Source organism: Conger conger, chromosome 12 (genome assembly GCF_963514075.1).
Source record: "Conger conger chromosome 12, fConCon1.1, whole genome shotgun sequence".
In the NCBI taxonomy this organism is placed as follows: Eukaryota; Metazoa; Chordata; class Actinopteri; order Anguilliformes; family Congridae; genus Conger; species Conger conger.
Window position 1 is genome coordinate 6,380,477 of NC_083771.1, and position 72,089 is coordinate 6,452,565.

The following is a 72,089-nucleotide window of genomic DNA, read 5'->3' on the forward strand; positions in this document are numbered from 1 at the left end:
GACACTAATAACAATTAGATCTAGAGAGATACTGAATTGGCCTTTTTTTTTTTTTTTTTTTTTTTCGCACTGTTGCTTTACTTTACTCTCAGGTCCTCTAGTCATCGTCCTCATGGAAACAGAACCATGTGAGCCATGTTAGTGTGTGGAATTTGGTTCGATTTGAATGCAGAATATTGTTGTGTCTTCTTGAGTGTGGGTCATGTTGGTGGCTGCTCTTCATTGGTCAGCAGGTGTGGGGGGTGGGGGTGAGGGGGGGGGGGTGTAAGGGGAGAAAAACAAGCCCTGCTGAGAACTGTTAATGTTTGACATGGAGGCCAGTTCTCGTGTCCGCTGGTAGACATGCCCTTCTTTGTTTAGTTTGTGGTTAATCATTACCCACGGCTAGTTGTAGTATGCCAGAGTAAGGGGACGTGTTGTGTCTGTCGGAGCTACTGGGTGAACTGAGATGTGATGTAAGTGCTGTATATTCATCAACATTTTGTATCATATTAATATGTAGTGAATACAAAATGGTGCCATGTCATGTTATTGTCCTTATGTCATTTTTCTGTTTCGTTTAACTTCTCTTAAAAAGGTACTGGAACAAAATATTCACATCTTAAAAGTTAAATCTTTCATTTCATTTTTCATGAATTGGCATAATTTGAGTAAGCCTTTGCAAGCATTGCCAGTTATTGTCTTTTTTTATGATGGCTTGCCTTTGAAAATGTCGGTCCATCCTAGAAATGCTTGGCTTCGTTGTGTAGAGGTCAGGACATCAGACATCCTGTGGATGCTGCTACAACAGTTTCTTAAGCAGAATGGCAAAAATGGGAATATAAAGCAAAAAATGGGAATATAGCAAAGGGAAAGTCCTTTATTACTTGGACAGTCAATTCCTGTGTTGAGTAAGTGGAGGATACATGAGACATGACTATAGGCCACATTCATATTGTGTGTATTCCTGTATTCCTTTGCTTTGTATACCGAAATTTCATATGTCTTCAGAAAACATCCCTCAGTCACTTTGGCCTTTAATCATCTTTAATCAGAACAAATTGAATATGAGAGGGCTCAGACTTGCTAGATACAACTCTTAACCCAATGCAAGCCAAGTATTTGAGTATTTAACATTACTAGAATGGTCTGCTTTTGGGTGTTTTTTCAGAGTTTTTATTTATTAAAATTTTTATATAGCCATGCTTCATATGAGCATTGTAAAAAGTCAGCTGGTAAAAATCACGCTACCGTTGTTTGTCGTCATTAGTATGCCTTCTACATCTGACAGTGATTTAGGTTTGATGACATTCAAATTCTGTTTTATTTGGTTCCATGCAGGATGTTTACTCTGTGAATTCATCACTGCTTTAAGTGATCGGAGATATTTCTCAATGCCCACTACAAGAACGTCATTGTACAAAATTCCCCAATGTTTCAGGGGTAGCCTAATGCCCAAGATATGTTTAGATAATCAAAGTTAATTCATGTAGTCATCCGTTTAATTCCATTCTGATGACTCTTCACTGAATGCTCATACCAGTCTGCTTTGTCAGACTGTTTTTCTATCTATATATGCTGTAATACTAAGCATATGCACTATGTCTTTAATCAAATGCCATTACATAACCCCGAATTACCTACTGTAACCTCAATGGTTGTCCATTTAAACAACACATTGCCTCCTTGCAACCAGCCTTGTGAGCCAAGCATTCTCAGGAGAGATTTCAGGAACCAAACATCTGTTGCAACTGAATGTCATAATGATTGAATTCGTTTATTTTCACTGACCGAGTGCTTCCCATTGGAACATCAGTAATGGCATGAGAAAAATATTTGTTTTGACTGATTTTTGGGCTTCAGTTATTGTTTATTTATGTATTTATTTTTTGTGTAAAAATACTTTCTGCTGTTTCTTTTTTAAATAAGGAAAACGGTTTAGTACAATAATTCACCTCTTGATTGCAGGTGTGATTTAATGTCTACATAAAGTGAGGTGCAAAAATGTGGGCACCCCTGGTTTAAATGTCTTACAATTAATCTGTATGTGATCGAAACAAACCTGAACTCTAAATGGTACAGCGTTAAACATGAGAATTTTCTGCAAATTTATAGGCAAGCTTTTATTTATTATGGTTTATGAATTATAAAAAAAGGAAAAGGGCACTGTTTGGGAACCCTTTTGGATTATTCTTCAATTTTTTACTTTTTCAAAAGATGATTACTAAGGCCCAGACCCAGGTGATTTACTTGTTAGGGCTTCAGTGAGTCAGGTGAGTATAATTCCAGGGCTGACCTTTTTATTCTGAAGTAACCCCATGCCTTCTAAAGTATCCAACTGCAGTGGTTGTTCTGTCTGGCGTTAACAACCATGGGTTGTCTAAACCATTGTCCAAGGATTTCAGAATGAAGATGGTTCATTTCCACCAAGAAGGAGAAGGCTACAGTAACTCTCAATGTTTCAAACTACCTAATTCTACTGTTATAATTTTTTTTTTTAAATGATCCATTATTAGAAAATGGAAGATAAATGGAACAGTTGAAGTCCAGACAAAGTCTGGAAGACCAAGAAAGATTTCAGATAGAATGGCCTGAGACCTAGTGAGAAATGCTCAGAAGAACCCACACATCACTGCCAAAGAGCTGCAAAAAAGTTAAACGTCTGAAGTTTTTGAAATAAAACATTTAGAAGTCTTTTGGAGCAATGTGCTTTGGACTTTTGAACTTTTTGGCCACCACCAAAGAAGGTATGTTTGGAGAAGAAAGGGTGAAGTCTTTGTAGAGAATGACACCTTGCCAACTGTGAAGCATGGAGGTGGATCTATTATGCTTTGGGGTTGTGTGGCTGCTGGGAGCACAGGAAATATTGTGCCAGTGAAAGGAAGAATAGATTCCACCAAATATCAATAAATATTCTAGAGGCTAATGTTCAAAGGTCAGTCCAGTCATTGAAGTTGAAGAGAGGTTAGGTATTTCAGCAAGACGATGATCCAAAGCATACCTGAAAATCAACCATGAAGAACCGCTAGGAAAGACTGATGAAGGTTTTGGAATGGCCACCACAGTCCCCAGACTTGAATATTATTGAAAATCTGTGGAGAGATCTCAAACATGCTGTACATACAAGGAGGCCAAAGAATATTTCTGTACTTTGTGTGTTTTTTGCACAGGGCCTTTTTCCTTTTCTTTTTTTCTTCATTATTTTGAAACTGTAAAATAATCTTTTTTTTTTTTCTTTTTTTTTTTTTTTTTTAAGTAATCTTGCTTTAATATTTGAAGAAAAGTGTCATGGGAGGAGGAGGAGGAGGAGGAGGATGTCTTTGACTGTGTTTGAAAATATCTAAAAGTATATTGTGCTGAATCTTTGAAACTAGCTTTGTGCCTCTACAGCAAAGGAGCTGTTGGTTGTAAAGTGTCACACTGTCCAACTGAGAAACTGTCAATTTTCTCACTGTGACTTTATGGCCAAGGCTCGTTAAGACTAATATGCTTATATATAACCCCCAGAGCTGCTGAAATTTGATGCATGGGGATTCGGTTAAATCGGTTGATGTTCTTTATACCTCTGGATTTTAGGGAGTTTCCAGAGGCTTCTCGGCAGTTGAGATTTGAACAGGGCTTTGCACGTATGGCAGGGGTATACCAGAGTATCATACACTCCCACCTTTGTTAAAGTTGGCAGTTTTGTTCGACAGCTTTGATCCTGCTTGAAGGGGATGTGTGAGTGAATAGTATTAAGTATATAATTGGCATACCGTACCATGCTATGAAGATGTAAGTATCAGGCATTTTCTAATTTGACTTGGTTTATTGTTGTGGTATTTTGTTTTTGGTTGTCAGATTAATCAAAACAGCGAAATTGACATTAGATGGTCTGCAATTGTTTGTCATGGTTGAGGTACAGATTTCTTTAAGCTTAAAAATCCAGCTAAGGATAGTCTTGATTACATTTTATTGGACGAGCCCCAAATGGCAACCTCAGAGATCATTTTAATTTTTCCGGCAGTGATGGGACACCAATATAAAATATCTACTTTAGTACCTTTTTATTGAGACTAAAGATTTTTTTGATTTGCATGATTTGTCACTACTAAAGAAAATGATTAAGAAATGAGAGCCAACATACAAACTCTATATAAAGAATAAAATAAAATAAAAAATGTAATCCATAGCTTCAATAGTTTTGGCAATGCATTTTCCCAGCATATAGCATCTTGTTCCAGTTGGTATTTGGGTCAGTCAGTAAACATAGGAATCTCATCAGATCACATTGATGCTGTGAACAAGGTTTCCTCAGTTCCTGAGGGTAATTTCGTGATTGAATCATAATCATGCTGACCAGGAGTCCGGCATAAACTCAAAGTAACGGGCCTAAAACCCTGCACATGATGCAGCTTTTTTTTGTTTTTTTAATGTAAGAAGAGTCTCACAATTGCCCTCAGACTGTAAAAATTTTAATTTGTAATTTTAGACTTTGGACTGTAATGAGAACTGTGTTGCTGTTAAAGGCAATTTGTATCAAATTGTATCAAACGTCTGCAAATAAATTGTATCTTCTCCTTGTTTTGTATTTCACCAAATGCATTTTTAACCAGACTTTATTTTAAAACTGCCATGTTGTGTGTGCTTACTGTATGATTTTGTGGGATCTTTCAGTATTATAAAATTATGTTGTTAATGGATTAATTTTCACTGTCCCATTTAAATTTCTTTTTCAGATTTCAGGTTTATGGACAGAGGTGTGTCAAGTTTTTCTTTTGGGTGTAGTATCACGAGAGTTGCTTATGTGTCTCAAAATCAGCGTTAGTGGTTGCACTTGGTGCATTATTATTATGAAGGAAGTTGCTGTAAGTTTTCCAGACAGTGTATTATTTAATTTGGGCTGTGTCTCCTAATTCACATTTTCTTTACTTGCAATAACTGAATGAGTAAAAGTAATCCAGGCTGAAGAAATGCAGAGTTTTAAAATATCATCATTTTAAAAGTGTTTGTCCTGTTTTGGGTAGAGTTTGTGCACCACTGTTACATAGCTTGATTGTGGTTGCTGAAGTTTTCCGATTCATGTAATTTTTGTTTACTGGGTTCACCCAAGCTGATATTTTTATTTGGTTGGCGTATGTAAAGGTGAGCAAATACATTGTTTTTGTTAACTGTATGTGTAAAGGTAACACCTAAAACTTGTTGGCTTCTGGCAGAGCGAACGCATTGCTGATTTGTTGTGGCGTTGAGTGTCCCATCTCACTTTTCCCTTTTGTGTTGCGTCAGGGTGGCTGTGTGGATTCAGCCAATCAGAGTCTGTCGCTACTCTACATGACGCTGGGACAGCAGGATGTGTCCAAAACTCTGCTTGGTCCACTCTCTCCATACACGTAAGCTTGGTCCACTCTCTCCATACACGTAAGCTTGCCGTGCTCTACTTTTGGCACTAACATTGATCCAAATTCCATCCGAGGTCAGTAAACAGTCAGATACTCAGAAAAGTAAGTGTTTGCGTCCGTTTCCAAAGAACCTTCGCCCCCTTCATGGAATCTTTTGATTTGTGACCTTTTTTTCCTTTTTTTGTCCTCAGACAGTGTCTTGCCTTAGTCGTTCAAATGTATAATCTCAGTTGTTTATAAACTGGCACGAATGTACCCGTTTAAACAACGATATTTTAGTTTAAGCCAGTTTAATTTTTTAAAGCATGCCATTTATAAACCTGAGCACAGGAGCTCTGATCATGCTGTAAGGGGTCCACTTCAAATTGGCAGCCTGCTAAATAGTTGCTCTGCAAATTCCTTAAACTGGAAATGCGATGCCATAAATATGATTTCCAAATGACCAAAACCGCATCCAGCTGTGGTAGGCAGTATAGGAACTTTGCTGTTTTTTTGGGGGGATGAAGGAAAAGCATTTAATATCTCAGTGGAATAATTTAAGATCATTGAACCAGGTCTTTAAGGTCTAGAATCATATCCATAATGCTGTGTGTATACCTGGCAAACATATCTCAAATAGCCACTTTCTTATAATGTGATGCCGTTCATTTCTGCCATTGGAGATCCACTAGTGTTTCTTGTTAATCAGTGTTTAGTTGGTCAATTTAGCGGCTAAAAGCAGTTCAAGAAATAGAAAATCACATTCAGTACCTGAACAAGCATTTACTATAGCCGGATACACACATACATTAAAAATGCCCTTTAACGTTTTGGCTATTATTTTGAGTGAGCACAGAGCATCTCTGTATGGAAATATAACTGTCAAATGCGCAGTATGCTTGTGTCATGTGACATTTAGTAAGCTAAATAATGCGTGCCAGAGGTATATTGTGACTTCTCTCAGTCTTTTCACCTGCCTGGGAATGAAGTGCCCAAACTGGCGGGCCACCCCCTAGCAGCACCCTCCGGAATGTGAACTGTCCATTTTCAGTTATCATGGTACCGGTGCTGTATGCTTCTAAAGTACAGTACTATGATAACTGAAGATTGGCAGTGCCATCGCAATGGGCCGCGGCAGAAGACTATGGAAGATCACTCACAGTCTATCTTTGGGGAGAAATTCTCATTTCCACAATGAGTGTTTTATTTTTTTTATTTTTTTTATTATTATTATTTTTTTAATGTAAATTGGAAGTTATGGAGGAGAATATTAAAATATCTCAGTCACCGTATTCTGACTGGCTATATTCTGAAATATTTTCATGGACACTTGAATATCAATGATTTCTACCTTGTATTAAAGTGTTATGAACTAGTACTGGAATGTAATGGGGTGTGCAGACGATCGTGTATATGAGTAAGCTGACCAATCCCTTGGGATTGCCTAGTAACAAAAAAGTGCCCCTATTCCATAGTATGGGCTGCTTGGAATAGTATATGGTATATGGATTTATACATGAAATTTATAAATGGCTGTACTTGGGTGTGGCCAAAGAATAAAATGTACCATATTTTGTTTTAATATGGTAAATAATATGAATAGAAAGGTTTCTGTTGGTTTGTTTCGAAACAGAAATGTTACCCATTGGTTTTCCTGGTAGTATGCCATTGAAAGCCCCCACATTAATGATCTCAGGATTGGGCTTTATCAGTTACAGACTGTGTAAAAAGCGACAACCACCATGAACTGACCCTTGTGAATGTTAATAAAAGAAACTGCCAATAATAACTGTAAATACCATATATTCCCCTAGCTGAAATAACATCTATACTTTCTTGGGACATTGTACGACAATGACATCCTCCTTTTCTTGTGTTAGTGTTAGGTGATTGAGTAGAAACAGGTATATTAGCTAGCAAGTTTCTGATTTATTGAAGTTTCTGAACCGCCTCCCGAGAAGAAAACCGTAAATTGTTTCCCTAGTCTGCAACCAGATGACTGAGAAGATGCAGTGCCATCTCCGTAAGAAGTGCTTGGGCATTTCCAAAGAGTAATATAGAATTGTAGTCTGCTACTCTCTAGTTTTGTAAAGCTATGTCCTGGTACCAGGATGCCTCACTTGAGTATGTTCTTTAAGCCAACCAGTAAACCAAGTAGGCTGTCACTTGTTTAACCACCAAGACCAGGAATGTACTTGGATTGGTTATGTAAAAGCTTGTCATTAAGTCACTTTACCGATCAGAAAGTCCTTTCTGTCACTGTACAGGTTATCTGAGCGCACTCTGTCCTGGGTCAGCGCTTGTCAGTTAACTCTGATGCAACGGCAGGCTAACGGCCACTGTGCTTCTTAGCATTGGTATAATTCCTCACATCGCCACGTTTATTTGCTTTTCAGATCCCCCCCTATCCAGGCCAGCTTGCACAGATAACATTGTTGATCGACGACTGAGGCGATTTACTCGGTATCTTATTCTGTAGTGTAACATGGGTATTACTTGCCACTTCACCTTTTGGGCATAGGTTTGACGCTGACTTTCTTTTTATTTTATTGTGACAAATTGTGTCAATGGGCTGTTTCATATGGTTTCACTATCCGTAAGAGGCTGCCTGACCCGATGGCCTTTATCTCTTTCAGGATAGAGTTTTTACGGCACATCCGGGACTTTTTCCAGATCATGTTCAAGATGGAGACGCAGAAGCAGGCGGAGGAGACCCAGAAGGGTGGGGACAAAGTGCTGATGACCTGCGTAGGAGCTGGCTACACCAACCTCAGCAAAACTCTCAAATAAAACCTCGCACATTTTTATGCTCAAATGGAATTATGTGTCCATTGTCGAATCAAATCATTGTCTAAGCAACTCACACATTTCAGAAGCCTTGGTTATACCATAGGCTGTAGGCCATGCTGGTATAATGCTCTATACAGATGTGCATTTCCTAGGTTTCTTCTAGGGATGTCCGAATGCCTGGTATGGATCTGTATGGAGAACTGATTTGTATTTATTTAATTTTTTTGTCTTTGAATGTTTTAGTATTTGTAATGCTGAAAGATTATAAAGGGCACAAAATGTTTTGGAAAAGGTTTATTTTTTATTTTTATTTTTTATACTTCCTGTCAATACTGAAGAGCAGGAGGATTTGCACTGCTCTGATTAGGTTTTTCAGTTAACCGTCCATCATGTGCATTTCTGTTCCCTGCTGTGGGTGGTGCTCCCTGGTCTTACCCTCCAGGCCGGTCGCACTGGAGCTACGTCTCCCTGCAGCCTGGGGCTGAACCCACCCTCCTGGCTCCTTGTGAGCATGTCCTCTGAGAGAACGCAGGGCGGCCTGTAGCGTAGTGGTTAAGGTTAATGACTGGGACACACAAGGTTGGAGGCTCTAATCCTGGTGTAGCCACAATAAGATCCGCACAGTTGTTGGGCCCTTGAGCAAGGCCCTTAACCCTGCATTGCTCCAGGGGAGGATTGTCTCCTGCTTCGTCTAATCAACTCTTCGTCGCTCTGGATAAGAGCGTCTGCCAAATGCCAATAATGTAATGTAATGCAGTGTTAGCTGACAGCTAACCAGCTGACCGCCTGGCCCTTATCTGGATGTAATTAAGTCAGTGGTGGAATTCTGAGAGTGAACGATGTTAAGACGCCCAGGATCGTGGTATTGCTGTGAACCTGAGTTCATTTTTCACTGCTTGTTTGTGTCGAGTTTACTGCTGGAGAAATAAGGTTTGGTGGCAGAAAGTCCACTACTGCCAATGTCCTGTAAAGTATACATTTGTGTGGATTTATATGATTGTAGGTTGCAAAGCACAGTAGTCCTAAAGGTCATAAAATGTGGAAGGCATTTCTCAAGGCTCCCCTGTGTATTGTCTGTCATATTGAATTACCCTCAGAGCCAAATTTTGGTAGTTCTGGAGTCCCTCGATCAAGCAATCAATCGATCATTTAGATGCGTTTCAATAGTCGGGAAATAAATCCTAATTCTGACATTACGCGGAGGCTGCCAGACGACAAGCGGCTTCGTACTCCAATAGCCCTCTCAGCACACCAGGTGTGACCCATGCCGTCGATGAGGAGTTCGAACTGAGACGAGCGCGGCATATATCTGAGGTGAGAGACACAGGAGAACGACTGACATTATGCCCCAATGAAGGCTTTTTGCCGTAACGTGTATGCTGCCTTATTGCCTTATTTCACTCCTTGTTGGATATGCCATTATAATGAGGGCTTTTTAAAGTCATCCTGCCATATTACGCAGTGTGCCTTGGACCCGCGTCAACGTGGAAGCACAATTATTTATTTATTTATTTTTGCTAGACAGGCGTTCTAATTCACATTCTCATGGTTTGCGGGCATTTATAAATTGCACAGATCCAGTAATTTGTGTAATTTCATGTGACGTGCGATTCTTCTCAACGGCACCACAAGATTACTGCAGTCCTTTTACAAGCCTTTTGCACAAACATCCCACTGAATGCATTAATTGTTTGATCATGTAGCTTATAAGGGGCTAGATAATAAAGCAAATGTTATAGCAATACTTTATTTTTCTTGTCAACGGTGTGGACAGACCATTAAGTAAAATAAATTAAAATCAAGAGGAAAATATAGCATTTGCCTGGGTCAAAAATCCTTACTACTTTCAGAAATGAATGAGCTGCATGAAATAATCATGTTTGCTGATTAGGATGATAGTGCTAGTAATGTACACTCAGTGATCACTTTATTTGGTAAAACTACACCAGCTTTTTATTTACTCAACCAATTATGTGGCAGTAAGTAAATGCATAAAAGCATGCAGAGCTGGTCTAGGGTTTCGGCTGTTTTTCTGACCCGATGTCAGAATGGGGAAGAAATGTGATAGAATGGTTTTGCAAAGAATGGTGCAAAGAAACAACAATAACAACCAGTGAGCAGCAGTTCTGCAGACAGAAACGCCTTGTTAATGAGAGATGTCAGAGCAGGATTGCCAGACTGGTCAAAGCTGACAGGAAGGTGACAGTAACGCAAATGACCACACATTACAACAGTGGAATGCAGAAGAGCATCTCTGAACACACAAAGAGATTTGACACAAAGTGGATAGGCTACAGCAGCAGAAGACTTAAGTCTAAAGAATAAGTGCAATAAATACAGTGTATGTGCAATGTGTTTTTACGCAGGTTTACTGAAAATGTTCATCCTTGTATCCAGGAACCACATTATGGTTGGAGAAATGGACCTACTGAAATGGGTCAGTAGGTATTTGGACAGTGGTACAATTCCTGTTCTTTTGGCTAGTAACAGCACAGTTGAGAAGGAACTTATAAACTGTGTCACTTTGGCACAACTCATGTTGAGAAATAACAGACTCCAAAGGCAATCAAAAGACAAGAATCAAGACTCGATACTGAAAGCTTTCTTTTACCTGCACTATCCAAAACAGCTGAGAAGCCAACTGTCCGATTACTTTTGGTCCTCTATAATGTGGGGGGGTCTATGTGTAAATGAAGATTATACAAGTGGCCCTCAAAGGTGGTTGTTTAATTTCAAATCTGATGGACTGGAGTACACAGCTAAAAAAATAAAATAAAAATGAAATTGTACCGCTGTCCAAATACTTACGGACTGCACTGTATGTCTCAGGTGCCTGGTGGGGCACTGCCTATTGAATCTGAACTTGAATTGCATCAGTAAATATACAGCTTTAGTAAACTGTCTACTAAATATGAAATGGATGGTTTGTTACCCATTCAGTATACATTCATTTCTGGATTATTATTTAATCTTTGTTTACACTGCTAAGAAATTATGTATTGGAAGTCACTTTTCACTTTTCATCCTATCCCAAGAAAGGATCTAAATGGACAGCTTTTGCTATTTCTGCTTGGGAGTACATTTTTCATTAGCCAGGCAGTTTCTCTGTGCAATGCTTATTTTCAATACTCACAGATGTTTCTGGTGATGGCTGGTATTTGTGGGATAGTGATTTAAAACAAAAAAATGAATGAAATGAATGCAACTGAAATAAGACATTTTTTAAATGCTCCAGAAAATTAACTACTAACAATACTATCAATTTATGGTATTTCCAACTGAAGGGATTTAATTAATGGACTGAACTAAGGTACACTAAATATTTGTGCCATTTTTCTTGCTTGCATTTAGTAAGAGGTATACCTATTTTTTCAGTTTGGAAATGGTGGAGAAAATGTTTCATTTTAATTTAAAGAATGTCGTAATTTAAAAAAAGAGCTTGACGTCTTCCACAGTGCATCAATTCTGGCTGTGCAAGTTCTCTGCTGACTGGTAACCCACAACACTCCTATGTGAAAATGCAAGGTAAAAGCAACTTGCATAAGCAGCATTGTCTCCAATACCACACTCTCCTACATCGTACAGTATAAAAAGATTGAATAAAGGAATGATGGCTGAAGTGCAAAACAGAAATAAATGCAAAAATAAAAATCATGTGTAGTCAAATCACTTTTAGATTGTTGCATCCGCACTTCAGAACTGCTACGTTGCATGCTTGTGTTTTGCACTTTTTGTTTTCACTTCAGTGCTGTGGGGTTTTGTTTTTGTAAGTTCCATCTGCATATCAGATCCATGTTTTTTTTTTTTTTTTTTTTCTTTCCCGCATTTGTGCACTTCAGAGACACCATAAAAAGTACCCTTATATAATGTTCTATTTTTGACTGTGGCAAATGGTTCTAAATGCTGCAAGCCAAGCCAATGTGTTTTTTCATTTGCTATGATTGTTTTTGATAATATTCTAATTTTCTGGCTATTGTCTGATCTCAGCTCTTTTGATTAGTAGTTCAAGTTCAAGTTCAAGTAAAGTAATTCAAGTTTATAAACTCATTTTCAGCTGATGCATTTTTACTTTACTGCAATGAAAGGCAAGCAAGGAAAAACATTTGCATTTGCAGGAAACTTAGTTTTACACACTAGTTTAAACATTTGCAGTGTTATCAGAAATTATTCACACACTTGATAGAGATATGCAGCAGTTATCACCAGAAGCAGGAAGTTTGAGCATATCAGCATATGCCCTAGATGACACGCCACTGGTTTCCAGTCAGCTTCAGGATTGACTTCAAAATACTGTTGCTGGCTTTTAAATCATTGCCTCTTTGAACTCCCTTGGAATCACCCCGCTCACTGAGGTCCAGCAGCTGTAGCCGCTTGGCGGTGCCCAGGACTCAGGCCCATGCAGTGGTGATCCAGCTTTCTGCTCCAGTGCACCACTCCTGTGGAACAGTCTGCCCGATCACCCACGTCTGGCTCAATCACACGTGGCATTCAAGGCCTGGCTGAAAAACCTTTTTATTTTTTATCAGTGTGCCTTTTCAAGTTTATTGACGGCATGATATGGCTTATGGTATTTTAACTGATTTTATATTACTGCACTGTTTTGTAGTTTGCTCGTTTTATTGTTGCCTTCTGTAAAGCACTTTGAACAAGTGAGTAAGTAAAGTTCATATAGCACCTTTCTGGAACAAAATCACAACGATCTCACAAATATATATAAATAACGTAACATGAAAACTCATATGGAGACAACACAGGCAAAATAAATAAATACATGAAGGCCAGTTTGAACAAATGGGTCTTCAGCCTCTTTTTAAAGGAATCAGCAGTGTCTGCAGATCTGGATGGCTCAGGCTGTTCGAAACGGTAGGAACAATGTAATCTATTTCAACTCCATGAAACATTATTGCAAGTAAGCTGGCTACCAGAAACTTCAAATTGCTGCTTCATTACTTTATTTCAGGGGCGACATGGCTCAGGCAGTAAGAGCAGTCGTCTGGCAGTCGGAGGGTTGCCGGTTCGATCCCCTGTGGGCTGTGTCAAAGTGTCCCTGAGCAAGACACCTAACCCCCAAATGCTAAATGCTGACGAGCTGGTTGGTGCCTTGCATGGCAGCCAATTGCCATTGGTAGTGAGTGTATGTATGAATGGGTGAATGAGAAGCATCAATTGTACAGCGCTTTGGATAAAGGCGCTATATCAATGCCAACCATTTACCGTTTATATGTGCATATCTGGCTAGGAGTTTGTTCACAAGATTTGAATACCCTGATGAATGACATCTGATTTTGCATTTACAACAAAACTATGATTTGAGGCAAAGACAAAAATATTCACTAGCTCTATGTTGTACTATTTGTAAAAAAAACATTTGATAAATGAAACATCTCGAAAGGAAGATATTTTGAAGAAAATCATTTTGAATGTAGTGGTAATGATATTTTTAAAAAGGCCACATGGGGGCGCAAATGAGTTCATAAATTCATAACTACATAAACTAGAGCAGTAATGTCCACATGGATATCCACAGTCTTGAGGTTTCAGATTAACACTGGAAACTGGAGATCCAGGTTAGCACCCAATTATAACCACCCATGAACATTGATATATTGTCTTCATACCATCAGTGTGTAAATTATTCAGACTTTTTGCAGATTTTCTGTGAAATATGACACCAGTTGCTAAATGCAGATCATTTACAATTTACATTGATATGAAGCCATGCTAAATTAAACTGGAATTGCCCATTTTGAGAACAGAAAATATGTATAGATCCTTGTAAATTCATTCATTCATTCATTATCCTAACCTGCTTATCCTGAACAGAGTCGCAGGGGGGCTGGAGCCTATCCCAGCATACATTGGCCTGGACAGGTCACCAGTCCATCGCAGGGCACACACACCATTCACTCACACACTCATACCTACGGGCAATTTAGACTCTCCAATCAGCCTAACCTGCATGTCTTTGGACTGTGGGAGGAAACTGGAGTACCCGGAGGAAACCCACACAAACATGGGGAGAACATGCAAACTCCACACAGAGAGGCCCCGGCCGACTGGGATTCGAACCCAGGACCTCCTTGCTGTGAGGCGGCAGTGCTACCCACTGCACCATCTATGCCGCCCATCCTTGTAAATATTTTCAATTTAAAAAGTTACTGGCTACAATGATAATGCTGTCAAAGCTGCAGAATCAACCAGTCTTGCTCAATGCAGTTTTCATGTATATTTACTGCCCTATAGCTCCAAATGCTGGTTAATAGATTCTTGGGAAATAAAAGTGATGTGTTTTCAATTTTTATTATATTGCACGGTACATGCATGTGTCCTGCCTTAATGGTAAAACAATGGGTGAATCTTAGGCCAATGGCAATGTCCATTTCTAACTGTTCCTGAAGGAAAATCGTGCCCCAAAAATAAATCTCTGTTATCTTCAGTAAATGGCATAGGTTTTTGCCAACTTTTTCAGCTGCAATGCCCCAGAGTAATGGCCACTGGGTGCGAACAGAATTACAATAAGATTCTACTTTAATCAATTAACGGTCACTACCGAATTTAACAAATGTGGTTTGAACACTTTATTTATTTATGCATTTATTTATTCACTAAAAGCTAGGCCTTCACGTAATGATTTGCACCCTTGATAAAGGTGAACAGAAAAGGGAGTAGGCTGTAAACACAGGTAATGAGCCATATTGCAGGCTTAAAAAATATGAATACATTAATATGAAATAATATACCGTTATATTAAAAAAGAGTATATTATGTCACGATGCAGTCACCGGGGTATGAAACTTCAATTCCAGGAATGTAGTGGGAAAGAAAATAAAAGTAATCAAAACAAATTCGCAACTGCAAATTTATGAAGGCTGTGGCTTAGCTGCGTTAGATCGGCACTGTTGCGTCCTACGACAAGTGATAGTCTTCGAGACATGTTGTGTTGACCTGTCTTGTTGGAGGAAGAAGTTCGCCACAGTCTCAGCGTCACGCACAGATCGCTCGCCTGGCGAGCGGCTCTGGCCACGCCCCTTCGGCTCGGCACGCCCTCAGTTCAGTTCCAGTCCAGATACACACTCGGTACCTGCGCAGTAAGACTGAACTAGTTTTCAGTTGCTTTATGTGGGCTGCGATTCGTGAATGCCTACACTTTTTTCTAAATGTGAAAAAATACTTTGCTGTCATATCGATCTGAGACTTCAAACAAGCTAGCACTAATCTAACGAAGGATTTTACATACTGTCTAGTATATCACCGTGGCCAAGGACTACAAAAACTTATTGACGCTGGAGACCACTGTCAATGGATTCAGCTAGCCAAGTTAGCTAGCTAACTTGCTTAGCTAGTTGGCTATTTAATGTTTAGCTAGCTATGTTCGTCTAGGAATTGACGATACGTGCTCGTTTATAAGAAGCGTGGGCCATATTTTATGGTCTGTCAATGGCTGTGCACAACATGGTTAGTTAACTAGTTAGTTGGTTAGCTAGCTAACTATGCTGTTCGCAAGACAGCCTGCTTGCTAACAAGATTAGCTAGTTAACGAAGCCAGACTAACTGGATGGCCAGTTCACTACAACGTTAGCTACACGATCAAGACGTGGCAAATGGACCAAGGACCCCACTGATGACGAACAAGTAATTTAAAATAGCATTAAATACCGTGCTAAATAATTGTGGACATTTACCTAAAATATCATAACTAGCTACCTTAAATCAGAAGACGGATTTCACCACAGCAAAACACCAACGAAGTAGTAAGTATTACAGAATGTTGCGACGTTGGCTAACTAGCTAAACTTAGTTAGAGCTAGCGAACCATGTCGATGTTGTCAGCTAACGTTGTTTACACATTCATCTTGTAATCTGGCCAGGCAGTGTTGGAAATTAATTTATGTCAAAGTAACTTATCTTGACTTCAGGTGTATCTGATTATATTTGACAACGTTACATAATTTAGCTAGAGCTAGTAAGAGCTCGCCTGCTAGCAAAGTAAGCCAGGTACCTTAGCGTCATAGGAGACAGGCGAGTTTCAATGAGGAACTTGACAAGGCCTCTTACGGGGGTTGCAACTAGTGGTGTTGCTCCCTTTTCTCGCTAACCGTTAAGTTAGCTACTGAGGTGGTGCGATATTAGTTGTCGGCAGTTACATCTATTGATATTTATAACCAGCCAATTTTCGAAACGTTATTCGCTCATGTGAACTAACGCAAATTGCTTGCTAACGTTGGCTAGCAGTTCTGAGTGTTAGCTTGTTAATTAAAGTTAAGATTTTATGCTAAACGTGCATCACGATTGTTTATTTGATGTTTTATTATCATTCATCAGTCTGATAACTTGCACCCGGACTATAAATGTCTTGTGTAATATTTTTAAGGGTCAACTGATTTTTAGGTCCCAAACTCTCATAATAGGCCTGGGTATGATGGTTTTCTCTACTGTTGTCTGTAATGAAAATAGTTGTCGTCAAGAACCCCGACATTGCAGTCTACCTTTCTATACATCAGTGAATTGGTCGGTTATTCTTTATGGTTGAAAATACCAAAAGAAAATAATAAGAATTACTTTTCACATGCCACCACAGACACAGACAGGAAGTAGCTATACCATCAACCACCCGTTATTTCCTTTTGTACTGAAACTGATACTAATATTTTTTTGAAGATGTGAAATTGTTATGCATTACTGAGATTACTTTTATGACTGGAACAGTTGTCTATACCAATGTGTGTGTTTATTTAATTCAGCAACTAAATTCAAAATTTTTAAAACCATGTTTTGCCTTTTTCAAAAATAAAAGAATGATAATACAATCACCTTAACAAATTCAGTGCAGGGAATATGTAGTGACATGCACCTTAGTTATTTTGCAGATAAATGACAAGTCCAAAGCAAAGTCCAAAATTAGTTGCATTGGCACCTAAAAGTATTTGTGTGAAATATGTGTGTCTTTATTCACACATTCTCGGTTAATAAAATGTGTTTTTTATTTTCCTTCAGTTTTCACAAATGTTTTATTTGTTCTTCATCAGTAACTTGCCATGTTTTGTTTCCAGCTGCCTCGTTAATGAAGACTGGCACTGTAGTTCCCTATAATTACAATGACAAATAATTCTAATTGGTGATGTGGGTAAAATCTCAATCAATGATAAAAAGGCATTTATCAAATAATAATGTACCAGGTAGATCAGTGTTGTGCTGAAAGGCTGCTGTGGCGGACTGGATGTGAGCTTTATTTTACTTTTTTAAACTATGTGTAAAATAAAGGCTGGGATTCCTACACTGATCACCCAATATGGATGTGCATACTTTCAATCTTTGGGTGCCCCCCTTTATAACCAGGCCTGGGATGTTATGTGATGTAGTAATGAGAGATAATTATTTATTGGAAAAACATGCTTTGACAGAATCTGAGACTTTCCTGGAATTAGCTCACTTATGGAAAGTACATGATTTTTTTTTTTTTCAAAAGCAGGAGGAGTTTAGTTTCAGTTTCCATCAGGGCACTCTAAAGACTGCTGGTACATTGCCACTGTGACTATTATTGTCTACATTGAAAAACAGTCAAGCTGGGAATACACTAAGCTGTAAGTTGGAGTACAGTCTGCCTAGTGTGTGCATGTTCAGCCACCTGCTTTTGACAGGACCGGGAATCGAACCCCGGTCCTCGGTGTGCAACTGCAACAAACTTGATGCCTGCATCAAGGTCTGTTACGTTGGCTGTGCGCCACTGTGGCCCCCAGCCCAAAGAGTTTGACATGGGAGAAGGGGCATGTTGAAAACAACAACAAAAGGCAGATTTTTCTTTAAAAGCCTTTTGATCCTGTTTTATCTACACAGCCTTTGCTGCATATGAGAAAGGTGGAATAAACACAGCAAACCTATAGAATTACAGGTCAATCAATTTCTCCAAAATTGGTCAGAGTGGTTTTACAATCATGCAATGCTGATTAAATTGAGTCATCCAATTCAGTAAGCAAAAATGTTGAGTGAGTTATTTAATTTTATTCAGTCGGTGTGTCTCAGTCAAGCAACATGCGGTCCTGCCTTCTACAAGCTCCCTGCATCTCTGTATCATCCATTCAATGTAATAATAATAATGCCTAAAATACATATGAACATACAGATATTGACTTTGGTAAACCAAGTGTTTTTCAATTTAGACAATAATAGAGACAGTAGCAGCAGTCTTCCGAGGCCCCTGACTAAAACAGAAACTGAGCTCTTCAGATTGAACCTTTGGTTATAGACTGCCAGGCACTTGTTGGTGGGAATGGGTTCTTTGGCATGTGTTTTCAAAGAATCACTGGAAGGTGAACTTGGATACCTGGGGCCTGTGAACTTTATGAACTCTATATTTCTCAGTTGTCCATTGAAAGATGGTCAATATGTGTCCTGTATCAGGCGTGGGAAAGATCGTCATCCATTTTGGTGACCTGATGATCATAACCAGGCGGTACCAGAGGTGACCATACAGTGCGTCTCCACTCTTCTAAATGACGCACTGGCTGTGGGCTGTGGGCTGTGGTCTGTGGCCAGGCCTGTGTTAACTTATCCACCCGAATCCTCTGTGTTTCTCCTCCGTGTATCACATGACCACTGTCAAACCCTGAGACAACCCGGCTGTCTGATTGATCGATATTCTCACATTGTCTTCAGTAGATTTTCCCCTCACTTTTTGATTCCCTCGATGACATAATAGTGCATTGATCGACAAGATTGGTCTCTCAATACTTTACACTTGGAAGGAACAGTAAAATCAGTTAAAATAATAGTAAAAATAATACAGTACATGAACCACGTGTTTGTGTGTTGAAAGCTGCTTTTGGAAAAGCTGCCTCCCCAGTGCTGTGAGCCTGACTTCTGGTTACAGCCATAAACCATTCAAGCTCTTAGGAAGGAAAGTCAATCTTGAATTTGATCGGTAGCTAATGCCGCCAGAACAGCAAAGAAGACACCTCTGCCAGCCTCCTGCCTGCTTTGTCCTGCATCCCTACACCTAGCGAAATTAGACTGAAATATCACAGTTTCTCACAGACTGTTGTGACATGCGGAACTGCCCACTGAGTGTTTGTACATGCAATATTGACTGTGGAAACAAAGGGCACTCATCCCAATGTGACATTGGACAGAATTGGCCAATCAGAAATCAGGAGGGTGCTTTGGTTCACGCTGTGCCTCTTTTACAAGATGAAGAACCAGAGAGCCACCGACAGTCACACACGCGCACGCATGGCCAGTCTTGGCTTGCGATTCTGTGGAATCTGCAGAACATGCATTGACTACAGATTGAACCAGGCAGTTAAGTTGTGTTGTCTGGGAGTGCAGTATTTTGATAACAATTTAGAGCACAGTCAGCAGTGCGTTGGCTTGAGGGAGTGTGTGGTGTGGTTTACAGAGGGGTCACTGTTTCGGGTGTGTTGTGTGTGTGTGTGTGTGTGTGTGTGTGTGTGTGTGTGTGTGTGTGTGTGTGTGTGTGTTGGGTGAGTGGTCTGTGTTTGTGGTCTGTCTGTGTGTGTGTTGTGTGTCTGTGTTGTGTGTGTATGTTTGTGTGTGCGTGTGTCTGTGTTTTGGGTGTATGCGTGCGTGTGTGTGATTGTTTGATAACTGCAGTTTGTGCTGTAGTAGATAGAGGAAACTGAGTGTGTGTGTGGGTGTGTATGTGTGTGTGTGTGTGTGTGTGTGTGTGTTTGTGGGTGTCGTGTGTGTGTGGTTGTGCGTGTGTGTGTCGTTTGTGTACGCAGTAGTAGATAGAGGCAACTGTGTGGCATTAGGCCTGTGCTGATGCTGTCTGGTTGTGTTGATAGGGACTGACCAGCTTCCTCTAGGCCTTAGATAAGCATGGGACGAGGAGTGACTTTCTGTCCACAGGACGATAAGAGCTGTGAGCTCAATGTAGAAACCAGAAGTATGGGACATAGGGCTGAGCTACTGAGTGTCTTTACACTACACATGACTGTGTGTCTCATAATTATTGATTGTGTTGTGGATCAGCTGGTAAGCACTTGGACCTAAAGAACTGACTCGCCGTGTTCCGTAGGCGTTGAATCGGTAGATTGATCGATTAATTAATTGAGTGGTCCCGCCCCAGATTGCTAGACAGTTCTAGAGAATCTTTCTTAACTCGCTGCGTGTTTTTCGTTGCCTGTAGCAACTCTCTACGCATGTCTGTGGTGAATTTAACTAGAATAACAACATGACTCAGACGATGTTGAAATGTCCTCCAAGAAAACATGCTTTCCTTCACATGAACAACAGAACAGGCTATTTTAAAATACTGCATCTAATGCCTGGTAGAAGCGCATAAAGTACTGATGTTGGGGAGGATAGAGTATCAAAAGGAAATAATTGTATATTTAATAAGACTCATTGTGCTGGAAAAACACACATTTTCAACATTGACTAACTACTACTGCTGGATTTAAGCTGTGCGTACCACTGTTTTAGGATGTTGTATGCTGTTTCAAACCACAACATTTTGAGCTTGAGCAGGTGTGTGTCTGTGTATTGAAATCCGTTTTCTTTGTTCTGACTTTGATTGACAGTCCAGTCAGCCTCTCGTTACAAGTAGCTGTATCTCAAAGACATAGGCTACGTCGTCTCCTGTCTTTGTAAAGTGAAAACACTGTGTACAGCAAAATTGTGAAGCTGTTTTCATGAGTCAGTACAATTAATTTCTACGTGGATGGAAAATAAGTTATTATTATTATTTTGCTGAGAAAGTGTAAAATATGGCTGTTGAAGTTGATGACAGTGTAGTTAGTAATAGACTGTTTGGAAAGAATCAAGCTTCCCACAGTCTGGTGTTCAGTTCTGACTGCGCCACTGCTGACCATGATACATGATGCGTAGTTGCCAGGAGCATCACCCAGGGAGGGAGGGTGCGGGGTTCCAGGGTATTTCCCCTGCTGTCTGTCTGTGGTGCGTCCATCGGCGCGCTATTCTGCTGTGCGTAGGGCAGCCTGTAGTGGCTAAGGTGCCTGAGTGGGAGCCGGATGGTTGGTGGTTCAAACCCCGGCATAGCCATAAGATAAGATCCCTGCAGTTCCTGGGCCCTTAACCCCACATTGCTCCAGGGGGGATTGTCAGACAGCAGTTTCATGGCAGCTCAGTCCGTGGAGCGGATATTGAAACGGACACATCAGATGTTTTGAGTATGTGGCTGTCGTGAAACAAGTATTTATTTCGGTCATGGCAAAGCTTATGTTTGAGCTTTGGCCTTTGCACAATGGAATAGCATGGCCTGTTTGAACTATTTCCTGAGCATTTCTTACATTGGCCCTGTCCTCCTTCAGCTAGCCCCTTTCCTCTTTATTTCTTTTGGTTTTCGTTTTGAGTAATGTCATAGCTGCGTAAAGATAGGTTATCTGTCTTATCTCTCTTTTTGGACTTGGCCTCCGACTCTTAATTACTATGCAAATCATCATATATTATCGGTGAAAGTGCATTTTTGTATTACTGAGCTTAACACTGCTTTTCTTCCTGCTATATTGTTCCCAGCATAGAGGGACTTCTGGGTGGAAGCAGTTGAGCAACTTTATGATACGTGGGCAGGTGAAGATGCTAGATTTCTTTTTATAATACTGCCGTCAAATCACATATACTGGGAAGAGATCAAAATTTCAGAGTAATTTTCCAGCAGTTTGTCTTTGGTCCTGTTAAATATGTGCTGGAGAGGCACCTTATTAGATTTAAACTGGAATGGTAGTATTTGGTTAGCAAAAAAATAATAAATTGACTTTTGGCGCCAACTCATATCAGTTCTCTCCCTGTCTGTTTCTGTTTCGTACAGTATTGTAGAAGCTGATGCTCGTTGACTGTAAAGTGACTGAAATTGACCACGTGATCTCCAGTGCCTTTCTGCCCAGTTGTCATATAAGAGTCTAAACCAGCTTTCAAAGTTTTAAACCAAGGGTCTTAATTTTAAATTGTTTGTGTACATTTTAATTCTGTGTCAGTCATAATTGTGGGGCTGCTCTTTAATAACATCTATGATAGAAGTTTTACTCCTCTACCTGCAGTAGTGCTGTTAATTACTTTGTTCTGGAAGGGTTTTTTTCTTGCAAGACACAATTGTTCAATGAAAATGTTTTAGTGTTGAAGTAGGCCATATTGTAGTGAATAAGCCTGCAGTCATGAAAATGAATACTGAGGCACCCTTGTGTTTTTATAGAATGTATGCTGCTTGGGAGGACAGACAGTCCTCAAATCACCTACCGCCCTGTGTTTCAGTGCAGCATTTCATCTTAGTGGGATTATGATGTATGTGAAAGCATATTTTGGGAGGTTTAATCATACAGTTTGCGGAGTGTCTGATTTTAATATATATATATATATATATATATATATATATATATATATATATATATATATATTTATTTATTTGTCCTCATCTAAACTCTACATTTGAATGCTCAAATCAATAACAAATTGGACACATATTGACCATCTTTCAATGGACAACTGAGAAATATAGAGTTCGTAATTAGGAATGGTATTGTACAAAGCCCTTCTTTTACACAGAAGCTGTTCTTTCATGTTGAAATCCTGTCAGGAAGGAGTTGTACTGGTGTAGAAGGTTCTGCTAAGTTTAAACTATCGTTTGATTTTGTTCTATTTCTCCTTGGTGATGGCCACAAACGTTTTACCAGAACAATGAATGCCGTGACATTTTGACAGTTTGCCGTGACAGAGTTTGTTCTCACAGTGCCGTAACCATGACGATTCTCTTTGGCAGTCATATCGTGTGGGGAGCTTCATCATCTGGTTTCTCATAAAGAGGAAATTCGGACGAGATGGTTGCGTCTGTGTGTTACCAGCAGTGACTGTTGGCACAGCCTCCCACTGAGGCTGAGTGCCCCGTGGTCATAAACAATTCCTCAGTGCTTTCCTGGTCTCCTGACTAAAATTCCAACCGCCCTGTCTCTCTCATTGGTGATATAGGCTTAATAAGTCCGTCTGCTTCCACTTCACCTTGCGCTTGTGCACAAAATGGTTGCCCTTTTTCGCCCCGCTGTACTGCACCATGATGTTTGCAGAGGCTTCCCATCTGTTCTGTAAAGTACCTTATATGATCCTGGGGGTTAAAAGGCTCTGCATGAATGCAGTTTGTTTTTATTATCACCAGGAATTGTCACTCAGGGCTTTGTGCTTCCCATTTACAACGTTTGTGGAAACGCAGCAATGTTGTGACGCTGACGTCTTCCTGTGGCTTTGGCGTCTTAAACGGATGGATGCCATTTCCTGTCAGGAGAGCCATATGCGCTGGTATGGCCGGTAGACGTCAGTGGCGGGTACGTGCTCGTTTCCCGAGGAGGCAGGCAAAGGCCTGTGTGTTTCCCGTACATGTGGGTGAAATTCACCAGAACATTGTTAGTCAGCTTCTGGGAAGAGACAGCAAGCAGCTACAAGCCCCAGTAAACGGAGGGGAGAGGGACCCTGTGATCTGCAACATCCTGTTCTGCGCTGATGTAGCGCTGCAACCCGTCGTTTTCATCGGGACTTTTAGTCTCTAACATACATATTCATTTGGTGAGTAATCCGCCTGAGGTGTGAGGGGGTGACCCCTTTATATATTCAATACGGAACATGCAACATATAATGACTATAGTAACTTCACCTCAGAACATTGCTTTTCAATATGATGTACTGTGTATCCAAAGTGGAGTTTTCAGTCCGTATGCACAGAAAATCCACTAAATGCTATGTATGGTAGCATGCAGGACATTGTGTGCCAAAATGACCACCCAGTAACTCGTCACTAAACACTGTGTATATTTGGCAGTTGAACATTTTGTTTTGCCATCATAGCTGTTATTTTCAGGAGTTGTGGTACCATGACCAAAATTAGAATTAGTCAGGTCACTTCTCTTAGCTGCAGAATCATCCAGGGTTTGATGAGACTTCTTTCTGTACTTGCTCTATTTCAGGTTTATTGGAAGATGAAACAAAATTGGATTTTCATTGATCTTGCCTGAATTGTTACTTTGAATTAACCTTCAAGTGTTTTGGTGTTCAAGTGACTACCTATCTGTCAGAATCTCTGAAACCAAATTGGTTTCGTGTTGATGGATTCCTTAATCTGTTATAATATGATTTTGCTACCAACTGACTAGTCCAGCACCTATTCCATGTGTGAGCTTGAGGTACTGTAAAATAGTTCTTCTTTTCAATGATGTCAGATTAATTCAATCTAAAACAGGTTCTTCTGCCCTGTTTCAACATTGTGAATTGATTTAAAAACAACATTTATTGGATTCTGTCAAAAAGCTACACGCGTGCCATGAATGTGTCAGTGTGGGTTCAGAATATTAAATAGAATGTCAGTATGGGTTCAGAACGGTACATGGTAGGCATTTATATAGCGCCTTTATCCAAAGCGCTGTACAATTGATGCTTCTCATTCGCCCATTCATACACACACTCGCACACCAACGGGGATTGGCTGCCATGCAAGGCACCGACCAGCTCATCAGGGTTAGGTGCGTTGCTCAGGGACACTTTAACACATGCAGGACGGGATGGAACCGGCAACCCTCCGACTGCCAGACGACCGCTCTTTCTGCCTGAGCCAATGTCCCACGTTTTAGAATAATATCTAAAGGTGTCCTACCCAGCTAAAAACCCAGCCAGGCAGTACCAGCTGGTTTTCAGTTGAGGTTCTACGACAGGCAAGAGCTCTCTGACTGCTTCACAGGTATGAGCTTTACTGTAGAATTAATGTTAGGCCTTTATACCCCTTTCTCTTAGTTTTAAATTAAAGACTCTCCAGACTAACGGGTATCTGCACGTTACCTAACCTGTGAAACCGAAAAACCCTTTAACGTCTCATTTTTAACGTCACGTTGCCTGGTGTGCATATTCGTCATCATGGTTTTCAGTCAGATGTGGTCAAAGGAAGCTTTCAGTTTAGGCCTGGAACAGCTCATCGGCGCCGGCCTTTTTGTTTTGTTCTTCAGTGCGCTTTCTGGTTCTGTCGGCGGCACTGTTATGGTCATAAGGCTCTGTGTGTGGGGTATATTGGCAGGAAAAAAACAGTTTACAGCCCGTTTCTGTGTGGAAAATCCAGCCGTTGGCAAAATTGGCAAAATACCATTGTTTTTCATTGTATACCAAATATTTTTGGTTGACTTAGGAATTCATTAGGTTCACTTCACGAATAAAACGGCAGTTCCTTCAGATGGGCATGAAAACAAGGGAAGTAAACAAACCAAAGAAGGAAACCAACAATAATGATAAAACTGCATAATCTCACACTGTCTAAAACTGCAGCTTCGCGAAGAGGAATGTTTTTGCTGTAAATATACTTCCCGTTCTGCTCTACATATGTGCGTTTGTGTCTGTACGACAGATACGGGGTCCAGGAAGCTCACTTGTGGGTATTTGTAGGGTTTCTGACACGTTCACATTGGGGAGAATTAGTGAAGTCCAATGGAATGTTCTGTAATTTCTATTACTGTCTATAGTGTTTAAAAGGATTTTAGTCTTAACAAACTGATAAGTCTTAAAAGGAATTAGTTCTGCATTGCATATTGAGAGTTAGTCTGAATCTACTGTATGAAAAACTACTGGCTGGCTTGTTCGCTAACTTTTACCATATGTGCCTCCCTAAATTAATCATATAACAAGATGGTAACGGACTGCCAATTGCTCCATTTAGTTTCAGTCATTTTAGTAAGCAAAGATCTAAAAACTACACCAAGCCTTTTGGTATTTGTTCAGAGCCTGTGTTTTCCTTGGGTGATTTATAGGCCATGTCTTTGTTGGAAGCTGCGTACAGCACAAGCCTTTTCAATTTCTGTTGCATTTTTGTTGTACAAAGGTATTTTTCAGCCTAATTACTAATAGTGTGAAAGAATAAGGCACTTTTTGGAATTCTGTATTTAGAGGTACAATACGGACTTCTAACTGTCAAGAGAGGAAGAGCAGGCGCAAACACCTTCAAACCACAAACCACAGAGCTTGAATTATTGTAGGTACAGTGTCGGCCCGTCAACTGCATATTTTGAAACCTGAATTTAAGGACTATAAGTACAGACAGAGGGTCAGCATGTCAGTGAGCTTTTGTCAATGATAGGAAGGGCTTTACAATGGTCTTGTAACAATGTTTTAACACAAACATCTTGCCTATTGTACCTTTAAAGGAGAGTATGAGGCAGTGTATGAACATGTGCATGAATTGTGTTGCAAAACGTAACCGATGAAAGAGTCTGCGGCGGTTCAGGGACAGGAAATGCGTGTCTCATCCGCGTCCCGCTCTCCTCCCCTGACAGATTGATGTGACCGCTGCTCCTCTGATGGTCTGTGTGACGGTGATCACCATGGAGACGCCGCCGTGCCCCGTGCCTCATCAGAATGGCAACGTCCACGCCGGTGCCCCCGGCCCCAAGGCGCCGACCGTGCTCAAGATCCACCTGTACGATAACGGGCGGGGCGGCAAGGAGCCGGCCGTCCTCTCCTACCCCCCGGGGGACTACGTGGCGGAGGAGCTGTGCATCGCTGCTGCGAAGGAGTGCGGTAAGTGCCCTGCAGAGGGAAGAGGACTGTGGTAAGTGTTCAGAGGAGGATCGGCCAGTAGCACAGTAAAACCCTCCCCTGTGCACCTCTGCCTGGATGGATCTCTGTATAACCAAAATGTCACTGCAGCCGAAGATGTTGGTGACAACATCAGAGAGTTTTCTGCACTCATTTTAACATTGAGCCCTCCTCCTGAGGTTTGTATGAGGTCCTTCATCACTATACACCATGGAAATATATTTTTCGCTTTCAACTTCAGTGAAATTATAATCTTCAATGAAATGTATTGCTCTTAGACCTAAATCTGGCAGTTCAATTGTCCGTTTCTGCTGGTGTTTCTGTGAGTTCAGCCATGTAAATGGTAAATGGTTGGCATTTATATAGCGCCTTCATCCAAAGCGCTGTACAATTGATACTTCTCATTCACCCATTCATACACACACTCACACACCAACGGCGTTTGGCTGCCATGTGAGGCACCAACCAGCACGTCAGGAGCATTTTGGGGTTAGTTGTTTTGCTCAGGGACACTTCAACACACTCAGTGGGGCATCGACCTGGCAACCGGCTGCCAGGCGACTGCTCTTACCTCCTGAGCCAGTGCTGCTGCATGTGAGCATTGATTGGGGGGAAATACACACAGTTGTTATAAAGACACCAATCGTGCACAGTAAAGCTACCCTTACATAACCTTTCTCAGGATAAACACTGGGCTATATCAAAGGCCCTTCTTGTGGTTGGAAACTCCGAGACTTAAAGCAAGTGGCTTGCAGTCACTGTGGTCTGTATTGTCATGCCAAGTTCTTGAGAAGTGACTGTGTAATACTGCTACCAAGTCTACAGGGAAATGCTTACGGGTAGTTGTAGTGGATGACGCTATGTTTCAGATGCCTCTATTTGAGATGACAGTTATATTTGTATTTATATTGTATTTTCATTTCATTTGATACTATAGCTACTGACCTGATTCCTTTCTGACTTTACATGTTTGCCTCTGAATGGTGAACAGACTGCATTCATATCCAAGATATTCAACCTGTTCTCTAGTTTGTTCAAAAGGCCTTGATATGCACTTTTTTGTACGTCATAAAAGTGTCTGCTAAGTAATATGTCATACCTCAATAGCGATTGCTCTCAGTTAAATTAAGTAACTCTGCTCTTTTCACTCCATTCCCCTTTCTGTCTCTCACTGAGAGACTGTAGTTATTACTAGGGCTCCATGATATGAGGTAAATACGCAAGATGCGATTACATTGTTGAATATTGTGATGAAGATATGGCTTGTGTAATTTAAACAAATATTGAAGTGTGCACTGTTGTAATGTCTTTTTGCTTCAGGTGCACTGCTCCCATAGACCCCAGACAATGAATAGCCTATGGCCACTGAATAAAAAATAAAAAATAAAAAAACCAACATGCTTTTACTGAACAAATTGCACATTAACAGCCACTTACACAACACTTTAGAACTTCAATTTTAATAAATACTATTAATCGCAGTTCAACCAGTCTTTTTTGCGATGTGTTTATCTCACATGTTCATTGTTCAATGACCATAAATATAGGATATACATTATCCCTAGTTATTACCGCCCTGCACAGACACATGAGGCCTGCAGTCTGAAGGGACTGCTTGGGGATTTAGGCTTTTATCATAAATAGATCTTTTAATAGATTAAGTGAATCTGCCTCTGGGACAAGACAGTAAACATGGGCTCATTAATTATTAAGATTAGACACAAGCTGGAGCAGATTTCAGTGCAGCAGTGAAGCAGGCTTAACGATCAACAGCGTTTCATCAGTATTTTTTAACTGCGTATAGTAAAGGTTCTTTCCCAGTTGTTTTCATTGCGTGTCAACAAACCCCATTTTGACTTATTTACTTTATTTTTGTCTGGGTTGTTCCTGTCTTGGTCAGCCCTTTTCCGATGGAGGTGCTGATCACTGCAGCACTTCCTGTGGCTTCATGTGGCTGTTTTTGCGCACTGGCCCCACGACACGCCTCCACCACAGCTCATCTGAGGCTCATCATGAAGCACTCCGTTCTGTAAACAAACCCCAGCAGTCCCACCCCCACGTCGCCCGTCTCCTCCGAAACTAAGGCTGTTTGTTTATTTGAGTGGAGATGACTGCGTGTTGTCCTGTCCTGTCTTAACCCAGCGATCCTGGCGAAGGTATAGGCCAAACCAAAAGCCCAGGGCCGCGTGCCATTCCGCTAAATGCTAACATGTAGCAAACGTAAGGCTGTTTAAAAACTCCCCGGGTCTGGATCTGCTTCTTTGTCTCACAGTATGTCTGTCCTTCCCAGGGGTGATGCCCATGTACTTCAGCTTGTTTGCCCTGATGAGTGAGAGAGACCGCATGTGGTTCTCACCCAACCATGTCTTCCGTCTGGATGAAACGGCAGATGAGAACCTGCGCTTGAGAATCCGGTACCTTTTCTTGTGATTCGAAATTCCGCCGTCCCATCCCCCTCCCCACCCACCCCCCTCTCAAAGTGTGTATGTTTTTACCTTTTGTGCAAATATACAAATAAATTTTGTTCATTATTAATTTACAATGTTTAAGTACACACCGTATACAGTAAGGATGCCTTTTGCTTGGTTTTGCCTTTACCGAGAATGTCCTCAGAGGTATAGTGAAATTGAAAAACCCACTTGGGAATTGAGAACCACGCCGACCTTTTGGTAAGGCCGTGTTTACTGTAACGCGTAGGCTTTCAGAAGCGGGTCGACGTTGCAGTGTGACACCTGTTGAAGTGAAGTGCACCGCTCTCTTCCCTCTTCCCCCTGTGCAGGTATTACTTCCCTCGCTGGTACAGCAGTGAGGCGTCCCGGGCCTACCGCTATGGGTTCGCCAAGGACGCGGAAAGCCCCGTGCTGGACGACCTCGTCATGTCCTACCTGTTCAATCAGGTGAGGCTCCCGCATGCCCGGGCTCGGGCCTGGATCTCTGCTGCCGGGAACGCTGAAGGCGTCGGTTATAGCCGTCTCCCGCTTCATTTATTTTAATGAAAAGATTACAAGGGTGCTTTGTATTTATGTATTGCCTGGAGAAATGCAGATGTCACTGTGCTGCTGTAGGTAAACAAATCTGGATGTTAGAAATCAGAAACAATATGCCCGTGATGTTTAAATCAAAATACTGACCAGCCAACCACTCCGCAGTCCTTGCTAAGTGTAGAGTAAATGGCAATGATTCGATGTGTTGATGTACATCAGGCCTGCCCAGGCCTGTCCCTGGAGATCTGAAGTGTACGTTTTCCCTCCAGCCCTAACAAAGCGCACCTCATTCAACTGCCAGAGATCTCATCAAGCTGCTGGCGAATAGGATCTGGTGTGCTTTGTTAGGGTCGGAGTAAAAACCTACAGGACACTAGATTTCCAGGAATCAGTGTCGGGCTCCCTGGATGGCGATTGTCATGTGTTACTGACGCTGTGGATGAAATGGGCAGCAGGTGCCCGAGTGTTCGGTTTCCTCACTCATTGTGAGAGTGGCAGAAGTGCCTTTGTGAGTCAGAGTCATCAATCACATCTGTTAACATGCTATGCTATTGTGTATTTTTACTTCCCTTTGTTCACTTACAGTTAATAGAAACTGGCCACCAGCCATGTTCCGCATGATAAGCTGTAGTCAGCCATGCAGTACATCAGGGGTACTTATTCATATCCGATTTGGGTGCAGGCTTTTGTCCTAAGAAAGCTAATCGACTACGAGTCTTTGCTAAGGACCTGGATTAGTAGAAGCAATTGCGTTACTGCTTCACTGGAACAAAAGCCTGTGCCCACACCGGCCCTTTCTCGGTAAGAATGAGTCTATATTACTGTACCTGTGGTGCATAAACCGGTCTGAGTTCCTCATTACTGAAAGAGATAGGAATTCACACGTTCCTCCCCGGTGACTGGCGTGTGTATGAATAAGGGGCGGTGAGAGTTTGAGCAGGGCTCTGCACTGGGCTTATGGGCATGTGAAGCGGGGCGTTTCGTCTCTTTATCTCCAGGAACACATTGACACGTAGCGCATGCAGGACGCAGCTCCCGCAGTTTCTGTTGAGGGCTGATGGTATCTCAGTCCACTTCATGGCACCCTAGGGGCTGCTGCTGTAGGAGGAAGTGCTTCTTTCCTTTCCTTAATTGTGTCTGCAATCTCGGGGGTTTCCACACACTGCGAGAGTGAAGGAGAAGTCAGCGGTGCGTTCATGTGTGGGGGACAGTTGTGTCGTGTGTGTCGTGTGTGTCGTGTGTGTCGTGTGTGTGTGTGTGTGTGTGTGTGTGTGTCTGTGTGTATGTCTGTGTGTATGTCTGTGTGTATGTCTGTGTATATGTCTCTGTGTGTGTGCGTGTCTGTGTGCATGTCTCTGTCTCTGTCTCTGTGTGTGTGCGTGTCTGTGTGCATGTCTCTGTCTCTGTCTCTGTGTGTGTGTGTGTGTGTGTCTGTGTGTGTCTGTGTGTGTCTGTGTGTGTCTGTGTGTGTCTCTGTATGTGTCTCTGTATGTGTCTTTGTGTGTCTGTGTGCCCTTGTCTGCTCAAATCTGCGTGACTAGGTGGTGCTTGGCGAAGCCGTGTGAAAGATCGACGCAGGGCGAGGGGGGTTGTGGGGCACTCGTGTGGCTGCTTGTTTCCTGGCCACAATGTGCTGCCATCTCCTGTTTGCTACACCCTAAACAGGGCAGAGTGAAACCCGACAACTCTTCAGAGCTTTCTGCAGCCTTTCACAGAGCAGCTCACTCACATTCATGGTCTCCAGTTTATTGCCTCTATCTACTGCACGTGCAAACGGCACTCAAACCAAGTTGTTTATATGGCATATACTTGGTCTGATATTTAGCTGCATTTATTTGCCAATAGATGCACTTCCACTACGTTGGCTGTAGGCAAAATTGCTTCATTACCTCAGATTCAGCTCCAGTGGGGTCCAATTGTCATTTTCAGCTGAGACCTGGGTTCATTTTCATCCGGTTGTGTTTCTGAATATTAAATCTGACAAATGCATCTGTGCTTCTACTTCTCTAGTCGCTCCGTGCCAGTACTTTTCCTGTTCTCTTCCCTCTCTCATGCCAATAGCGGGGTTCCGATCAAACCGTTTTGATGCAATTTTTAAAATTTGCACACCAGTCAACCTGAGAGGAAGGCTTGAATTTAGAAAAAACTAAAACGTTTTTATGCTTGGCCGAGGTGGAAAAGTCAGCGTATCGATAAAAAGCTACGTTTTGAAATAAATGGTGATGTGTCAGGGACGCATACTTCCGCTTCTGAAAGCCTAAGAAACGGCAGCTGGCACTCTTCATTGCGTAATGTCCTTGCGCCCTCTTGAGAATATTTGCATCGCAGAATATTCGCATAACTGTCGTTGATGGAGGCACACGCTGATTCGACTTTTTGGAAATTCGCTTACACTGCAAAAAAGAAAAAAAACAACTCAGTCTCAACACACATTTTTGCCTTATTTCTAGACTTAAAATCTAATTTATATAACTTTTTTGTGTAACACAAAAATATTGAAAGATTTGCCAGCGGGGTGAGCATTTTCACTTGTCAAGCAGACGGTAACTTAAAACAAACTAACATTTTCTACTAGAGAGAAAGAAAGAAAAAAAAAACAATTTTAAGTCTCACTACAAGGCCAAAGGTCTTGTTTAGACGGATGTTTTCTTTGCAGTGTAGCGTTTGCAAGACATTTGGATGGAGGCGTTACTCTGGTCTTTCTTCCTGTGCAGTGGAGGGGCGACTTCGTTGGTGGCTCGGTGAAGATGGCCATCAGCCACGAGACGCAGGAGGAGTGTCTGGGCATGGCCGTGTTGGACATGATGCGCATGGCCAAGGAGAGGGACCGGTCCCCGCTGGACATCTACAGCAACATGAGGTGAGGGCTTCCACTGCAGTAACCTCTCGGGGAGAACAAGCACTGATCTAGAATCGGGATCTGGAATCCTATCACTTTACATCACATTTACATTATTGGCATTTAGCAGACACTCTTATCCAGAGCGACGCACAGTTGATTAGACTAAACAGGAGACAATCCTCCCCTGGAGCAATGCAGGGTTAAGGGCCTTGCTCAAGGGTCCAACGGCTGTGTGGATTTTATTGTGGCTACACCGGGGATTCAAACCACTGACCTTGCGTGTCCCAGTCATGCACCTTAACCACTACGCTACAGGCCGCCCTGGGGCAGACTGTAGCCTAGTGGTTAAGGTACATGACTGGGACCCTTCATTCAGATCAGATTCAGTGGGACACTAAATTTAAGCATTTGCAATGAATTATTGTGGTATAATATATGTAATATGATAATTTATTTAAGCTGTCTCTGTTCTCTCAGCTACAAGTCCTTCCTGCCCCTGGAGATGCGTGCCCGTATCCAGGACTACCACATCGTGACCCGGAAGCGGATTCGCTACCGCTTCAGGAAGTTCATCCAGCAGTTCAGCCAGTGCAAGGCGACGGCCCGCGACCTCAAACTCAAATACCTGATAAACCTGGAGGGCCTGCAGCCCGTGGTGTACTCGGAGAGCTTCCAGGTCAAAGACCCCAAAGCCGGGCAGGTCACGATCATCGTCTCCGGGAACAACGGCATCCAGTGGTATCGCAACAGACTCCGAGACTCCGAGACAGAGCAGGTACGTCCTCCTCTCCTTAGTCACGTCTTCCGGCAGCGAACAGGTCACCCTCCGGCACCTTTGAAGGTCTGTGGAAATAAACTCTGTGCTCCTCGGTAAAGCCAGATGTTGTCAAGCCTGCTCAGAATTCAGATTTTTTTGGTATTCCACTCCTTCATGACTGCTGTCTGTATGTAACTGTAAGAAATTGGTGTAAGAAATTGCGCACCTTATGGCATATGACTTGGTACACATGTGAAGGTACCCAATTTGTCAAAACGTCCATTTGTTCTTGGAAAATTGTGATGGGCCAAGGGGTGTAAGACTTGAATTAAAAACAACAAAAGACGATGTGAATCAGGTTGAGTGTGGTGTTTCCTGAATGCGTGCTTGCCTGGTGGGATTGGCTATGAACAATAGAGGGCGCTCTTACACAGTCTGTCCTGTCAGAGAGCTAGGCCTGCTAATCAGGAGAATGCTGCTCTCATCTCACGTTGAACTAAACCTGTAATATCACAAAAGAATCTGCTGTAAATCCATTTCATCAAAGGCATTTAGGTGATATGAGATAATAGGTCTCAGACATTGGGCTTTAGACATTATCGTTCGCTTTATAAAAATGTCTTTTTGACCTATAAGTTGATCTGTAGGATATTAGCTCAGGAATTTTATATTGCATTCTAGGTAGGCGGTTCTGATGCCTTTCTAGGCCAGTCAGGTCTGAGGGCTGGTTTGAGTGACATCACTGCTCATCCCGTCACAGGAAAGCAGGTTCCTGTGACCTGCTGTTGTCACCTCTGCATCCATGTAGCCCCTCATTTTGCATCAGTTGATGCCATCGAATCATTCCTGTACGCCCTCAGCTTTAAAAGGGAAGAGCTAGAAGCCATTTCCTGGAGGTGGAAGCTCTGACGGTCTCAGAACTGCTGGTTTCATCCGTTTATATTTAGAGAAGCCCCAGGCTCCTTCAGCTGCGTGTCGTTTATTCCAGGAATGTATAAAGCATCACTTTATCACACAGTATAACGTGGCTTTGTGCTGGAGCACACTGCAGGGCTACAGATGTCTGCACTGTGTGATATATTAATCTGCAGTTCTCCCCTATGCTTTCTCATACACAGATCCGCTTTTGTGCGGGGAGTCTCGGCATGTTCCTGCTGACAGTTAGCTTAGCTTTGTTCAGTGTATTCCTGCCCAGATAAAGGTGTATGAGGATTCGTTGTAATTCCTTGTAATTCCTTCACCTTGTTTGTAGAGGTGTCTGCCTGCAGAACTGGAAAGAAAGTGCCACTGAAATGAAAGCATTATGTATTACTCACATTGATCATGTGGACAGTGCTCAACAGCCTACACCACCGAGACACCAACCCCCCCAAGTATAGCACATGCAGCTGTGTGTACCTAATAGTCCGAATGCAGATGCCCGTGTTTGTTAGCTGAGGTATCGTGAGATCCCACAAGCGGTACTGTTGCTGTTTGTTTTACGTCTAGCCTTGCTCTGTCCCCGTTGTTGCTGACGTTCCGTCTCGCTTTGCGGTCAGGAGCTGCAGACGTACTGCGATTTCCCCGAGGTCATCGACATCAGCATCAAACAGGCCAGCAAGGACGGCTCCAGCGAAAGCCAGATCGTCACCATCAACAAACAGGACAGCAAGACGCTGGTACGGCAAAGTCCCAGATTCAGTCCCCTGGTGTCAGTTTCCCCCTTTGCTGCTGTTTAGTATACATTGTGCTCATTTTAGAAAGGTATCTTATGATGTCTATATAAGACATAGCTTCCTCATGAATAGAATTCTTGTGAAGTGCACTCTTGATTTTTCCACGTAGCATTCTCGTGAAAGAATGTGAGTCATTGTGCAATGGCTACTGTATAATTTCTATTCTTTCACTTTAAAAGCTGGCAAGTCGTATAGCTGGTCACGCACATCATCATCATCACATTCTGCAAGAGTAGAAGCTGATGAAGCCCGTCTACTAAAAACTACATGAAAGTAGTCACGTAACTGGATGGCAAAGTGCAGTGTTGACCCAGCCGTGTCAGTCAGTCTCCCTTTACCCCACAGGAGGTGGAGTTTGAGTCCCTGTCAGAAGCCCTGTCCTTTGTGTCCCTCATCGATGGCTACTACCGGCTCACCGCAGATCCCCACCACTATATCTGCAAAGAAGTAGCTCCCCCTAGGGTCCTGGAGGCAGTTAACAGCTACTGCCATGGCCCCATCGCGTGAGTAACGGTGCAGCCCGCAGCCTGAGCGGCTGTGTTATACTGGCCAAATCAACAGTGTCGAACTGGCTGTGTGTAGTTCAACAGTGCCCACATTTCTGACAACAAGAACCCTGCGGGTTTTGTCTTTTACCGTGACCAATCTCCGTTTCACATCGGTTATGTCTGCTAGATTGATTTCATACCTGCAAGTGTATCACTTGTTGTGCTGAAAGGTCTGGCTGTTGCCTTGGGCATCTTCAAAGAATTTTACTGGCAGTATATTATGAGGAAACGGGAGGAGTGCGTTTTATGCAGGGCCATTCCGTGAAATTACTTTCCAGTTTTTCCACTTTTTATCTGGATGAATTCAGTTTGTCACCTCTGCCAACCTAGCTCCTCCTGGGGAATAGTTCAGAGAGAAGTGAGGAAGCAGAATAGTGAATGGCATTATTATTATTTTTAATAAACAATGATGCATTCACTACATATTAAAAGTATTGTTTATGTTTATGGAACTGTTTTTGAACCATAAAGCACTTAACATATTGCATGAACCTGTTACCAGGAAATAGGCCAGTGAAGAAGCACTCTGGAGCCCTCCCAAGTCGAACCTCAAACCGATTTAGTTTATCGTCCTTACTGGACCCTGAGCTATGCAGTGATTGGCCAGATCATGCTGGAATCGTCTCTGTCTGTATGACTGACCAGTAATGTTCATCCAAATGAAATGAACACCTCTTTTTGAACAGTTAATTTACATACAGTCGGTACATACCAAACTTTCAGTGGTACGTATTGAAACTAAATTTCAGCCCCGAGACAGATTCAGTTCACCAAATGAGCTGAACTCCCTCACCCTGCGCTGCGCTAGTAGTTATTGAACTAAGCATGAATTCACACCATGTGTGAGGGTGCTGGGTGTGGGAAAGACCCGCTTCGGATTGTACTGAATCACAGCACACTTTTTTTAGTCGGTGAGAGCAGAGTGGTATGGTTTTTCAACACCTCAAACATTCCTTTGCCTCAAGCGTTTAGGTTCTGTGGTGAACAGCAAGTCAGTGGTTTGGGCTGAAGCCAGGTTGAATTATTATTATTATTATTATTGTGGTGAAGTCTGGGAAAGTACATCAAACAACTCAAACTGTAAAGTTGGATTCATTTTGACGTACTGACTGGAATTCACTGGTTGCCCCAGAAGCTTCAGCGCTGTTTAACTGCTTTACTCACTCTTAATTATAATTACTTTCATTTTTACTACGTTCAGAATGCGCAGTTTCAGAGCCTGTGGCTGTTTACCATGCGAGGGGCAATATAGAGGATTCACACACACCACGCGCTAAGGCTACACATTATAAGGAAAATATACATTACGCGATAACGCTGTTGAGCATTGTGATGACGATATGACTTGCGATAAATAAACAAATATTGGAAGTGTGCACATTTCTAATGTCTTTCTGCTTTTGGTACACTGCTAACATAGACTCCAGCCTATGCCCACTGAATAAAAAAAAGAATCAAATGCATTATTTCCAACATGCTTCTATTGAACAAATTGTGCCTGGGAAAGTACAACTCGGACTGTAAAGTTGGATTCATTTTGACATACTGACTGGAATTCACTGGTTCTTTTTCCCGACTTCGCTCACTGGCTGCTGTACGAAGGGTTCTGTGATGGCAGCTCCTCTGCTCTTTTCCGCCCGCAGGATGGAGTTCGCCATCGGCAAGCTCCGGCGCTTGGGGAACCAGCGAGGCCTGTACGTTCTCCGCTGCAGCCCTAAGGACTACAGCAAGTACTTCCTGTCCTTCGCCGTGGGGGTGAGTGCCACCTTCGCGCAGGAATGGGGGCGCATTTTGGGAACCACCAGCATCTAGCACATAGTGGGGGAAATCTCCTGAAGTGTGATTAGGCAGGCAACTAAGAGTTCTAAAAATAAAATAAAATGGGACTTTGTTTGTCATCAGCGGCGGCCATTTTGGCTCAGTAGTTTCAAGGCACACTGCAGAATCGGACCCTTGCCCTGACCCTCTCCTCTGCTGTGTGTGTTGCCTGCTGCAGTTGGACAAGGAAGTGCAGTACAAGCACTGCCAGATCGTGAAGATGCCCACGGGCGAGTACAACCTGAGCGGGGCGAGGAAGAACTTCATCTCCCTGAAGGATCTGCTGCACTGCTACCAGAAGGAGACGGTGCGCTCCGACGGGATCGTCTTCCAGTTCAGCAAGTGCTGCCCGCCCAAGGTCAAAGGTCAGGGAGCCACTGCGCGTCTTTCAACCTCCTGCACTGCAAGAAAATGTCTGTCTTAACTATTTTTTGTCTTGTAATGAGACTGAAGATTAAAAAAAAATAATAATTTGGCAAATCTTGAATTGATTCTAAATCTCTCATGTCTTTGTCTCATTTAGCAAAAAAGTTATAGAAATAAGTTTTTAGTGTGTGTACTCTCCTCTCTCTCCATCTTTGTCCTCCTGTATTTCTATCCTCGTTGTTTTTCCTTCTGCTTGTTTCTCTTTTTCCCATTGCTACCCCGTCCCTCTTTTCCCTCAATATCCATCCACCTACCACTGGGTCTGACACTGTCTTGTCACTGTGTTTGGTCTTATTTGAGGTATTGCTCTGTCTGTCTTTCCATCTGTCCTTTTTTTATTTTCTTTATATATCTTTTTTTTTAACAAATGACATTTTCACCCGTTGTTGTCCTTTAATTTTGTTTTCCTTACTTGCAATTCCACAGCTGAAGTACTTTTTTGCGCATTGCCAATCAGGGTTGCCAATAATTATGGAACCCATTGTAGTCTTATCAAACCTATTGTGTGTCAATGGAAGACTTGTGATTGAGCGTAGCTGAAATGCTCCATAATTTTACCGTACGCACGCACGCACGCACGCACGCACGCACGCACGCACGCACGCACGCACACTCATCAGACCAAGCTCATGTGTTCAGAGATAATGAATAAAAATAACGTGTGTGCGTCTCCTGCCTCCTGTGGCATCTTTGTTTTATGGCATCTTTTCCACAGTACAGTACGTTTCCCTTTTCTCCACAGACAAGTCCAACCTGCTGGTGTGCAGGAGCAACCAGAGTTCAGAGATGCCCATCTCGCCCTCTCTCCAGAGGCACAACATCAGCCAGATGGTCTTCCACAAGATCAAGAAGGAAGACCTGGATTTTGTGAGTCCTTTTCCTATTAGTTCTCCTCTTTCTCCAGGTCCGCTGTGTTTCAGGGGTTAAGCGCGTTCAGGACAGCAGTGTAGGGTAATGGTAAGGGAACTGGGCTTGACCTTGAACTTTGAGGTTATACTATAGGTTCTGTTCCCATGGGGGAATTTTGAATCAGCATCCCAACTCCCCTTTGTCCTCATTTATTCGATTATGTAGTGGTCATGCTGGTGTGCTTTTGGCTTTTGGTATCTGAAGTCAGTATTTTGCCTTTGGAGAAGTGCCTTTTTCTTTCTCATTTATAATCTAAGAAATATCTCGATGTGTGAAAAGTCTTGCTGAGAGTCTGTTGTGCCGTGTGTGTCTTAGCGTGAGAGCCTGGGCCAAGGCACCTTCACCAAGATCTTCAAAGGAATCCGCAGGGAGCTCGGAGACTACAGCCAGCTGCACGAGACGCAGGTCATCATGAAGGTCCTGGACAAGGCTCACCGCAACTACTCCGAGGTCAGCCTTGAACTCCTTTACCGATTTACTCAGCCTTGGTTATAATTACTTTCATTTTTACTGCTGATTAATGAAGAATGTGAGCAGTGGATTCTCAGAATACTTCAATTCGGAGAAGTCTATCTTCGTTGCGTTGTATTTAAGTGTTTATGAACCTGCGTTCAGAATGGCTCACCGCAACTACTCCGAGGGTTGCCCCAGAAGCTTCAGCGCTGTTCAACTGCTTTACTCACTCTTAATTATAATTACTTTCATTTGTACTGCGTTCGGAATGCGCAGTTTCAGAGCCTGTGGCTGTTTACCACGCGAGGGGCAATATAGAGGATTCACACACACCACGCGCTAAAGCTGCACATTATAAGGAAAATTTACATTACGCGATAACGCTGTTGAGCATTGTGATGACGATATGACTTGCGATAAATAAACAAATATTGGAAGTGTGCAAATTTCGAATGTCTTTCTGCTTTCGGTACACTGCTAACATAGACTGCAGCCTATACCCACTGAATAAAAAAATAATTAAATGCATTATTTCCAACATGCTTCTATTGAACAAATTGTGCCTGAACGGCCAATCAATTTAAATGAATCGCAGTCTTGTGCGTCATGTGTTTATCTCGCATGCCCGTATCTCGATGACGGTAGACATAGGATGTACCGTGCCGCCCTGCAAAGCCCCGTATGTGGCTCGCCGTCTGTGCTAACGGGTTTCTCCACCCCCCCCCCCCCCCCCACAGTCCTTCTTCGAGGCCGCCAGCATGATGAGCCAGCTGTCTCACAAGCACCTCCTGCTGACCTACGGTGTCTGCGTGTGTGGGGAGGAGAGTGAGTACAGCCCCGCCCTGCCGCACTGGCCCATGGGACAGTCCTCCCCTCAGTGACGCCTGGAGGGCAGCAGGTTCAGCCCATTGTTCAGTTCAATTTTATTTGTATAGCGCTTTTCACAGTAGACTGCCACAAGGATGCACTTGTCATCACTCATCAATGCATTTTTTTATGAAATCCGTCTGTATCTGTGTTGCTGAGCTAGCTAGTTAGCTAAACCCGTTAGTTTTGTAGTTCTATGAGCTGCTGCCTTCCAAGCTTCACTGAGGGAAGGGAAGATAAAAACAAGGCAAATGGTTGGGACACAAACCACTACACAGACCACCCCTCCAGGACTGCAGTTTTGCACCCCTGATCTAGTACCTGATAGACAAGTGTCTCTTATGACCGTGAGCTATTTCTAAGCCAGCCAATGGGAATCGGAAAGGAGGGTTTTCCGGAAACTGATGCACACTGAAGTGTCTTTACCTGCCTCGGGAGGAATGTGTCTCTGGGGATTTTCCCGACACGGCAAGTTCACGGTTATGCACTTCATGAAAATATGATCGTCCTCACGATGTTTGCTTGTCATTAAAGGAGTGCAATAGCAGTTGTCCTGGGAAACAGTGCTGTACCCTCAGTAAGCCGTGTTGGGAAGGTCTCACAAGACATTAGGAGTGAATTGCAGTTTGCTTAACTGGAGTGTAAACCTCAGGTCTGAACTCCGAGGTCACAAATAGGCTATATAACGGGACCAGTTGTCCAAATCTGTGAAACGAGCATTAGCCGTCCAATTGTAATGCAGTTCTGTGGTCTAGACGTTTAAACTCCAGCTAAGCACACTGCATTTGACACTGTAGTTGCTGCAGGGAGCAGCTCCACTGGTGTAGTAAATGTAGTAAATGTAAGTGAAATATGCAGGAACAGAGCCAGGATGGCAGTGTGTGGATGGGCACTGACCCAGCCGGGCTGCTCTCTGCTCGGGGAACGGCCCTCGGTCATTCATCTTCTCCCAGGCTGAGACACTTCCAGTTCCCCTGCTCCATTTTACATCATGTCCTCTACTGAGCTGCCTGGTTATTTGAGTTAAAATCCACTCTAATCTAATCTAATCACTCAATAAGAATGTGAGCAGTAGGTTCAGCATTATCTCTGGTGGTTGTCTGGCAGTCGGGGGTACTCTGTTCAATCCCCTGCCCTGGGCCTGTCGAAAGTGTCCCTGAGCAGGGCACCTAACCCCCAACAAGCTGATTGGTACCTTTCATGGCAGCCTTTCAATGTTGGTTTGTCCGTGTGTGTGAGTGGGTGAATCAGAGGCACTAATTGTAAAGCGCTTTGGATAAAAGTGCTAGGTAAATGTTGTCTGCTTACGATGAACACGGCCTTTTAATTGAGAGACACGAAAGCACTGAATGTGTGAATGTTGCTTTCAGACATCATGGTGCAGGAGCACGTGAAGTTCGGGTCCCTGGACACATATCTGAAGAAGAACAAGAACTCGGTCAACATCATGTGGAAACTTGAGGTGGCCAAGCAGCTGGCCTGGGCCATGCTGTTCCTGGTGAGACCCCTCACACTTTCAGACTTTATTAGGAATACATGGACACCTACTTATTCATGAAATTATCTATTAAGCCTAATCTGATCGTGTGGCATCAGTGTGATCTCTGATTTCGACCATGGCATAATTGTTGGTGCCAGACAGGCTGGTGTGAGTAGAAGTAGTTGAGGAATTACAAGAACATGGATTTTTTTACACATACTCAATTAATATAACACTTTACAATAAAGTTCATGAATTGGCATTAACTCATGTAGTTGTTTAACAATATATACCCTCTTATCTGTTGGTTTCAGTCAATTCCTTGATGTGTTATTTGTGCTGACTACTGCTCTCTGCTGTAGGGGAGGGAAAATGGCTTCTAAATAAGGGTCTTCTGGCCGTATAGCGCTCAATTCTTTCCGCAAAATCCAGCCGTTCCTTTTGTCATGTGACCCAACAGGAGGATAAAAACCTGGTCCATGGGAACGTCTGCGCCAAAAACATCCTGCTGATCCGAGAGGAAGACCGGAAGAACGGGAACCCGCCCTTCATCAAGCTGAGCGACCCTGGCATCAGCATCACCGTGCTTCCGAAAGAGAGTGAGCTGCCTTCACCGCTGTACCCTGTCTTTAAATAGAGAGAAGAGCTCTCCGCTCTTTCACTGGAACTGTGTAGAAATATCCCCTGCTTTAGTTTTCACAGAGAAAGACCAGGGGTGTCAAACTCCAGTCCTGGGGGGGGGCGCAGTGTCGGCAGGTTTTTGGCAAGAGAGATACATTTCAAAGTCTTTCATTGGCTAAAGAGTCCACACAACCTTGTTCTCAAGGTCTTAATTGGCTGCCGATTGAAAGGAAACCACAAATACCGGCAGACACTGCAGCCCTCCAGGACTGAAGTTTGACACCCCTGGAGTAGACCTTAAATTAATTTTATTCCCATAGATGTTTGTTTTTTCACAGTTCTTCAGCGCCACTTTCCAAAACCACTACCACCCTTTGTATTTCATAAGATGCAGCATGGTTTTCAGTGAGATTGTGAGATTGCGCACATGAAAACTGATCAAAGGCGCATTGTGCTGGAGTGTTTGGGAGCACAACGGGGGCTTAATTGAGTTGGGATGTGAACTTGCCGCAACGCCATCCTCTCGCAGTTCTGGTGGAGCGGATCCCCTGGGTGGCTCCGGAGTGCATCGACGACCCCAAGAAGCTGAGCCTTGTGGCGGACAAGTGGAGCTTTGGCACCACGCTGTGGGAGATCTGCAGCGGAGGGGAGAAACCTCTCAGCTCTCTGGACTCCTCCAAGGTCAGACCCAGCTCTGCTGTTTTTGGGTTTTTTTGTTTGTTTCTTTTTTTAAAAATCCCTCTCCCATCTGTCCAATACTGATTTATATAAACATTTGACATACATTTGACAAACAATATTTGGTTGGAAAGAAAAGTCAGTGTCATACATTGCAATTTGAACAAAAGTGAACTGAAATTAATGGCAAAAAAAAGAATGGTAAAAAAAGTATAAAAAATAACAATAATGACATCATGAACAATAATTGTTGTATTATATTCCAACAATATTTATTTATGAATATTTCCTTTCCTTTTTCTCCTATTTCTTTTTATTCCTTTATTCCCTTTGTCTCTATTTTTTTTTACTCTGGAGCACACGTTCCTCCTTTTTCACCTTTCTTAATTACTTTTTCTCATTCTCATCATCATTTCTCAAGACATCAGGTCTTTCCTTGGCCTTGTCTGTTCTGTTCCCCTGTGGCATAAACGCCTGTTCTGATGTCTGTACCCATGATTCCCTGTGGCATAAACGCCTGTTCTGATGTCTGTACCCATGATTCCCTGTGGCAGAAACACCTGTTCTGATGTCTGTACCCATGATTCCCTGTGGCAGAAACACCTGTTCTATGAGGACAGGCACCAGCTTCCTGCTCCCAAATGGACGGAGCTGGCCAACCTGATCAACAGCTGCATGGACTATGAGCCCATGTTCCGGCCGTCCTTCAGAGCCATCATCCGGGACCTCAACAGCCTCTTCACCCCCGGTCAGTTCACCGCATCCGCGGTGGCCATTTTGAATCACCGTCAACGTCCACCTTTTCCTAACCGGCCTGATGTGTGTGTACAGGGCTGTAACTCAGTCAAATACTCTTCTGTGTATGTGTGGTGTCAGTGTGCTGTGGAAAATTGCAGGGAGTGTAGGATTACATACATCAGGAAGGTGTATGTAGTATTTCCCTTACGCCCACATGATGCTAGCCAGCATCATAAACAAAGTAAAATTGATGAGCAAGAAATGGAGAATATTTTTGTGCATGTGTGGTGCCGGCTTAGGTGGCACATAGTTAATATGCTCCTTGACTCATTTTAAAATATGCTTTGCTTCTGTACTGTAAATATGTACACAATGTATTCCACCCTCGGTTTTTTCCAATCTGGCTGCAGACCCAGGTATTGATTATGCTGGTTAATATCTGGGCTGTGACAGGGTGTTCTTTATTGTGTGCTTTCATTCCCCTCCAGACTATGAGCTCCTGGCTGAGAGCGACTTGCTGCCCAACCGAAGCAGGGGGTTGGGCTTCATCGCTGCCCTGGAGACCCAGGAGGTATCCCAGTTTGAGGAGAGGCACCTGATATTCCTGCAGCAGCTGGGCAAGGTAACACACACCATTCTCTGTGTGTGTAGGCTCTTCACTTCCTGTGGACTGGCTGCCACTGAAGCCTGTGCTGCAGTCTCCCTAGCGTGTCTCCCTAGCGTGTCTCCCTAGCGTCTCCCTAGCGTGTCTCCCTAGCGTGTCTCCCTAGCGTCTCCCTAGCGTGTCTCCCTAGCGTGTCTCCCTAGCGTGTCTCCCTAGCGTGTCTCCCTAGCGTGTCTCCGTAGCGTGTCTCCATAGCGTGTCTCTCTTCCCCTCCAGGGTAACTTCGGCAGTGTGGAGATGTGCCGCTACGACCCGCTGCAGGACAACACCGGGGAGGTGGTGGCGGTGAAGAAGCTCCAGCACAGCACAGCCGAGCACCTGCGTGACTTCGAGAGGGAGATCGAAATCCTCAAGTCCCTCCAGCACGAGAACATCGTCAAGTACAAGGGCGTGTGCTACAGCGCGGGTGAGCGCAGGCTGGGCCGGGGGCGGGGAGGCCATGGGGACTGCCCCGGACTTTTCCTGTCAACGAAAACTCCCTTTTTTCTGACTTCACATTTTGCCAGCTCCTTTCCAGAATGTGCATCTATAACCAGGACATTATATTACAAACCTGGGTCAAAATGTGGTTTAGATTCTAATACTTTTCCGTGCTTTACCGAGCTTGTCTGGTGTATTGGAACTCTCAACAAGTCCTGCCTTCTGGTCCTCTTGGTTGGCTCAAGTACACCAAGCTAGATCAGTCGATCGCAGAAAAGTATTTGAATCAAAAACAATGATGTATTTCACCCGGGCCAGGTCTGAATGTGTTTCAGAATATTCAGAACAAACCGATTAAAACACTAAATATCATACAGGCATCCTCTTTCTTTGATATTTTAGTTGAGGAAAAATAAATGCTTGCCCAGGGTCAGTTGAAAAATGTTCAGTCACTGGTTGATTGCTGGGCTCATTCATAATGTACTGTTCAGCTGATTTTGGTCTGTAATGTATGGTTCAGCAGATTTTGGTCTCTTAACGTTTAGTTCAGCAGCCTTTGGTTTGTGACGTACAGTATAGTTCAGTAGACTTTGGTCTGTCACGTGTAGTTCAGCAGACTTTGGTATGTAACGTACAGTTCAGCACACTTTGGCCTGTAACGTACAGTTCAGAAGACTTTGGTCTGTAACGTACAGTATAGTTCAGCAGACTTTGGCCTGTAACATACAGTATAGTTCAGCAGACTTTGGTATGTAACGTACAGTTCAGCACACTTTGGCCTGTAACGTACAGTTCAGAAGACTTTGGTCTGTAACGTACAGTATAGTTCAGCAGACTTTGGCCTGTAACATACAGTATAGTTCAGCAGACTTTGGTATGTAACGTACAGTTCAGCACACTTTGGCCTGTAACGTACAGTTCAGAAGACTTTGATCTGTGACGTACAGTATTGTTCAGCAGACTTTGGTCTGTGACGTACAGTTCAGCAGACTTTGGTCTGTGACGTACAGTTCAGCAGATTTTGGTCTGTGACGTACAGTTCAGCAGACTTTGGTCTGTGAAGTACAGTTCAGCAGACTTTGGTCTGTGACGTACAGTTCAGCAGACTTTGGTCTGTGATGTACAGTTCAGCAGTAAAAATAAATGAGTCACAATAACCAACTAAAAAAAGGCGTGTGAGAATGTTGAGGGGCCCGGGCGGACCTTTACTCCGTTTCCTCCGTGCGGCGGTCGCTGCGATGAAGACCAACGAGCTGGTGTTTTATTTTCTGCCGCTCTCAGGGAGAAGAAACCTGCGTCTGATTATGGAGTACCTGCCCTTCGGCAGCCTGCGAGATTACCTCATCAAGAACAAGGAGCGGATCGATCACAAGAAGCTCCTGCACTACGCGTCTCAGATCTGCAAGGTGCGGCTCCCATGCTCTGTCCTCCTGCCATGCGTCCGCTCCGGGGTGTAAAACGCCCACTCGCACGACACCCTGAACATTTATTTATCATGTATGGTGTCCGCCCTCCGTCACGGTTTTGTCTCCGTTAATCCGCTGACTGAAGTGGATTACTCTCAATGCGTGGTGCCCAAGGCACTCCCCTTTCCTCCCCTTCCCTCCTCTTCCCTGGAAGGCAGCAGCTTGTAGAACTAATAAAGTAATCGCGATAGGCTTGGCAAATTAGCTAGCTCAGTAACATTATACAGATAGCTTTGATAATACATTAAAGAAAAACTGCCTGTGTAGTAGTATGTGCACATCATTTGTGGTCGGTTGAGTTGAACCTGCTACCTTCCAGTTGTCACTGAGGGAAGGTAGGTACCATGGCCATGTTTGGTTGAGCATAAACTTATCTCTGAAATGTCCAGTTTACATTTGTCCAGGTAGATGGGAAACTAATTCCTAATTCTCTGGTATATCTGTGCAGGGGATGGATTATCTGGCAACCAAACGGTACATCCACAGAGACCTGGCAACCCGGAACATTCTGGTGGAGAGTGAGCAGAGGGTGAAGATCGGGGACTTCGGCCTGACCAAAGTGCTGCCCCAGGACAAAGAGTACTACACAGTGAAGGAACCTGGAGAGAGCCCCATCTTCTGGTGAGCGTGAAATGGGAGGTGATACAGGTGGATGAAGACGTAGACGTACAGCGCACGTTGAGAGAATAATTACAGCCTCCAGGGAGAAGAAACAGCTGTCCTGTCCTTTCTTTATTGCCAGAATGTTCATTACATTTTGAATTGGCTTTTGTTTCATTTCCTCCTTACTGCCTGTTGTGAACGCCTGTTTACTGCCCTTTATTATTCTCTGGAATACATTTGTGCTTATTTAGCATAATGTGTTATTTGTTTACGATGATGATTCATAGGATGTGTTATTTAATAACTTTATGGCTAACAATTCTCTCACTGTCCATTTTAAACTCATAACATTAGTCATGAATGCTGATGAGATGTTGACTGTGTGTGTGTGCGTGTGTGTCTGTGTGTGTGTGTATCTGTGCGTGCGTGTTTGTGTACATGTGTGTGTATCTGTGCGTGTGTGTGTGTGTGTGTGTGTGTGTATCTGTGCATGTGTGTGTGTGTGTGTGTTTGTGTGCATGCTTACATGCGTGTTTTCCGTGTTGAAGGTATGCCCCAGAGTCCCTGACTGAAAGCAAGTTCTCGGTGGCGTCGGACATCTGGAGTTTCGGAGTGGTGCTGTATGAGCTCTTCACCCACAGTGATAAGGCCTGTAGCCCTCCCGCTGTGAGTCCCACTGCGACACTCGCACCTCCGCCAGCCCAGCATCCCCAGTTAATCTCTCAGACACTGATGGGTCAATGACAATAGCTTGAGCAACCAGGGCAATTCACCTTTAGCAGCAGCCAAGCTCGACACTACAGTTTAATGGGGCGACAGTAGCTCAGGTGGTAAGTTGTCTGGCAGTCGGAAGTTTGCCGAGCCCCCTTTGTGTGTTGAAGTGTCATGGAGCAAGACACCCGAGATCCAAATGAGCTGATTGGTGCCTTGCGTGGCAGCCAGTCGCTGAGTGTGCGTGAGTGTGTATGTGAATGCTGTGAATTAAAGGCCTGAATTGTAAAACCTTGGATAAAAACGCTATAAAAATGCAGACCATTTACCATTTACCATGCGACATGTTTCCATGCTGCTTTTTTTTTTTTTTAAGCCTTTCTGTGAAAAGGTAGTTTTTATTTTGGTTATTGTGCTATAGGAATAGGAATCTCCTGTAATTTAACTATGCTGTGATGTCATTTCCTGTGGTCACTAATCTACCCTTTCCTCAACCCTGCCCCCAGGTGTTCTTGGGAATGATGGGGAGTGACAAGCAGGGTCAGATGATTGTGTACCACCTGATCGAGCTCCTGAAGGCAGGGAGCAGGCTGCCACAGCCTGAGGACTGCCCTGCACAGGTAATCATGTGTACCTCAGTGGTCCACCTCCACCTCTGAGTAACACCGACATTATCCCGATCGTCTGCTCCACCTCCACCTCTGAGTAACACCGACATTATCCCGATCGTCTGCTCCACCTCCACCTCTGAGTAACACCGACATTATCCCGATCGTCTGCTCCACCTCCACCTCTGAGTAACACCGACATTATCCCGATCGTCTGCTCCACCATTATCCCCTGAATGAAGCAATCGCAGGCTCTCACGCTTTCATTTCGTCCGTCCTTTTTCAGATCTACAGCATCATGAGCGAGTGCTGGAACAAGGATCCTTGCCCTCGGCCGACGTTCCGGATGCTGGCCGGCAGTCTGGACGTGTTTCGGAGCGGTCTGGACGGATGAGTTTGGGCCCCTCTGTCAGGCTCCCGGAGCACAGCCTGGGACGGACCTCCCTGCATCAGGGCGGGACTGCAGACGCCCGTGTGGAGCTGCTGTCACACGGCCAGCGTGGAAACGCCCCGCGCGTTTCCGTCGTGTGAAAGCAGCTCCACAGGCGTTTGGAGCGCAGGGGGAATCGCCAGGCTATGGGAGGCGTTCGGTTTAATTACGCCAGCTGTCCTGGACGTCGCTCTTTCGCGTGAGGCAGAGACTGGAGTGGTCCTTCCACTGTCGAGTGACTGACTCGGTCAGAGTATTTGACTTAGGAACCTGGACACCGGCTGAAGTCTGAGAAAGGGACAGACCATCCTAGAGCTTCAAACGTGGTGTCCTTTTCCTGTTTGTTTTCTCCGAGCATCGTGACACCGGTGTGCGCTTTGTGGGAGATGAACGAGCAGAGAATAAAGGCTGTCATTTTCAGCTCGCTGCATTGCATTTGTTTCAGTGATGCCTGCGCAAGCCAGTACACGGGTGTGGTATGCTCTGTCACCGAAACCTGACTACCAGCAGTTTTCAAACAAGGCTTGTGCCAGGAGAGGTTTATTCTTTTACGATGCTGTACCTGAAGCTCTGCCGAACATGACCACTATACCTGTACAGATGGTGGTCTAATGTGTCATGCAAGGTCCTGGCCTGGACCGTTATTATACTTCGTAAGCAGATAATGTTAAGAGAATTATTTTTTTGTGTTTGTGTTTTGTCTCTTCTTTTGTTTTTGCTTTGTTTGAGGGAGAGATAGATCTCATCGGAGCTCCGGCGACAGTAAGACTGGACATTCCGGCACCCATAGGAGTGCCCCTCTGCCAGGAGAGACTGCCCATTGGTTTCATGCAAAAACGTGCACTGTGGAGGTCCTGAGCCTGTGAAGTGGCTAAAAAGAAGCTGCCATTTTGGCTCTCTTGTATATGTGCCATCTCAGCTGTAGCTAGGCTTCAGTAAAAAAAAAAATGAAAACGAACTGTACCAAAAGAGGAGAGTGTTTTACTTATGCAAACAGTCTTGTTTTTGTAATGGTGTCCGTCTTCCTGCATTGTGTGTTCTCGCTGGCAGCACTGCTGGCATTCTTATCTGACCCCACCTTTTAACAAATTATCTTATATTGTATCCTTTTTTTATTTTTGTTGTTTTATTTTTTACAAATAATATATGACAATGAAAATAAGTTGTTTTTCTTTTTGTAATCTTGTACTCTAAAGGTACGTTAATTACATTTGAATGTTATTTACCCACTGAATGTAAATGAAAAACCTTGTTGAATATATTGCGCAATTGCATGTAAAATACAAATATAATTTTGTAATTAATTTTTGTGCAGGCCATGTCAAGATTAAATGGTATATCACTGCAGCTAAACTTGTAGAAATGTTTTCACTGCCACTATTCTATTCTTCTTTTGAATCTTCAGTTTATGATATTGCTGTGATCAAATTTCATCATAATCTCCCTCTCCTGAACTCGATTTACCGTCCATCAAATTGCGTTTAAAAAAAAAAAAAAAGGTTGTAGGCTCTGTTTAGACAGAACCAGGAAGATCCCTGGGATAGACACAAGATGAGTGTTGTGTCTTCCGGTTCTTTTTCATCATCCTTCATGTGTGGGCCACTGGTCTTTTTGGCTTCCCGAATCATCTCTATTGATCCTGTTCTGTGATGTTCAGTAGCTCTGTACAGAGCCTGTGTGTTAGTGCGTGTTTTCAAACCACTGGCAGACACTTTGGGTATTAAGGCAGTTCTGATACAGGCTCTCTCCTCACATCACTCGTCTGGCTTGCAGTAATCTTGTGTCAGTTTTGTCATGCATGTTTGGTGTGTTAACACTCCTGCCATAGCCAGCAGAAGCACATCGCTGGACTGTGGGTTAATTAAAGCTTTAATAGCTTGTCTGAGATTATTTTGTGCAGTATGTGTTTAATGATCCATGGCCCTGTTTCACAGAGCAGGATTACCGAGTTCGCTGAAATAACTGCACCGAGTAAAACCCGGAGCCCTCCCAAATCTGGAACATGGACTGAAGTGAAAAGGTGTTCCAGGTGACTCTTGGCCTGTGAGATTGAGCAGAACGGCTGTCCGAGGCGGTTAGCTTATGGTTCAGCTGTGGGGCACATCACTCATTCAGCCATGGGGAACAGCGTAACTCTCCCTCTCCCTTCCACAGATGTGGCACGGGCATCTGCCTGTTAACATGGGCACCAGACTGCACGCAGTGTTGCTCTCACTGGCTGCAGCTGGTGGGGTGGGTGTCCGGTCCCTTCTCACTGCTTGCTGCAGTATTCCACATCAGACTGCGATGGGCACTTTGGCCTCCGTTTCGTTTTCAGAGTTTTTTTTGTTTTTTTTTCTAGTAAAATCGGCTACCCAGTGGCAGGTTATTAGTATGCCTGCCATTTAAAATGACTCAATAATATGTGTTCTCTTATAGAGGGGTCTGTTCTGTTCTTGCTGTGTTTGGAGTAAGGGCCTGTCACTCACAGGTGGCAATTGGTAATACAGTCAGGTTCATAAACTTTTGGACATTGACAAAGTTATTATTTTAGCTGTCTACCACAGGATATTGGAGTTGGAAGTAAATAATGAATATGAGCTCGAAGTGCAGCTTTAATTTGAGGTTATTTACATCTAAATCGGATGAACGGTGTAGGAATTACAGCCCGTTTGGCATGGCATGCAAAGGATATGCAACCAACTCCCAATATTCTGTGCTAGAGAGCTAAAATAACACAAATATTTATGGACCTGACTGTATATGTCAAATACAGTACAACTCCTCCTCCTCTGGCTACCAGTAAACGTTCTTCTCTGAAAAGTCCGGTCATTACTAACGTGAAACGTGATGGTTTCCAGGAGTGGGGGGAATTCCAATGAGATGGTCACTCTGAAAATAAGTTTGGCTGCTCTTTTGCACTCTCAGAATGCAAGTGAAACTGAAACCAGACAAGAGAAGCGTGTGGAGTCCAGTCATCCAATCACTCTTGCAAGCTGTCTAGATATACGTGTCCCTTTTGACTGTTATTTGTTAATGTGCAACATACAACATACGGAGAATCCGCCCCTTTCTCACCCCCTACTCGACCCAGCTCCTGGTCCAAGCGATGGTTCTGTCCCGCCTGGACTACTGCAATTCCCTCTTGACTGGCCTCCCAGTGTCCGCCATCAGACCCCTCCAACTCATCCAGAATGCAGCAGCTCGTCTGGTCTTCAACCTTCCCAAATACTCGCACGTCACCCCCCTGCTTACTTCCCTCCACTGGCTGCCTGTCATGGCTCGCATCAAATTCAAAACATTGGTGCTAGCCTTCCAAGCAGTTAAAGGGTCTTCCCCAGCTTATCTACAAAAAATCATCAGACCCTACACCCCTGCCAGACCTCTTCGTTCAGCCTCCACAGGCCGCTTGGCACCTCCCCCTCTCCGAACCTCCACCTCACGCTCACGACTACTGTCTGTTCTGGCTCCACGGTGGTGGAACGAACTCTCCGTTGAGGTCAGAACTGTAGAATCTCTCCCCACCTTCAAGTGCAAGCTGAAGACACACCTCTTCAAGCAGCACCTCTCCCCATCCCTCCCTACCTCCCTGTGAACCTTAATTGTTGTCTCTGTGACTTGCTTTGTGTATCGGTATTTTTAGTTGGCTAGGTAAGCAGTGTTTGGATAATTAACTTTGGTCACTTTTGCTGTTTGTTTGTTTGTTTCTTTGTTCCAAAAAAAAAAAAATTATTGGCCCTCGTCCTTATCTCTGTTGTACAGGTAGCAGTTGAAATTGTACTTCCCTCTAGGGTCTTTCAGCGCACTTATCCCTGGTTATGGGTATGCACTTTGTTGTACGTCGCTCTGGATAAGAGCGTCTGCCAAATGCCAGTAATGTAATGGTCAGGAAATGAAGGTGTTACTGGATGCGCTGAGAAACTAGGGAAGCAATAATGACGGTGCGAAGAGAGAGTAATTCCAGGCTTGCTAATATTAGATGCTACTTCATAACTTGATTTTCCCATGGTGCAGCGCTACTAATTCGGGCTAGCGCAGGTTTGCAATAGTGATGACCATTGCAGTGTAAAATTGTTCCCGAAGTTGTTTTATGATGCATCCCATAAAAAAACATGTCATTAAGTATGTTGCCATAGCTACTGATCTCATTGGAGAAGATCAGGCTGTTTACGTTAATTAAAAACGCTGCTGTTCATGACCAGATGCAATTGGAAATGTATGTTGTAATGGAAAACTCGAGCAAAGTATTTGCTATGATATTTATTTACTTTCACATGTAATGTTTTCTTTTACCTGGGTAATTCATCTGGGTATAGCAAATTATCAATGGCGTAAATTTATTTGGGTGCTTCGAGGGGATTGTTTTTCTTTTATTAATATATTTTCTCTCAGAGTTTAATGAAAAATAAATGTATTAATAAGTAACATTAGTGTCATCATAAATTATAATCAGGGAATAAAGTAGAGGCCTGTAGAATAAAATAAAATAAAATAAATTATCCAAGTCCCAATAAAAAAAAAAAAACTATTTAAAACCCTTGCATTTACTAGCTTTTAAAGGAAACACCCCAAATTGTCATCACGACGTGTTAACCTTCCTGCCACCCCGCTTCATGAGCAATGATGGGATTACAGTAAATGTCTACTGCCTCTCTCTACTGCCGCCCTCTCAGCACAGCCGTCCAATGTCGTTCTTGGTGCAGCCCTGGTTGCAACACATTCCGGCCAGGCCCAAAGAGAAGTTCCTCTTCTGTCTGTTGGGACGTGGCCAGGGGATTGTGGGATTATTCCCCAGCGTCATCGCTGGGCCCTGTTTCCACTTACTCTCCCACCCTGGTTTCTCATTCTGGCGCGGTTCGGCCCCTGTCTCGTAGTCATTCGAGTCTCCGAGCTCTTTCAGAAGGTCTGCCAGCGAAGCGCCGAGCTTTTGCGGGTGTTCCATCGCTGCCAATGCGCTCTGCAGCCAACTCTGCCGGTCCCGGAAGGAGTCTGTAGAGACAACGCAGGAAGAATGAAGGCTCACACGTCATCTCAGATATAAAATAACTGCGCAAAAAACCCTGGCTATAATTATGAATCAGTTTGGCCAACTAACAACTTAAACACAATTTATTTCTTAAAGGAGTAACATGGTGGTTGGTCACACTTTCCATGTTTTTATATGCAATTTGCACAAAAGGGCATTGAAGAAACACGATGAAAGTATTAAATATGTCCGTTCTTTAGTTTTGGAGAAGTAAACGTTTTAAATGTATCATCCTGTTTTCAAGCGGTTGATAACGTTCTCCCAGTAATACGTCACACGAGGATAACCACTTCCCTTATCTCTCCCCGATAACTTGTGACCCACAGTTTGCGCCGCTGGCCTACAGGAAAGTGAGGGCACGTCGTAGCTAATTTACAGTTCTCATTACCATTTTTATTGTGGGAAATGTAGGCTTAGAAAAATAAATTGTCTAAGGACCAATTTGTTACTCCTTTAATGTATAATTTGCCTTTCTTCGGGGTGTAGCTATGTATGCCTACTAGGCAATAGCCAATATTGTTTTAAGTGGGAGTTAGCAACCAATTATCATCTGATTTGATTATCGCTAATCATAGAGGTGCTAAACTGACGGAATACAACTTTAGGAATTAAACAGATTCACAATTAACTGTAATATATTTATAATACTACCTGACATAATATGCTGCAAGTTGCAACATGTTTCCTGGTACAATTTAAAAACGCAAGGAATTTATTCGGATTTTAGGATAATCCGAACAGACGTATCTGGATTCTCTGTTATTGTAAACAGTTATTAAAATTTTAACATTTTAGTCATTTGGCAGACGCTTTTAATCCAAAGCGATTTACAAGTGCATAGGTTCTTCCACAAGTTAAAGCATCACATCCATAACTAGTAAAATACACATCAAGTGCTGTTAACAGCATACAGTCATCGTAAGTGCAATTTTATTTTTTATTTTTTTTGGGTTAGACAAGAGGGATAGGGATATCGGAAAGCGGGGGGAATCAGGAGGCAGGACTAAGGTACAGTTTGAAAAGGTGTGTTTTTAGTCTGCCTATGGATAGGTTTACACTGTCTAAACACCGCGAGATACGTAACTGTTAAAACGTTAAAACAAACTAAACTAAACAAAAAAACTAAAACAAACGGCGAACACGGTTTTAAAGAATTTCACCAAATAAATCAAATACCTGTCTAATCTATGAACCTGCCAATTGAACCAAAATTGAGAACTATCCGTGGTCCTGAAGCTACCCTTTCCCCCTTCACTAAATGTTGCTACCGATCTTTGCCAAACACATAGGCTACTAATGAACGTGGGGATATGGCACATATTTCATAATTAACATAATCAAGGCAAGAACCAAATATTTTGGAGGTTCTGAGAAAACGGGTAGAAAAAGTAATGATAACCTATTAGCATAGGCCTATTTGATAAACGCCAAACACATTTGACATAGCCTAATTATGTCTGAGAAAGCTGAAAAAATATATGGCCTTATTCAATAAATAAATAAATGTCTGAGAATCCCACAAATTCCACAATATTTAGCTTCATATAGATACTATTGTATCAGATTAATTACAGGTTGTATTTAAAAATGGAATCCCACTCCTTAATAAAGAAAGAAGTACATTTTGAGTATAAGTGTGAATTAAGTTTTTCAGGCTGATTCATTTGGAATCCGCAAGTTACATTTCTATATTAAATTCAGTCAATATCATTAAATATGTGACATATTAAATGCACATATTCGAAACGATTTTTTTTTCTCGTGTTGGCAGTCTACCAGTGGCTTCAGATTTAGGCTATAGCCTATGAATTAAATAAATAAAAATAAATTCTTCCTTTAAACGTAAACATACCTTTAAAAAGTATAATGTAGGCTACTTGTATTGACGTAGTGGAAAACAATCAATGTAGACAAACAAGCATGCACTTACTTCTGCTCTGAAGTGAGTCCACCTGTCCAGATCTCTTCCACCGGGATCCTCCGCAGGTGAAGATTACTGCTCGTATGAACTCCCTGCCACACAGTTTTACCCCATAGTCTCTCATCAACACAGCTTTGCTTTCATCTTCACTACCAGTGCATATGCCCACAATGCTGACAAACACAATTACCATGGACAGAAACCTATACATTTTGTCGATTGATGTCGGAAGTGGAACGCTCTCACTGTTCAAATACGGGTTAAATCTCGCAGCCCTCTTCAGAGAACTTATGTCTTTTCAGGCTTTTTCAGGCTTCCTAATCAACTACTGTTACTACACCCAAGTTATTAGAGCAGTGAAGAAATGAGTTCCCGTAGGCTACCTTAGATCCCTTACCTACCGCTAACGGTAGTCCGCGAACGGTCCACTTTATATAGGCTCGTTTCCGACCCCACATCCTCTGAGTCATGGCATTATCTGCGCGGCCCCCCATCGTTTTTAACAAATGACCCCGTCAACACTACGTAAAGTATGACTAATTCAATAGAGATGTCATTCCAATTAAAGCATCATATCACCAAAAGGCTACGCAGAACATGGGAAATTAACCTGTTGGCAGTGTAATTTAAATCATCATTAATGTCCAAACAGGGAATTTTATAATGACCATGGGTGTGATTCCTAGCAATATTTTAACACTTTAGAGGCTGCAGTTGTTATTCCGTGGTGAAAAATTCACTTGGTCCAGCACTGACGAGGAGCAATTATTTGGGCATGGGATATAGCCTAAATAGATCAACTTTGTCGTAAAATGCAATGAACTGAAACTGGATTGTGATGTAGCCTGCACCTCAGATGTAGTAGAATCAAATTGGTCAAATATGAACTACTGTACCATGATTAATTAATCTGTTTGCATCTATCCTAATGTATGGCGTGAAACACACAAAACACACAAATCAGCTACTTTTGATACCAAACGAAACATTGTAATCATATCATTGGTTGAAATTATGTTTTGGTGCTTAGGTCTGCAGGATGGCCGTGGATTGGTGCAGACACACTGCGCTGTAGTATGGGGGGATCATTGAATATTTGATGATGTGTTATCATTAAAACAATTCTCGTGTGTTATCATTACAAACGTCACTTGTTTTTTTATCAAACTTGATATATTTGTTTAATGGACAGTCTAAACGTTAAACACATACTGAAATTGCACAAGAAAGTAACTTTGCACGACAAAAAGATGTTAGCAAATAAAATAAATACGTTTCATATATTCAAATATTTTATTTTATTTTATTTATTTGTAAAATTTTGATCAAATCAGTCTATCACATATTTTCTGAGACTACACAACTGAAATATTGACCAGATTTGTATCAGTCTATTCAATTTGTCTGCATATAATGCATCAAGTGTATACCAATGTGTTTGTATACATGTGGTCATACTCCACGCATGAAATCTAAAACAGGAAACATGAGCACACAGTCACGTTGCTATAGAATATTACTGAAAAAAACAATTTGCAGCCATTTCACTAATGCCAACATGGTTTGTTAATCTAAAGGGCGTGGAGCAAGCCTGTTACTGTACAATGTTTCTACATGGCAACATACATATTTTATCAATTTGACACAAATCAAAATCTAGAACTACTCTTGACAAATATTGGTTTACAATCATCTTTTAGATGAGAAATACAGTTTTTTCATGTTCTCAACACAGATCTTAAGATTCCTTCATCATCATACCATTCATTCATTCATTGTTTAACATCCATCCATCCATTATCTTAACCCGCTTATCCTGAACAGGGTCGCAGGGGGGCTGGAGCCTATCCCAGCATACATTGGGCAAAAGGCAGGAATACACCCTGGACAGGTCGCCAGTCTATCGCAGGGCACACACACCATTCACTCACACACTCATACCTATGGGCAATTTAGACTCTCCAATCAGCCTAACCTGCATGTCTTGGACTGTGGGAGGAAACCAGAGTACCCGGAGGAAACCCACGCAAACACGGGGAGAACATGTTCCACACAGAGAGGCCTTGGCCGACGGGGATTCGAACCCAGGACCTCCTTGCTGTGAGGCGGCAGTGCTACCCACTGCACCATCAATGCCGCCATCATCATGCCAGTGATAATTATAATACTCATAAACATTTTTTTAGTTTCAGTTCATTCATATCCTTGCGATACACCTGCATTCATCCAGCAGACTACACAGGCTTATGGTCTCTTTATATTGGTATACAGAGTTAATGCAATAACCTGGGCAGGAGCAGCTGGTGCCAGTATAAATGGAGGAGGCAGTTAAAAGATATGAAACAAAGGGGAGTGGTGGAAGCACAGAATTCACTCGCAGGCTTCATTCAGAGATTCTGTATTCAGATGCAGTCTAATCGTAGCTTTTCTTGTGTGGAGAAGCTGGACCATGGTTGGACCTTGGTTGGAATGTGGAAACCTATAACAGAACTTCAATTTACAATTCAAATGTGACAGATATTGTATAAAATGAGTTAATGCCACAATACTGAGACTGGTATCTGGCTCTGTATTAACACATGAACCTCACATTCCTGGCAGTGGAGTTTGGTCTGTCATCTCTGGGGCATCAATACCTAATCTGCTCTATTAGTGGACCCTCCACACTCACATGATTACACATAACAAGTCATTAAAAAAACCCCATCTCTGTGTTAGTTAAGGACAACAGAGTTTGTGTTACTTTCAACACAATCAGTGTTAAGAAATCTTCGTAACACATACACAGTATATTTGTAACACAAATGTTTGGTGAGTAACTATGACACAAACTTTTTGAGAGTGCCTGTGCCTTCTTTTGTGTAAGCCCCAGCCTGGTCACCGAGACTGACATTGCATCATGTTCCAAAAACGTTTGGGGTCAAATCGGGAAAGGCAAACATCGACAATGCCCCAATCAAGTCAGAAATGTTGGATTGAGAGTCACTCTCAAAAAGGATGTGTTCATATCCAACACATTTCTTGTCAAAGTTAAGACTTTTTTGTTACAAATATGCAATTTACTGGATGTATCACAAAGGGAGACTTCAGACTATGTTGAAAGGGTTGTCCTCAGCTAGACATGGAGGTGTTTAAAAAAGTAACTTGTTTTTACTGCATCTGTTTAGCCTTCCCCATACACAGTGCAGCTTCTCGGTCCATGCATTGTGTGAGTCACACTCTGACGGCACATTGCATCAAAATGGCTGCATATTTGCCCGTCATCTATGCTCCGAAGCTAACATCCTTGGCAATGCTCCTCAGAACATTCACCGAGCATTATGAGAAGAAAGGGTTGATGTTCACAACAAAGTGTTCTGTTTTCTGGAAATAGTTTTTCTAATCCAGTCAGGTTATCTGTAAAATAGTGAACACTGATAGTAGGGGCAATCTTGCGAGAACTGCGGAGATTTGCCGTTGAGACTGTGAGTTTCGCGGGACTTCGCAAGTGATAGCGAAGAAGAAGTAAAAGAAGAAGAAGAAGCCACCAGCTGCTGCGATGAAAAATGTATAGAGAAATGTCCGCGAACTAGCCACGTTGGCTCTCCCGACCACAGATATACACACCTTCCTTAATTCATTAAAGTGGATGAATTAAACCCCTCCTTGTGTCCTTTCCGACGCACCATGGCGACGACCACCCCCACATCTGAACCACCATAGAGTCACCTTCAAAGTGGTCCTTCGAGCCGGATTGGGGTCGATACCATGGCAACGCCAGAGCGCAGTCCCACCGCCACAGCCTATCCAACCAGCCCGACCATCAGAACCCCCAGCCGCAGGGCAACCCAAAGGCCTGCTTACCTGAGAGACTATGAGGTTGAGTATGGAACCAGGTCAGTTCAGCATTCACCTGGGGTTGAGTTGAGCACCTCTAGCCGCCACTCAACCCCGATACACAACGTTCAGTCAAGACCACCCAGTAGCCTCATGCAGCTGATCGTTGAGACAGCCAGACAGCAGAGCGAGACAGCGAGACGCCAAACAGAGCTCTTTGAACAGGTCCTGCTAAGGGGCACTCCCCAGCCCTCCGCCCAGTCCTCAAGAGCTACATCCCGGCAACCGTCACCTCGGCCCCCTTCTCCGAAATCAGTGGGAAGTGCACCGCCGAGCCCCGACGAACACCAGTATCTTCTCTCACCCAGGGCTACGGAGCGACCAATGCAGAGCACCTCAATGCCGCTCATGAATGAGCCCCGCTACTCTCAGCCAAACCTCCAGAGTCACCCAGACTACCCTCCACCACCTCCGTTGAGCCGCACAGCGTCCCTGCACTCACACCAGCATGATGCATACGACAGTACTCCATCCCACCTCAACGATGCTGCTGACCTCCTGCAGCTACCACCACTTCCACCAACGCTGGAACGAAGCCAGCTTCCCAACTCCACCTGTCGCCCAGTGACCCTACAGCCAACGGTGGAAAATCTGCAAACTGATCAGCAGTACTGTAACCAACAGGCCATGCCAGCTCAGCTGCCCAGCCCCAGCTATCGCCCAGCAGCACAACAGCCAAAATTGTGCCACAACGCTGACCAACAGTACTATGGTCTACAGACACCACAAGCCCAGTTTCCCCAAGCTAACCGTCTTCCACCCACTAAACACCACAACCGTCCAGTGGCAAACCATTCCAGCACTACTTGCCCAGCCATCGGGTCCAATCTGCGACCAGACACTCCATGGTACGTCCCCTTCCACGCTTACCACCACGCGGAGGGACCAGCCTTCCCAGACTTTGAAAGGGAAGACCGAGCACAGTATGTGGAGCTCCGCCTGACAGTGAATAGCCTCCTTCATGAAGGTCAGTCTGAACAGTACAAGTATTCCCTTCTCTTGAACCATGTGAAGGCTCCAAATGCTCACAGACTCGTCCTCGTCCCGGCAGAGTCATCCCAGCCCTACACCAATGCTCTATAGGCACTGGATAAAAGGTATGGATGACCCTACCAATTCGTCCTCAAAGAAATCGAGGCCCTGGAGAACTCAAAGAGCCTTCGATTAATTCTCCCTCTACGTGCAGGCCATCGTAGGTATGCTAAAAGCCTTGAGGGCCGATGGAACAGAAGAGCTGTACAGCGGATCCAACATGCAGCGCCTGTTGAACAGATTACCCCAAAGCCAACAACAACAGTTCAGGAGACAACATAACAGAAGGTACCCCGGGCAGCCAAAGACATCACTCATCGAATTTGCAGACTGGCTGCAGTCCGAAACAGAGTGCGTGGAATTCGACCCGACGGTCTACCAAGAAAGACCAGAAGCCTGACAAAGAACATAAGCACCGCTCCCAGAAGCGCAGGACTACAGTCATGCATGGAGCAGTCCAGGCCACCTCTGAAGCACAGCCCCATAACAGTTCGTCAGCCGCACCAAAATCAAAGGGACGGAAAGGGAGAAAGGTATTTTGCCCTTACTGCAATAACACCGCCTATTACCTCAGCCAGTGTACTATGTTTGCTGCCCTCAGTAAAGAGCAAATTGTCAGCTGGATCAAAGAGAACAAACGGTGCTGGAGGTGTGCTAGGGAGCACATGGCCAAGGACTGTGACTTGAAGAAGCCGTGCCGCATCTGTAATAGACAGCACCTTTCAGCTCTACATGACGTCAACCAGCGGAGCGACGAGAGCAAAGAGGAGAAAGAGAAACGACCGAGTGAGAGCCCAGAGACAACCTCCTCCTACTACAACGTTAGCTCAGAGACTCTGTATCTCGATCAGCCTCGCTGTGGTAGCAGAGTGCTCCTCAAGGTTGTCAAAGTCCTCCTTCACTCCGGACAGAAGACGTTTGAAACCTACGCAATCCTGGATGACGGCTCAGAGCGGACTATTCTGCTAGCCCCTGCTGCCCAGCACTTAGGGCTGAGAGGGCAGTACGAGAGCCTGAAATTGCGGACTGTGCATCAGGAGATCAAGACACTCCCGGGTGCCTCTGTGTCCTTCTCAGTATCTTCCGTCAGTCAGCCATGCCAGAGATACCCAATTCAGAGTGCCTTCACCGCCAACCAGTTAGGGTTGGCAGAGTATACCTACCCGGTGTCTGCTCTACAAGAGAGATACAGCTATCTCCGAGGGCTGCCCATACCTCATCTCCACAAAGCATGTCCTATGCTGCTCATCGGTTCAGATCACCCAGATCTCATCGTTCCAGTCGAGCCGGTCCGCCTGGGCCCACCAGGAGGTCCAGCAGCAGTCAGAACCTGTCTAGGCTGGACCTTGCAAGGCCCCTCCAAACTCCTTCAAGATCAGCTACCAGCCTCCCAGTGTCTGTTCACCTCAGTTGGTTCCCCAGCTACAGACCTGTACCACCAAGTAGAAAGACTCTGGCAGCTGGATACCCTGCCATACCGCTGTGAGAAGGAGGTAACCAGGTCCAAGCAGGCCCAAGAAGTGGTGAGCATCCTAGAAGAGAGAACCACAAGAGTGGACGTTGAGGGAATACGTCGATACGCCACGCCACTCCTGCGTGTCACGAACATGCCAAGGCTACATGCTCTGAAGGAAGTGGTGCTGTCCTATCTCCGTTACACAGAGCGTCGGCTGACTAAAGACCCGCAGCTAGCGGTCACCTACAACAAAGAGATCCACAAACTAGAGAAGGCAGGCTACGCTACTAAGCTTTCCCCGCAAGAAGTTGAGCAGTCCCAAGAGTCATGGTACATACCCCACCACATGGTGTCCCACAACGGCAAAAACAGAGTCGTTTTCAATTGCTCCTTTACTTACAAGGGTGAGAACCTAAACAACCTCCTTCTCCCAGGACCTACATTGGGATCTTCTCTCCTAGGAGTTCTTGTCCGGTTCAGAGAACACCGGGTGGCGATCAGTGGAGACATAAAGTCCATGTTCCACCAGGTCCGCCTCCTGAGATTCCTATGGCGAGACCTGAAGCCGGGAAATCCCCCAGAGGTGTACGAGTGGCAAGTCCTCCCATTTGGCACCGCATGTAGCCCCTGCTGTGCTACATTTGCCCTCCAAACCCACGTCCGCAGTCACAGTGGACCAGACAATGAGGTTCGACATGCCGTAGAAAAATGTTTCTACGTTGACAACTACCTGCTGAGCACAACCTCCGAAGACAAAGCCAAATACCTGGTGGACAAGCTGAGGGAGTTGGCTCTTGGAGGGTTTGAGATCAGGCAGTGGGCGAGCAACGTCCCTCTGGTAGTCAACCACCTCCCCAAAGAAGCAAGGTCAGAGAGTGCAGAGTCAGGGATCTCCGAGTCACAGGCCGAACCTCAAGAACACGCCCATGGGTTGACCTGGCACTGCTCATCTGACACCCTGCACTACAGGCACCGCTCCTCACCATACGAGGAAGTGACCATGCGCAACATCTATCGCGTTCTCGCAAGCCAGTATGATCCTCTTGGATACATACTCCCCTTCACCACTCGAGCCAAGGTCCTAGTCCAATGACTCTGGGCCAAAGAGAGGGAGTGGGATGACCCCCTGTTGCCCTCCGATCTCCTGGAGAAATGGAATGCTTGGGAAGAGGAGTTGCAGCACCTATCTGAGATCAGCCTCCCACGGTGCTACACAAGCACTGACGTGGACGACCCTAATGTGTGCAGGGAGATTCTGGATCCTGAGGGGGCGGCAAGCGGTACGTAAGCACCAATGGCTCTGCTGCAAGTGTCAGAAGTGGAGAGCCAAGCCAAAGGTGCCCAGGATGGCTGACCTTCCTCCAGCATGGCTCCGACTCATTAAGCCAGCCTTCTACTCTACTGGATTGCTTCGGGCCCTACCTAGTCAAGAGAGGATTGTCGAGGACCCGGCCCTAGGCCCCCCTGATGAGAGATTGACGGGGGATGGGTTAGGAAGGAATGCATTATTAACCCCTCGCACACGCCATTGAGGTGGTAGTAAGAACGCCCGTAAGAAGAAAAATATGTGGTTCAGAGATAATGAGCAGCCATACTTGTCAGTAGAGGAGTCTGAAGTCGGGGGACTTAGATTTAGAGTACTAAGGAGCAAGGTTAAAGTTCTGACTGAGGCCAAGCAGGATGATGCAACAAAAAGAGGTGGGGTCTGATCCTCAAATGCATGACGATCCGCTGCGTCCACCTAGACCTCCTCTCATCGATGGACAGTGATTCGTTCCTGATGGCGCTGAGGCGCTTCGTGGCGCGGCGTGGACCGCCCTTCGAGATCTTGTCCGATCAGGGGACAAACTTCCGTGGGGGGGACCGAGAACTACAGGAGAGATTCAAAGCCATGAGCTCCACTCTTCGAGCAGAGTTGGCGAAGCAGAAGATCCGGTTCAGCTACAACCCACCAAACTCACCGCGCTTTGGAGGAGCGTGGGAGCGGGAGGTCCGCTCCATGAAAACTGCCCTCAAAGCTATAATCGGTGCCCAGACCCAAACAGAAGAGGTCCCTAGGACTGTACTGACGGAAGTAGAGGGCATTCTAAATGCTAAGCCCCTGGGCTATGTCTCGTCCGATGTCTCCGACCCTGACCCCGTCACCCCCAACTACCTCCTGATGGGGCGGCCTGACTCGTCCTTGCCTCAAGTCGTGTACCCGGAGTCAGAGATACTGAGCCGAAAGAGATGGAGGCATACCCAAGTACTAGCAGACCAGATCTGGGGCCACTTCATCAAGCGATACCTCCCTACTCTGCAGCCACGGCAGAAGTGGAGAAATGATGCAGAAGGACTTACACCTGGCTCAGTGGTCATGATCATCGGCCATCAGCTTCCCAGAGCACTCTGGCCAGTGGGCACGGTGAAGGATGTCCACACCAGCATGGACGGCCGTATCCGGTCAGAAGATGTCCAGGTCAAAGGAAGAGTCTACCACCGGGCAGTGGCCTGTCTGATCAAGCTTCCAGCTATACCGGAAGAGGATACCAATGCTGCAACTCCCCCTGCACGCCCATAATAACAACAGGTTTTACGTTCACATAGTGAACGCAGGGGCGGCTGTAAAATAGTGAACACTGATAGTAGGGGCAATCTTGCGAGAACTGCGGAGATTCGCCGTTGAGACTGTGAGTTTCGCGAGACTTTGCAAGTGATAGCGAAGAAGAAGTAAAAGAAGAAGAAGCCACCAGCTGCTGCGATGAAAAAAGTATAGAGAAATGTCCACAAACTAGCCCTGTTTGCTCTCCAGACCACACACATACGCACCTTCCTTAATTCATTAAAGTGGATGAATTAAACCCCTCCTTGTGTCCTTACCGACGCACCGTGGCGACGACCACCCCCACACCTGAACCACCATAGAGTCACCTTCATTATCCTTATGTTTCCTTATCCTTAAGCATGTTCAGATGAAGGTAATGAATATATAACAACTCACAACATATTCCACACATTGGAAGTTATAGGATTGTGCCAGAGGTGAGCCATAGGCTTTAGTTGGCTTTGGCAGCTCACTGTAGGCCAAGGTCAGCATTATTCAGAGTATTGTAGAGTATTGAATATGCAAGATATGGTGTGATTCATTGTATTTCTGCAGTGTAATATACCATTTATATTTTTTCAGTGTTTATCCTCCAGGGGTCCCCATAGGCATTCCAATGGCACAGTCAAATGAATGGTCATACAATTGAGTTTCTAACTGAGCCATTTATGAAAACAATTAGGTGATCTGAAATGGGGCAAGCCAGAAGGGATCGTGAACATGGATGGGAGTTTAAATGCTATGAAAAGTGTATCTTTGAGCCAGTGGTCTTCACTCCTGGTCATGGAGAGCTGCAGGTTCTGCTGGCTTTCAGTGTTACTCAGAACTTGAGTAGAACTGCAATTGATCAATTAAAGCAGCTGAGTACACACTTAATTCCCGGTCACTTTGTTTCTTGGGTCTGAATTCAGGAAGAAACAAAAAGCAGCAGACCCTGTGGCTCTCCAGGACCAGGATTGAGTATCATTGCACTGAAAAGAAAAATTTCTCCTCATACACGTAAAGTAGGTTTCGATTTTAAGACACCTGATTCTACATAAAGTCTTGATTGAACACCACGATTAGTTAATTTGTTGAATCTTTTTGTAAAATGTTAGATTATTGTGGCAGTGCAAATGGGAAACTTGTTTGAGAAGTGGCTCGACAAAGAGGCTAAAGCAACCCCTAGCTGGCTGTAGTACCATGTGAGAAAACAAGGGGAGACAAACCGGTGGCCCTAATCATATTCTGATGTTTTCTTTCCATGTTAGAAATTTGCCAGTTCATCTGTTACTATCAGATTGTGTCTTGTCCATGGGTGGTGATTAATCCTTTCCTTGCATTGGCTCTGACCTGCATCAGTATGGTAGTGACACGAAGAACACTGCTGAGAGACATGTATCAGGACATTTTGCCTGTGGCTCCAGCTGTCTAGATGATACAGCACACAGGATTTACAGTACATTGCTAGCAATCAGGGAAGAGACCTAACTGAAGTCAGAACTGTGACTGGGATTCTTAGTCTATGCCAGGGCCGTTCACCTGCCAAACAACCTGTTTCACATCATTTTTTTAAAATCACCACCAACCTCCGCCCTCACATACTTTAACCTTCACAGAATCATCTACACAGTGCCAGTATACCACCCATACCTCCCAGTAATATGAAATAAATATAATAAGTACAGTGATAAGTAAAATTTACAGCTATTCATATTTTCCAGTGGCATATTCTTTGCTTACATACATGCACAAAACATCTTATTTAAAAATTGCCTTCCTGTCCTATACCCTGTGGACTGGTGATAGATTACCTGAAGGAGTGGTAATCCACATCTGTTTTCAAATGCAATGGATTATGGTGATTCCTCTCCAGGGCACATTTTTACAGAAGGAGCTGTGGAATGGTTCAATAATAGGATTTGCACACACTCACGCACACTCTCATGCACACACACTCACACACACACACACACACACATATACACACACACTCACACACACACACTCACACACAAGAAACGTAATCAAAGAAACAGAAGAGCATAAATAAAGAATTGTAAAGACACACACTTCTCCCCAGAGGTGACCGGTGTGAGACGTATTGAGGCAGCGCTACGTCCTTGGAGTCACAGTATTGATCTGAATCATGCATTAGTGCTGCCCTATGACGCAGGAACAGAAAGAGGGGTCTATCAGCCACCACCTGCCTGCACCCTGAACAAATATACATTCAGTCCTGTCTGCTATTTGATATTTATGCTAAATTAGTCTATGAAAATAAATATTTTGTATGTTTATCAATGTCTTTCTGAGCCAAAAGGAAATACAGTATAAAAGTACAAATGAAACTTTTACAAACATTACATTTTTAAATGTGTGCATCAGAACATATACTATGTACGCTCACTATATACACACGGATGTGCACACACACACACACACACACACACACACACACACACATACACACAGCAGTTGATGACAATGACCTCTGATTGAATAAATTGACATTTTGTTTACTCCATTTGTTATCTGCAGCTTGGGGTGGTTTAAACTCTTGATATGTAAGATGAAATTGGTATTTATTTGCCCTCAGATATTTACCCTACCCCTTTATCTAGAACACTGGTTCTTAAATGTTTTAATATCAGGACCCAATACAAAAAAAAACTTAAGTAAAATAGGTCTAATCAATACATAATAAAGTGCTCACTGAGTGTATATGAAACACTTGCATATACAGGAAAAAAAACATTTTCATAAATGTACAGGCATGTTTCAGCTGAACATTTCACTTGTACATATACAACTTTCTGTTGGTATTTATTCATATTTCTTTTGTGTAGCACACATCATTGCAAAACCTTTATAAATACCACAGTTATTGTTTTGATTGGCAGCAATTGACATATTTTCAGAGGTAAAACAACCCCCTTCACATCCAGAAATGAGCATCGTTTTTATTGGCAAGTACACCTGGGTAAGGTCAGGTGGGTTATCCGAAGCTTGTTTCCTGTTTACTACTTGAGGCTACATTCCCTCTGCTCATTATTGTCACAGAGGTAAGTGTATAATGGCACATTGTCTCTCAAACCTTTATTCTTATGAAGCTTGAGCAAAAGGTCAAGTGTGCTTTATTTAATGTGATGAGAAAAGGTACATCAATACATATTTAAATAGCTTTTGAGTATGCAAATGAGCACCAGATTACATTATGTCTTGTGCATCATAAGTAGTAAATGTTAAGTTTGTGAGAACCTCAAAAGACAGCACATTAACCTCATCCAGCGGTCAGTGCTTTGTTATGGTGATATTTTACCCTGTGAATAAACAGTTTCAGAGTGTAAAGAACTGGAAATAGAATGACTCCATAATAGACAATAAATATTCATAAAAGCACAAAAAAGGTAATGTTAAACAAGAATGTTCTAAAAACAATATGAATGTGCAATCAATTTTGATGGTAGAAGAGAGGTAACTTGCTAACTTATTATTTGTTTGGAAGAAAATTCTTGAATTAAGAAGTCACATTAATTCAAAGAGAAAAACTGATTCAATTCTACTGGCTTCTTGGTAGTTGAACATAATCACTTGTGTAATTTTGAAGTTGTTCTGAATATCAAATTGAATTTGTACCCATTTCTATACAAAGTAGATAAATGATGAAGATTGTTTTTTGCATATGTGAGTGTTTCATATAGAGTATGTGTATACTGTATGTGATCCGTTCTGTCATAATCAGTCATAAATCGCGATGGCCAATTTTACATAAATCGATGTTTCTGTTTTGGCTGTTTTATTCATCTTCATTTTGTAGAACAAAATCTTGGCTTCTACGCAAGTTCTGCTCCTATTCCCAGACCTTCAAATGCATGTCCCCCACAGTCACCCTGTTTCCCCCACTCTATTTAAATTTCCTTTCCCGGCCTTGATTTGAGGTCTAGGTGGCGACAACCATTTGTCTTCGGCCTAACCAGGAAACCTGTCAATAGAAATTATCATAACTAAAGGAGTGCTTTGTCACAAAGGATGAAGCACTTCCTTTCAGATAGTTTGTTGTACATTGAGAATGTACACATTACCTGGAACCACAAATAAACAGCTGAACTTGTCTTACACCCTCGAATTTCGAGTAACGACTCTTTCCTCCCTGAAGTACCAGCAGCGAACAGTTATAATTAAGAAGAAACAAGAATTTCTTCACACCGGAGTTGTGCATTTGGAGGCTAGCCTGTCACTGTTCACCAGTCACAAACAACTACATCAGCTGCGTTTGTGGCTATGTCAATGTGTTTGCTTTCATGGTCTGTATGTCTTCATGTTAAGAGTAGATTTTCAGAGTAAAACTATTGTTTTTAAGGGTTTATACGTAAGATAACTAGTTATAGGCACGGAGTTTCGTTAGCCCAGTGTGACTCACGTAACTCTCGAGACAAAACTTTGAAGCCTTTTAAATTTTTTTTATGAGTTGGCGGCACTCAACATGAAACGGGGGACAACTCGCTTGATATCTGGTGTTGAGAGATGTCTTTGGTTTCACAAGAAAGCTTACATTCTCCTCTTTCACTTCCCTCTTTCTAAAACAAAGTCGCATTGGGGTCAATGCGACTTTTGATAGAGTATGCTTGCCACTGTATAACATGCAGATAGATACGCAATATATATATAATCCCTTCAGGTTTTCAGAACACTGGCTTCATTGTTAACATGTACCAGTCCTAGCACTGTCAGTTAAATGAATCATCAAAAATACTCCGGGCTTCTGTGTTTAAGTCAAACCGTTGAAGAGCACCATAGGAAGAAATACAATACCTTGAGGCACATAAACGTTTAAAATAGTGGGCAACACAGGAAATGGTGTTTATAAACTGCTCTGGGCGCTGCTGGTCTCTATCTCATACTTTCAACAGTGTGTTTTTCCCTGACTAGAATAACGGCATAGGGAGGAGGACACCGTTTCTTGTTATATTTCATTGATAATCATCTGACAGGTGAGAATTCTCATCTGCAGTAATTTCATTGGCTGTGGCATCACAGAGACATTGATTCCAGGCCCATTTCCCCGACTGCGTCATCGCGTTGGAGATAGCTTACGGGGTGCAGATTCCAGCAGAGAAGATCAGCAGTAAAGATGTACTTTAATGTCTTTTAGAATTCAGGCTTTCGGAAGTCCTCAATATATTTTCATTACCAAGGCTGTACATAAAACAACAATATATAAAGCCTGCATAGTGATTTATCCATCTAGTGAAGTGCAAAGGAGATAAAACACTTTGCGGATTACTGGGATTGGATTGTAAAGAAGTACTAATGGCTATTATCTTCATTGCCTTTCTTTTACAACACAAGCAGCACAGAACAGTTCGTTTACACAATACTTGAGGAACTCCTCTTTCCATGTTTTCTGAAGGGCTAACCAAAGAAACCATAGATCTGCACAGACTGACTGCAGTAATAAATAAAAGCAAAAAAGAAATATTTCTAAAGTTTTTTTTTCTTTTCTTTTTTTAATCACCATTTTTTCTACCGTTCTGACCTAGTCTGGAAGGGAGTTCTACAAACAAGGTGCAAGGCAAGAACTGGAGCCACTGGATGAACAGCACTTTTCATAAGCCCGTATTGAAGAATAAAATGTTGAGTTCCATATTGAACCAATACTGGATGCAATTTGTTCTGTATTTTCCAATGCTAAGTTCCATACACACGGTCTTTCACAATAGTGAGAATAATATAATAGTGAATACAATCAAACAATCAGTTTCACATGAAATAGTTGAAATAGAGAGATGCACAATCAGAGTGGTTGCATTGTTGTTGCTCCATATTCTCTAATCTGGAGATTGATGAGGCTACTGAAGTGATAACAGACTACATACATTTCTGTGCAGACAATGTGGTTACAAAAAAGGAAATTATTGAGTATCCCAACAATAAGCCCTATATATCCAAGAGTGTAAAGGACTGTATTAATAGGAAAAAGTTAGCCTTTAAAAATAATGATAGAGCAGGACTGAAAACGGTGCAAAGAGAACTCAACCAGAGGCTGAGGGAAGCCAGAAAACATCACAAGGACACCATAGAGCAGACTTTTATGTCAATGGATTCAAAAAAGCTGTGGGACTCCATGAAGGCTATTACAAATATGAATACCACCAAGAAACGCCTCAGTACTGATGATGATCTGGGGAAGGCAAATGAACTGAATTACTTTTTTCTCAGATTTGACAACCATGACTTTTCTGTGGAATCTAATAATGTCATAGAAACTATCTTAACTGATGTTAGCTGTAGGATTATAATTGATCCACTCAGGATTCAGTCTATTTTCAAACATGTATGCACTAATAAATCCACCGGCCCAGATGGCATTTCTGCACTGCTTTTAAAGGCATGTGCAGAAGAGCTTACTCCAGCTTGGTGCCCCATCTTTCAGCGGTCTGTGGATTCACACACTGTTCCTGCTCTGTGGAAAAAATCCATCATAGTTCCTGTAGCTAAGAAACCGTGTCCAGTTGATAACAATGATTTTAGACCTGTGGCCCTGACTTCGATTGTAATGAAAAGTTTTGAGAAATACATGTTATCTGTGCTTAAGGCAGAGGTCAACTTGGTACTTGATCCATACCAGTTTGCTTATAGGCAGGGGAGAGGTACTGATGACGCTATTAACAGTATCACCCACTCCACTGTCAAGCACTTGGAATGCCCAAAAGCATATGCACGGATTTTATTTATTGATTTTAGCTCGGCTTTTAACACACTTCAACCCCATCTGCTCATTTCTAAACTGAGGCAGATGAGTGTTAACCCTTTTTTAATTAAGTGGTATTTTTCCTTTTTAACCAATCGGAGTCAGCAGGTTAGAGTCAATAACACCCTCTCAGAATGTAAATCAATCAGCACAGGTGCTCCACAGGGTTGTGTCAGCTCCCCGGTTCTTTTTACACTTTATACTAATGACTGTATAAACAGCCACCCAGGGAACCTTGTTTTTAAATTTTCTGATGATACCGCCATCCTCAGTCTACTGCACAAAGATTCCAGTACCTCAGCCTATTTTTCTGAAATAGAAAACTTTGTGCAATGGTGTGATGCTCACCACCTCACTCTGAATGTTAACAAAACTAAAGAGTTGGTCTTAGACCCGAGATCAGTAGGGGATCATAGCCCTGTCGTTATACACGACTCACCCATTGAACAGGTCAGCTCTTATAAGTATCTTGGAGTTCACTTAGATGACACTTTTAGTTGGTATGTGCATGTTGATATCTTGTGTTCTCGTCTACAGCAGAGACTGTATTTCCTACGCAGACTGAGAGTATATGGGGTGGACAAAAGCATCATGTTTTTATTTTACCAGGCAGTGCTGGAGAGTTTAATCAGATATGGGATGTCATCCTGGTATGGCAACCTCACCGCAAAACTAAAAACTAAACTCGCTCGTCTGGTGCATACGGCCATGAAGGTCATTGGAAAAAGCAGCTACCAGACCTTGCAGTCTATTTATGAACAAACTGTTCTTAGGCAAGCCCAGAGAATAGTTAACGACCCTTCTCACATTCTCCATTCAGAGTATGACCTCCTACCCTCGGGGAGGCGATATAGAGTCCCTCACTGCAAACTCAATCGTTTTAAGAACTCATTTGTTCCAACTTCCATTCAATTTCTTAACAATGCTGCTTGAGGCTGAAGTTTATGTAATAATTTTTATAGTGCCTTTATTACGGTGATCTTTTAGCATGTACTATTATGAGGTGTATGTATGTGTTATGTTATGGGATATGTGCAATACTGTTATGTAATTGTTGATGCTGTTATGGCTGAGGATGTATTGTTTGTTG

The 72,089-nt window shown here is 43.3% G+C and overlaps 3 protein-coding genes across 4 annotated transcripts in view; 2 read left to right on the plus strand and 1 right to left on the minus strand.

Moving 5' to 3' along the window:
- Positions 1-8,156, plus strand: part of rcl1 (RNA terminal phosphate cyclase-like 1) — a 14,356-nt gene extending 6,200 nt beyond the window's left edge. Inside the window, exons 8-9 of one of the 2 annotated variants that reach the window (XM_061262956.1) lie at positions 5,245-5,376; positions 7,973-8,156. In XM_061262956.1, the coding sequence (XP_061118940.1) occupies positions 5,245-5,352 (108 nt within the window). In that variant the 3' untranslated portion in view covers positions 5,353-5,376; positions 7,973-8,156. The remainder of the gene's footprint in view (positions 1-5,244; positions 5,377-7,972) is intronic. The other variant, XM_061262955.1, reaches the window with a different exon arrangement.
- A 7,040-nt stretch (positions 8,157-15,196) lies between these two features.
- Positions 15,197-49,739, plus strand: LOC133141398 (tyrosine-protein kinase JAK2-like). Its single transcript, XM_061261927.1, has 24 exons — positions 15,197-15,877; positions 26,393-26,636; positions 28,945-29,068; positions 29,434-29,551; positions 32,353-32,498; positions 32,958-33,255; positions 34,776-34,895; positions 35,298-35,455; positions 37,144-37,255; positions 37,497-37,683; positions 38,487-38,611; positions 38,969-39,103; positions 39,844-39,931; positions 41,344-41,471; positions 41,914-42,052; positions 42,604-42,755; positions 43,350-43,500; positions 43,979-44,112; positions 44,371-44,560; positions 45,856-45,980; positions 46,489-46,661; positions 47,192-47,309; positions 47,861-47,974; positions 48,249-49,739. Exons 2-24 carry the CDS (start codon positions 26,417-26,419, stop codon positions 48,354-48,356), a joined length of 3,363 nt encoding a protein of 1,120 aa, XP_061117911.1. The 5' UTR covers positions 15,197-15,877; positions 26,393-26,416; the 3' UTR covers positions 48,357-49,739.
- Positions 49,740-53,025: 3,286 nt separating this feature from the next.
- Positions 53,026-55,608, minus strand: rln1 (relaxin 1). Its single transcript, XM_061261926.1, has 3 exons — positions 55,324-55,608; positions 53,478-53,486; positions 53,026-53,389 (listed from the first exon to the last, which is right to left on the minus strand). The coding sequence occupies exons 1-3, from the start codon at positions 55,527-55,529 to the stop codon at positions 53,041-53,043; spliced, it is 564 nt and encodes a 187-aa protein (XP_061117910.1). The 5' UTR covers positions 55,530-55,608; the 3' UTR covers positions 53,026-53,040.
- Between the last annotated feature and the right edge of the window lie 16,481 nt (positions 55,609-72,089).

What these genes read in the sequence shown, in the direction of transcription:
- LOC133141398 (XM_061261927.1), top strand. Translation starts at nt 26,417, where the DNA reads ATGGTCTGTGTGACGGTGATCACCATGGAGACGCCGCCGTGCCCCGTG. An exon ending in TGTCCTACCTGTTCAATCAG is followed by an intron (nt 29,552 to 32,352) that starts GTGAGGCTCCCG and finishes CTTCCTGTGCAG; the next exon opens with TGGAGGGGCGACTTCGTTGG. An exon ending in CTGAGGACTGCCCTGCACAG is followed by an intron (nt 47,975 to 48,248) that starts GTAATCATGTGT and finishes GTCCTTTTTCAG; the next exon opens with ATCTACAGCATCATGAGCGA.
- rln1 (XM_061261926.1), bottom strand. Translation starts at nt 55,529, where the DNA reads ATGTATAGGTTTCTGTCCATGGTAATTGTGTTTGTCAGCATTGTGGGC.